This window comes from Glycine max, chromosome 4 (assembly GCF_000004515.6).
Source record: "Glycine max cultivar Williams 82 chromosome 4, Glycine_max_v4.0, whole genome shotgun sequence".
NCBI lineage: Eukaryota > Viridiplantae > Streptophyta > Magnoliopsida > Fabales > Fabaceae > Glycine > Glycine max.
The window spans coordinates 43,520,910-43,592,998 of record NC_016091.4 but is presented as its reverse complement, the minus strand read 5'-3'; the positions used below and the strand labels follow the sequence as shown (position 1 = coordinate 43,592,998).

The following is a 72,089-nucleotide window of genomic DNA, read 5'->3' as shown; positions in this document are numbered from 1 at the left end:
ATTAAAACAATAATTATTTTGGGATAAAAAAATTTCTCTTATATGACAATTATAATGAGATAGGGAAATATAAAACTCATGTGTCACAAGATAAGAGATATCAAGGTTAACTAATTCAATTTATTTGAGTTGAGTTACTGTGGGTTATTTAAAAAGTGAGTTAATTCAAGTTGATTAACTTTTCTTGTTAGACAAAAAAATACATATCCCAATTCAACTCACCACATATTACTGAGTTAAGTGGATTGATTGATGATATGATTCACCTATTTTAAAAATATATAAAAATACATAAAATATAAATATATAAAACCAATAACGTGCTAATTCATAATAAAAAACAAAAAAGGGAAATAATAATAATAATAATTTCTAGAAAATTTATAAGCAAAAAGGAGAAATATAACTTAAAAAAAAGTTGACCCAACTCACTCGACTTAATCCACCTCAACATGTGGGATAAGTAATTTAGGTCAAATCAACTCGTGGCAAAGTGAGACAATATTTTTATAATTCATTTATGTTGTGAGTGGATGAGTTAGCTTTAAAGTTAAAAATCTCTTTATATTGAACTAACTAATAATTATTTAAAACTTATAATTGTTGTTTGTTGTCAAATAGTTTAATTCAGTTGATTAAGCAGTGTGAGTTATTATAAATTTTTTCACACTCTTAAATTTTTATAGATAAAAAAAATTGTTACTTGTTGAAACTTTAAAACTTATAATGTAATTTATTAAATTAGTACTAGTATAGATTCTGCATCCACTTTTAGATTGGTTTCCTATGAAGTGATATAAAAAATCAATGTAATGACTTCGAAATGTTTAGGCAAAGTTTCTAGATCAATGGTGCTGTAACCTATCAAAACAATTACTTTTTAGATTGGTTTCAAAATAATTAATCTATTATGTAAGGCAATGACTTTTTCTAAAAAAATATTGGGATGGAGATTGTAGATTGATTGCATGAGGAACCGATAAAGAAAATTCTTCCTGATGCGATTGATCTAATGTGTTCTAAAATCCCTCCAAAATCATACTTTTGTTTTCAATTCATATATGATTTTGTTCTCTGCTTCCTAAAAACCTCATTGACATCATTCTCTTTATCTCTATCGATACCGTAACATTATGTTCTCATTTTTCTCTTCGTTCTTTGTCTTTGCTGTTCTCTTTTTCTCTCAACACCATTCATTCCTTTGTTGATTTTTGTCTTTGTTTTTCATTCTCGTTTTTGCAATGGTTTGACATAATGTTTGTTTATTACATATTATTTTGTATTCTCTTGTTTAATGGTTGGCTCATTTTTCTTTCTTTAAGGATTGCTATACTATGTGGCTATGTATGTGTCTGGTTTTGTGGTTGTGATTTGAAATTGAATTGTTTCTTGCAAGTAATTTTTGCATCCTCTAAGTTTAGTTTATTTTAGCTTAGGAAAGGGAAAAGATTATAATAGGTAACATAAGAAAGATAAAATGTCTCTTAGTTAAAGGGTATTTTGGTCAAAAAATAATTTATGCAAGAGAAAGTTAAAAAAAGTGTTATAAAAGGGACAATGAATTTTATTTTTTTTTAAAATGTCTTATATTTAGGGGAAAATAGAGTAATTAAAAAGCAAATATTTTTGGATGGAAAAAATTATTGTGATGATAATAAGTAATAGAAGATAAGCATTTTTTGGTTTGAGAAAAAAATGATGTATAATTAAAGAAAATTTAAGGTCATAAAAGGTTGCGAACTAAGGAATTCATATATTGTGGATAGAGTTGTCAAAAAAGGATGCCTAGCCTTGACACGACCTAGCAAGGAAAATTTCTTATAAGCTACACTTTTGTTAACTCGACTTGGTCTGATCAAGCCAAATTGATATACTTTTTTTCTTATCCATATTTTTATTTAAATTTTAAAAGGAAATTTTAAAAAAAAAATATTGGACCAAATAGGTCTAGTAGTTTTTGGCCTTATGTTATGGGCCTAATATGGCCCACCAAGCCAGTGGCATGTTTTGGGCCTAATATTTAATAGTCCAGCCCGCCCTAGCTAGTTGAGCCATCAAGATGGACCAATTTTGACATATATCCCATCTAGACTCATATATAAACAAAAAAGTTGTTTTGTATCTTGAACTTAAATAAAAATAAATCTAACTAATTCACCCATATTTAATGATATTATTCCTAAAACATCATTAATTTAATAACAACTCTATTTTATTTATAGAGCAAATTACAGAAACCTCCCTTGAGGTTTGTACTATTCACATATGTCTCTTCCTTTTAAAATCATTACTTTGGCATCTTCTACTGTAACGGTGTTAAGCTATTGTTTGGAAATTAAAAGATCTATACATTAAATTTTAATTAATTTATAGGAAATCCCAGAATTGTCCCTAATCTATAAGTAACCAAAACATAGAGTGTCCTATATCTTGTGCTACTGTGCTAGGTTGTGTTCTTCATGCAGCCAGAGGCAGAATCACGCATTCACACTCCTTGTTCATCGATGTCATCATGTGTTCCTATTTGGCTCCACAATGGTTCTAGGCGTGTTTTTCCTCCTTGTTCTTATTGGCCTCCATGATGGTGCTAAGTGTGTTCTTGTTTATTGCACGCGTCTCCTCTGCCTTTTGTTCTCCTCCGCAATGGTGCTAGGCGTATTTCTACTCTGTGCTCGTGGTACTAGGTGCGTCCCCCTCCGTGGTGGTGATAGTTAAGCCCATTTCCCTCCTCTCTGAACCATTTGTCATGTTGTTCTTCACGCTCATAATGGTGTCTCATTTATGATTGTGGATGCTAGGGTTGCAATTGCCTGTTTGACTGATCCTTCGTCCTTTGAAGCCTTTTGCGGTACCATTGTCGTCGCTTGTGAAGGTATTTGGGTACAATTGGATTTTATGCATATATTTGATTGGTTTAATTTCTTGTTTTGTGTCTTTTGTTAAATGTGTTGGGTTTTACTATATGTTTCTCTTTTTTATATATATAAAACAAGCCAAATGTGTGCGGTATATTGTGGGGTTCCAGTGTTTGTTTGTAATTGATAATCCAATTTTTATTGTTATTTTTTATATGTTGGGGTTTTTGTGGGTGGTCCAATTTGTTTGGGGGACAGGATAAATGATTGAGGGGGACTACTGATGTTTAAAGACTTTCCTACTTTATTGTTTTGTTTAACTATTTATTTGGTAATTTTTTAGTTGTTGTTTTTGGTGGTGGATTGTAGGAGATCATGTCTGACATGGAAGATTACTTTCCTTATTTGGACTCGGACAAAGGAAATGTGGATATCTTTGTGCATTTTATGGAGAAACCTAGTGAATCATGTGTAGTTCGCAACCAGGACTTGGAAAAATTTGGCATTTTCTATGCACATAAAGATGTTTATCACTTTGCAGACCAATTGAAATTGCCACCATGTAATTTGTACACCCTTTGGTTTAAGTCTAGTGTTGGTGGTAAAATCCTACCCCTCAAGGATGATGTAGGTGTGTTAAAGATGTATTCAAAGAACCAAAATCAGAGATATATCCATTTGTATGCTTGTAGAAATAATGATGAGTTTTGGAGAAAACCTTTAGCTATCGGTGAGAAGTTGATTGAACCCATTAGTGTGGCAGTTGAACCTGTGAATGAAAGTGTCAGTGTGAATGAAACCATAGGTGAAGTTATGAATGAAGTGTTGAATGATGTTTTAAATGAAGGTATCCATGTGAGCTTCAATAAAGATCTAAGTGGAAAGAATAATGCTGAAAATGGAAGGGAATATGCAAATGAGCAGGTTCATGCAAATGCACATGAAGAGGTAACTCATGAAAATGTTAAAGGTCAAGATGAGGTCTTTGTGAATGATGAGGATGAGACTTTCAATGGGCCTCGCAATGTCAATGGGTCGTCAGGTAATGAATATGACCATTTCAATGATGAAGATTGTGGGAGTGAGATACATGACAATGATTTCTTGAGTGACTTTGAAGAAATTATTCATATTGTTGGAAATCATCATCATTCTAATGATGAGATTATTGAAATCTACAAGGAAAATGGGATTTTTGGAAAATCGCATGAGATCCCACAAAATGGAAGGATACATCTAGAAGTTGGTCAATTGTTTATGGATTTGAATCATTTTAGGCAAGTTCCGAAGGATTTTTCTATACAAGAGGGGTTTCAGCTAAAGAGAATTAAAAATGTACCATCTAGGGTCAAATTTACAAGATTTTCATATGCATTTGTGACGTTTATTTGGCATTTTAATTAACTTTAGACCTTATTTTGAATTGAATTAGCTTTATGATATGATCCTTACTAGGAGCGGATCGCTTGATACAGGCTACAGAGTTTTGGATGATGCCAGTTTCGGAGAGGAAAGATAAGTCAGGATAGATGCCACAAGGATTACCTTGATAAGTCCAAGATTGGTTCAGCGAGGAACCCAAAGAGAAGTTTTCACAAAATTTTTATCAAATGCCAAAAGCCCCTCTATTGAAAAATGAAAACAATAAATATAGTGTATCTGAACAAAAAGATAGAAATAGGCATCGGCCTTCTAAACAATTTGAGCCAAAATTACAAAAAAAAAAATTATAAATAAAAAATATAACATATTTAACATGGGCCTTCAAATTGATCTGGGCCTTCAGCAAAAAATAATATTCTTAGTAGTGTCTCTGCCTCTGAGCCTTCATCCTTCTCCACTTAGGCCTTCATCATTCCCCAGTTGGGCCTTGTTAAGTATGTTTGCTACCATTTGTTGGAGGGTATCCACTAACTGTTTGATCTTACTCCTGATCATAGGTCCCTGTATTTGGATAGTCTTAGGATTCTCATCACTTTAAGTTTAGTTTTTACTTTGTCTTAGGTAGAATTTTTATTTTTTAGTTATTTTTAATGATTTTTTATAGTTTTTTTTAGCAAAAAAAGGTCATTATGGCAAAAGTTTCAGAGGCCCAAAATCACTAGAAAGTTTTGGAAGGAGAAATTGCAAAAATTAAAGATAAAAGCTAGGAAAATCAAGAGCAAGATTTTTTTTCAAGGATAAATCAGCTAAAAAAGAAGATAATTGCTTGAATTTATTAAAGATATTGTTTGTTTATAATTTCTTGTGATTATTTCCTTAATTAAACTTAGCTACAATTCTATAAATAGGAGGCTAGACATTCATTGTAACGTGTAGAAGTTTCGAGCAGTTCTTAAAATTATATTTTAGACTTCCACCTATTAAACACCTTAATTATTCCATTAGACACTCTAGGTTTCATTGTATTATTTTTATGAGTGCAATTCCTTCCACCTAGGAGAGGAAATGTTGAACTTTGTTTTGCTTTAATTATATCAATTCAGTACTTCATCTTGAGTTATTTATTTATTTTCGTACTTAATGTTTTTATTTGATTGACCATCTTATAGATGAATTCAGGAATTGACTTGCACTTAAGTGAGCCTTGTTGAAATTCGCACGTGAATCAAGTACTTAATTGGGATTATCTCTAGGGATAGAATAATCTTGGTTAGGTCTCACTAATTCTAGACCATTAATGCTAATTACTTGTGTTGGTATGTTGAAGAGATTCAATATCAGGCAAGTAGTTTATAATCTGCGACCATGTAAGAGTTGGGATAGAATACATTAGTGAATTGGGGATGAGTAAGAGAGATAAATAGAGAATTGTGAAGTTACGGCGAATCGAGCGAATTTCAAGTCCAAACCTAGACATTCATTCATCAAGATCGATGTCATCATCCAAGTCTAGTATTTCTATCTTTACTTAATTATTTTATTGTCATTTAATTTTTATTGCAATTTATTTTATGTTATTTATTTTGTGAAAATCACAAAACAAAAATAAAAAGACCTAGGTCTTAGTTAAATAATTACATGAAATCCCTCATTTATTTCTTTGAGAGACAACCTGAACAATAGTTTAGTTACTACATCATGATTGAGTTACACTTGATCTATAAGTTAAATCTAATGTGAAATAAAATCCAAACATATGGTGTTGTACCAACAAGCAACTTGCAACTGTATCGTGCCAAGATGAAAGTTTTTCAATATACTAAAGGAGTGCATGCAAAATCATATAATAAGGGGAGCATAGTTCATCTGGTTGTGATTCCAAATAAAATACCTGATAAGAATCCTGAATTTCAAAGGATCTTTGTATGTCTTCATGCTATGAAGAAGGGATTTGTGAGAGGGTGCAAACCTTGGGTGGGTATTGATGGATGCCATTTGGAAGGACCTTTTGGTGGGGTCTTGCTATCTGTTGCTGCCTTAGATGGAATCAAGGGCATGTTCCCTGTAGCTATTGCAATGGTGGAGATTGAAAACAAAGATTCATGGACTTGATTCTTGAGATTACTACGTGAAGCTTTGCTATTTATTTTGTGTTATGTATGACCAACAAAAGGTATTTTTTAGCATTAATTTATGTGCAATTGGTGATGATTTGATTTGTTAGTGTCTAATTTCCCACTTGTTAAATGTAAGGTCTTTCTAAAGTTGTTGTTTCAAGTATTCCCTATAAAACACATAGGTAATGTGCCAATTTGTGATTTTTGCTTGCTTTTAGTATGATACCTTTATATTGTGACACATTATTGGTCTGGTATGCCTATTGATTTTGGTTTTTCAATTCAGGATAGACTAAAGTTTTGTTTATATAATAATTGTTGCCTTCAAATATTTGAGTAGGAATTGCTGATTCTACTTATAGATAAATTATCTTGTAATGTGTTTTATATTCTGATTCTATTTTATTAATTGTTGCAAAAGTTTTATTTATGTAGGAATTGTTGATTCCACTTATAGATAAATTATCTTGTAATTGTTTTTTATATTCAACTTCTTTTTAAGTAATTGTTGCTAGTTTATTAATTGATGCACATGTTTTCTTTATGTAGGAATTGTTGCAATCATATATTGAACCATTTTAAAACACGATTTAAATTTGTGTTGTTGATGCATCATTTTTGGTGATGTGCCATGGCTTACAATAAAGGCATGTTTGACAAAGCTATTTCAGCCATGAGAAAGGTGGGCAATGATGTTGTTGATTGGTTGTTGTCTAGTGGTAGGCTAAGAGAAACCCGAGCAAAATACACATATAATCTTCTTTTCAAGAGTGATCATGTCACAAATAATGTTTGTGAAATCTTTAACTCTTGGTCAGGTGATGACCAAAAAGAAGACCATATTGTCTATGATTGAGAATTTGAAGTTAAGGTTGATGAAATTAGTTTAGAAAAGGAATGAGAATGCAACCACGGTTGATAGCATAATGACTCCAAGAGTAAGAAAAAATTTAGACACTACCATGAATAGTGGTAGATTTTTAAATGTGGCGTATGCTAGTCAAGAAGAGTTTCAATTCATATATGGTTTCACCACCTTTGTGGTTAACCTAAACTCAAAGGAATGCGGATGTAGGTTTTGGAAAATAACTAGGTTGCCTTGTAAACATGTTTGTGCATGCATATCTCTCAATAGAATAAAACCCAAGATGTTTTGTGATGATTCACATTTTATGGCTAAGTTAAGGATTATATATGTTGAAATGATTCATCCCATGCCTGATATTAACTCCAATAACATGGATGATTATCATGATATTGAGTCATCTTCTTTAAGAAGACAACTTGGAAGGCCTAGACAGGCTAGAAAGAAAAGTGTTGTTGAGGGGGCCATAAGGAAATCAACAAAGAAAAAGGTCCAACACCTTAAGGTGTTCTAATTGCAATCTATTTGGATATAATAGTAGAACATGTCAAAGGGCATCAATGAAGAACAAAAAAAAAGATGAGCATGATGTTACATTATGAATTGTTTGTTGCAATTGCCTAAACTTGGATTATATGTGTGTGTGTGTGTGTGTGTGTGTGTGTGTGTGTGTGTGTGTGTGTGTGTTTTCACTTAGAAAAACAATGTTGAGCTTCCTGGTACCTAACCACATGGCAACTTTGGAACCTTTCAACATGCAAAATCAGGTTCCTTTTTCTCAGCAATCAACAACCACAACCGAGGTAACTTAAAATCAATTTTCAGTTAAGCCGTGATTTTTTATATCGATTGGTTGTTTTTGTCATAGGGAGTGCAAGTAATTTAAAACCCCCTACTTCATCATCAACCAATCCAAAAAAGAAAGAACGAAGCCAAGAGTCAAGCCAAAGAAGAAGCTAGTGGTCAATTGATGAGGAAAATGATGTGTAGCATTTCATGAAAACACTTTACGGAATTATTTTTTGAGTACAAACATGTTTATATGGTATAGACATTTTTTTGGCAACTCTTATGTTTTGGAATTTCTGATTTGAGTTTGTTTATTTTGGGTATAGTCAAAGTGTTCTTACTCATAATTCACTTATGAAGGGTAATTATCTTTTGGCTTAAATATGTTTTTGGTCCCTGATATATACCCATTTTTGGCATTTGATCCCTAATAAATTTTTCTTTCGAATCAGATCTCTAATATTTGAAAACTTTTGTCTAAGGTCCATATTGTTATTCAGAATTCATTATCTGCTTATGTGGTTGTTAATCGGCCACACAGGCTTGTCACTGTAATCTTTGTTTGAGTGGGATTACACGTATGATTTTTTTTAAAGTAAAAAATGATATCGTTCATTTGTGTGGTTTCAATCTTTTTGTTTCTCTGTTTTCCTTGGTCTTTTTGGCATCACAAAATCATTCTTCAGCATCTCTCTTATATTCCTTCTCCTTGTCTCTCTCTCCTCCCTTTATCTGTCACTATGACTTCGTCACTCATAAAGATCCAAGGTGAACAGGTCCTCACCAACGATTTTCAGGACCTTTCAATCAAAAATGGTTCGCTCAAAGGTAACCCTCCATCTCTCAACACCCTGTCCACATCCAGTAGCAGAAACTCCATCATCGTCAATGGAATCCACCGGTTCATGGTGCGCTCGCACCGCACCAAATCAACAATGTTGTCGAATAGCGACATGTGCAGCGGCATGAGCCCCCGCAGCGCAACGGCCTTGTTGTTCGGAGCCACCATGTTCATGGTCATGGTCACCATGGTCATGTTGCGAAGCCTCATCACAGCGACAAAGTAGCTAGTGCCACCGTTAACATCAAGGTTGTGTGAGTGTGTCAATGAGTTTGCATTGGGCTCGCTTGTCAAGTTCGAGGACTCTGCAAGAGGTTCAGAGTTTGCATTAGAGAAACTTCGAAGTTGTGTGAGTGTGTCAATGAGTTTGAGCTTTTGGGGTGTGTAGGAATTTTATGGGTTGCTTTCGGATTTTTAGAATTTGACTAGTGGTGGTTAAAGTTAGGGTTACAAAGAGAGATCAGGTGGGAGGAAGAAAGGGTTTGATAGGAAGGTTTTGAATGGGGTTGTTGTGGTTTTGGGGGTGGTGGTGATGACTTTGGTTGTGATGGTGAAGAAGAAGAGGGGTGGTGGAAGAAAAGGGTTAGGGGAACCACACGATGTCGTTTTTTACTTTTTTTGAAAAAAAATCCTACATGTAATCCCACTTAGACAAAGATTACACGTGACATCATACGTGGCATGCCTACTTGGTCGGTTAACGACCACATAAGCAAATAACGGATTCTGACTAACGGTAGGGACCTTGGACAAAAGTTTTCAAATATTAGGGATCTAATTGAAAGAAAAAAATTATTAGGGACCAGATGTAAAAAACAAGTATATATCAAGAACCAAAAATAAATTTAAGCCTTATCTTTTTTGGGTATAGTCAAAGTGTTGTTACTCACACTTATGTGGGCTAACAGTTTTTTGGGTAACTATCTTATATGGCATAGACCGCTTTTTTGCTATGAACAAACATGAAGTAAACTGCTATTATAGGCTCAATTTATAATTGTCATTATTAATATATATTTGCAACACCAAATTCTAAAGGGACATTCAAAGGAAAAAATGAGATATAAATTATTTGTTTAGGCAAATGCAAATTTAGTTACTAATAAAATAACCATCTTTTAATGAAGTAAATACAATAACCTAACATAATTGTTTTCACTTACATAACAAATTCAAGTAAATAACAAACACCTAACATAATGACATCTTAATTAAGTAGTTACATCATTACTAAAACCAGAAAATAATAACTACTCTTCTCATCAATGTCTTTTTCACACTCAAAAAATTGCAACAATCATTTAAACACGTATAAAAGAGTCAATTAGAATTTGCTTGGGTCTCACAAATCTAATTTATGTGGGTCTTCTACAAAATCGACAATATCTTCTTTGATGTCTCACTTTTATAAAGGCTATGAAAAAAATATTAATTCGATAATATTTTAAATTAATAATTCACAACAAAAAAATTAATTATATTGTTATTGGTTAAATTCAAAAATATCATTTTAGATACAATATGGCACTTGTTTCCCCTCAACTTTTAAAAATATTACACATGTATTCCCCCTGAGAATTTAAAGCTATTACATATGTATCCCTCGAGATTTTAAAAATGTTACACATTGACTCCTTGAGGTTTTAAAAATATTACACATGTATCCTTTGTCTTTTACAAACAATACATGTGCTTTCTTCGTGTTTTACAAAAATTACATCCAATATCCCTTTTCCCTCCCTTATTGGAATGTCAAAAAAATGCAGCAAAACAATTAAACATTATAAAAAATGAAAAATAAAATCAACACCATCAACATTAACCCACAAAAACAAACAAGCACCATTTTTATTGTACTCAACAACAATAGTGGCTTGCAAAGGTTCAATAATGATGTGTTAAGGATTTTAAACGAAGGAAGGAGATAAGGTTAATCTTGAGATTAAAATTTTAATAAAAGTCGCATGTCTATCAAGTGATCTAAAAAATATATAAAATTAACTCTATTAACCATGGAAGTGCAAGTGTAACAAAATCACAAAAATTAAGAGGTTTTGTGTAGTGTAAAAAAAAAAAATACATATGTAATTTGTTCTTATTCATAATGTCAAGTCCAATAAAAGACATTTTAAGAATACCTTTATTTTTTTACTTGAAATTAATAAAATTAAATGATTTTAATTAAACTTTTTTAATTAATGTAAAAATAATTATTTTGTATGAGTAAAAAAAAAGTATTATCAATCTTATCTGATAAAAAAATCATCAATCTTATTAATCACTTTTCTCTCCCCTCCTTTTATCTCTTTCATGCTGAATACATTCATTTTTTTTTAAATATGAAAGAGTGAATACACTCATAAAAATCATTTTTCCAATATTAAATTAAGATGATAATAAATGAAGTATTCCTTAATTTCGAAGGACCGTTTCTCTTATGCTAACATGAATGAGAAAAAGATGGGTGCATGCAACAACATTTACTACTACTTTTAAAATAGTAATAACTGGTCATCGAAATGCGTAAAGAGAGGATCAGACAGAGAGAGACCGTATACGGAAGAGGACCATACGGCTTGTCCGACACACCCACGGATACCACCAACTTCTGGTCCCCACTCCCAACTCAACTACAGTGGGACCCACATGTCCCTATTTGTTTTCTGTTGCTGCATTTCTTCTGGTTCTAGTTCTAGTTCTTGTTCTTGTGAAATTGGTCTTCTTCCTAACCAGACATTTTAGTCACCCATGTTCCTTAAACTGACCAACCTGCCCCTACCATGGGACCAACCATATTACTCTCCAATAACCATTGACGTAACTCCACCATAATTCCATGCTCAATTCTTTTTTTTTTTTATTAAAAAATATTTATAGATTTCAATAGTTTTATATCATAAAAAAAATATTTTTAAAAAAAATTGATACTTTTATGCGGTGTATAAGAAATACTAGTTGATACTCTTAATTAGATTATTATAGTTTCTTTGTGTATAAAAAAAACACTGATCAAATTGATACTTTTTCATTTTAATCAATTATCTAAATCTTTTAGCACTATTAATCATTATTGTATATTGTACTACCAAAAAAATTATTTTATATTGTTAAAATTATTATATATCGTAACCAATAAAAACATTGTATATATAAAAGCAAAATGAAACATCGTAAATGATTAACTACATAATTTAATAGTGTTAGTTTAATAATTAAAGACGTGAACAGTGTTGGCTGAATGATTAAAGTGCAGTATCCTTTATCTTCGCTACTTTTGGATTCAAACCTAATCAATCATTCAATAAACTTAATTAACCCCTTTAAATATAGTACTAAAATACATGAGATATGAGCTCAATTGAAATTTCTTCGAAAAGAAACTTAATGGAGACAAAAGCCAGTTAGCCCAATATATTGTATGGTTTAAAACTATGTAAATTTAAGTGCCTTATACTATTTTTAGGGCTTTTATTTATCAACTAGTGTTGTATAAAAAAACTCAGATCTGATATTTTTGTGTTGTTATAATAATTTATCGTACACATAAATATTTGTTGTCATCGTACGAAGTAGAAACCACCACGTGGTACCTGGGGACTGGGGATTGGGTGGGTGGCATAAAATAATGAAAGAGAAGAGGGGTGGGGTAAAGAGAAGAAAAGGTGTGAAAGGTAAAAAAAAAGGGGGGGAATGGCAAGGGTGGAGAATGTGGGAAAAGAGAAGGGTAAAACGGGAAAAGTAATGGGTAGTGGTCATTGTCACGCAGACCCGGTTTGTCTCCTCAGAAGTGGATCTTCGCACGTTAGGAATACCAACGTAATGTACCGAAACCAACACATAGTCTCTCTCTTGCATATGCTTTCACTCCTCACCACTCGAATCCAAACTCTCATCTCATCCATCTCCAACACCAAACTACAGTGAGTAACTACTAATCTACTATACTACATACTACAACTTTTTTTTCTTTATGTAAATATGGAGTTTCTGTTAATCAAGAGTTTGTAATATTGAGATTCATTAAAAAAATTGATTTTTTTTAATGAATTATTTTTTAACATATAAATAAAAAATAAAATATCTAAGCACATCATGGTTTTGCAGTTGATGCAGTTACAGTTTTGTCGCGATCTATGATATTACAACAAAATTATAGAAAATGCGGCTGATATAATTGTTGTTGCAGTCATGATATAAGTTTGGTGAGTTAAAAATCCTTTATGTTACAACTACATTTACATATGCAAATTGTAATTTAAAATCATAAATTATGTGTTTAAGAAAGTATACTTATTTATTAATTATCACATTTACTTGGTACTATTATTTACTTTTTTTTTTAAAAAAAAAAGTTCAAGTTGAGTTTGAGAGTTTATTAAGATCTTAACAGATCTCAAGATTTAATTAAAAAGTATTTACAAATTATTTATTTACAAATTTTTGATTAACAGGTAAGATTTAAACTAACTTTATTACATGATATGAATATCAGTTCTATTTTTACCAATTCTATTTTTATCACTGGACCAACCTTCATTTGTCTCGTTACTACCTACTATAACTATTTCTCTCTCTCTCTCTCTCACACTTGCTGCAGGCACTTGATTGGAAGTTGGAAATCAACAAAACTTATCAATCTCTCTTTCTCTCTGCGGCACCTCTTGTTAAAAATTTGTTCTTTTCACCGAAACCCGTAAAGGGTCGTGAGCTAGCTTCTTCTCGATCCATGGTCCTGGTTTTTCTTCCTCTTGTTTTCAGCTTCTATATGCAAAAGGGGGGAGACCGAATGATGCAAAATATTTATAATGTAGTTACCTCACTAACCACCTAAGCCATGAAAACAACCTTCTTCTCGTTTGGGTATTCTGCGAATTGGTGCATTTGTTTAACCCTCTAGGCCCTGGTTGGATCTGCATTTGGGGTGCAAGAGTTTGGGCAAAAAGGTTGAACTTTGATGGTTTTGAGAGGCTTCAAGTGTGAGCCACATGAAGAACTTGAAGTGGCACAAGCAAATTTCCAACAGTGGCAACAAGTTGGGGAGAAGGCTTTCGCTTGGGGAGTATAACCGTGCAGTGTCATGGTCTAAGTATTTGGTGTCACCAGGGGCTGAGATAAAGGGTGAAGGAGAAGAGGAATGGAGTGCAGATATGTCTCAGTTGCTCATTGGATCCAAATTTGCCTCTGGAAGGCACAGCAGAATCTATAGAGGGGTTTACAAGCAGAAGGATGTGGCAATTAAGCTGATTAGTCAACCTGAGGAGGATGAGGACTTGGCTGCTTTTCTTGAGAAGCAATTCGCTTCTGAGGTGTCCTTGCTCCTCAGATTAGGCCACCCAAATATCATTACTGTAAGTTTTTTCTTTCTTCAATTTTGTGTTTTGTACGAACATGGTGTGATGTAGTTGATTGATAATTATGGTTCTTAAGCATGTGGTCAGAGGTTTGATCTTAAGGTTGGTGTGTATGAAATAACATTTATCATAGAGATGTCATTAGCTCGAAGAATTTGTCCTTAGCTTTCCCCTAGAAATATCTTGGATTAAAAAAAAAACTGTTTTTTCCATGATTCATTGTTCTGTTCTTGTATCTGCCTTGTTAATTAAGTATTATTGGCATGGAATATGAGAGATGATTCTCTTGCTAACGTTAATAGGAATCTATATTACTAGTTTTTGTGTGAAAGATCCTGACCTTGATACTCTTAGTCTAAATATCCAATTACCATATATTCTTCACTTTTTGAGGATAGCTTCTTTACCCTCTTTAAACTTTTTGATGGTTCAGTGGTAAGGTTGTTTTTGTCTTGCAATTCTGACAAGGTATTGTGAAATTTGGTGAAGGAACTAGGAAGACCAAAAAGGAAACAATTATCTGCAAAATGAAGTTATGGATTAAAATACGAATTTTCTACATTTGATGCTTTGGTTGGCAAATAGATTAGTTGGAAAAGTGGTGCAAGAGGCTTGTACATATGAAATTAAAATTGACGAAGGTGCTTCCAATGCCTCAAGTGTATCATTCTATTCCATTTGTTGAAAAGTTGAAACTGAACATAAGAGCTGAGATTTGTCCTTAATTTAGGCTATTTCTTTAGCATGTCATTTTATGACACCCTCTCACCCCAGTCATTCCAGTGTCTTGTGGATGTCGTTGTTTTTTTTTTTTTATCAAGTATTGAGTTTTAGGAGCTCTGAGAGGCAAGTGTTTTATTTGGTTAATTCTTTCTCTTGAAAGTTGATATAATATGGCAATCTGACCTAATTAATACACAAGAACTAAAAGCTTTTAATGCTGAGATTTACCATTTTTAAAGAAAAGAGAATGTTTTCAATGTAAAATTTATGCTGCTGAATATTAGAGAAATTAACCATTTCTCAGGAACTATTGACTTTTATTGATCATGCAGTTTATTGCTGCTTGCAAGAAACCTCCTGTGTTTTGCATAATTACTGAATATTTGGCTGGAGGTTCTCTGGGAAAATTCCTGCATCACCAACAACCAAATATACTTCCACTCAAACTTGTTCTGAAGTTAGCCCTCGACATTGCGCGGGGAATGAAATATCTTCATTCTCAAGGGATTCTTCATAGGGATCTCAAATCAGAGAATCTTCTTCTGGGGGAAGATATGTGTGTAAAAGTAGCAGATTTTGGTATCTCATGCTTAGAATCTCAGTGTGGCAGTGCAAAAGGATTCACCGGAACTTACCGTTGGATGGCGCCCGAAATGATAAAAGAAAAGCATCATACCAAGAAAGTAGATGTGTATAGTTTTGGCATAGTTCTGTGGGAGCTTTTGACAGGAAAGACTCCATTCGACAACATGACACCAGAGCAGGCAGCATATGCAGTTTCGCACAAGGTTTGGATCAGAATTTACTTAAATTGTTTGATTCTTACTCTTATTGTATTTTATGAAGAAAATTAAGTGCTCATTGCTTGCATATCTCGTGACTAATCTACATATTTACCTCAAAAATTGGTGGTATGCACATGCTCAGTCTGCATAAAATTGCCTTGCATCTCTATTGTTATATTTGTTAGTAGTACAATAGTTGCTTTATTAAATAATTGAACTAGTTACTCTAGACATATAGATATCACTAAATTCATACATAAATCTGAATAGCATAAGAAGTACTTCCGAAAGTTACAGTTACACTGTGATTAACAGATCTATAAAATCAAGGGATGTTGTATATCTTTGTTAAAGGTGAAAACAACTGAATGCCAAATCAAATATCTTGTAAAGAAAAATACTGCTAACACACACTCAAACATTATCTTTCTGAGAGACCTTTTCATATTGACTGAAATTCATGTGGGTCCTATTAATTATGTGGGTCACATTTCCTATTTGGTGGTCTCATTTTCAAACTAGTAGGACCTATATGAATTTTAACTAATAAGAGAGTATGTTAGAAAGAAAATATTAGAAAATGTGTTGGTAACACTCTTCATTTAGTAGATTTTATATATGATGTTGGAGATAAGAACTCCAACAAAGAAAAGAGCTCAGGAAGAGATGAAATGTCAGTTCATCAAAGTGGATTTTGTCAGTGTAGCATTATAATAGTACTATCGAAGATCAATTTCATTCTCTATTCTAAAGTTGTTTTCATACAGATCCTTTTGTTAACAGGAACAGTTTGCTTTTGTATTATTTGTTTACACGTAGATGGAAACATGGGCTTGCATAATTATATATGTAATGTTGTTATTATTGTTCCTCACACCCTTTCATTTTATAATTTCAACCCACTATGTTGAGTATGTTCATGAACTACTTTGGCTACTATTTTTTACAGTGTCAAAATTAAATATTTTAATATACATCGTTATATCATATGCATACACATGTTTGTATGTTCGTTTTCATTATTTACTTTAATACTACTATACTACTATGTCTCTATGCATGCACTTGACTATGTAACCCATTTTGATGGTTAATGTGCCCCGAATCTTTCTCAAGCGTGTTGGCGTTGTGGGCAACAATTATTCTCTGTCTATGATCTTTACACAGCATGTGGTTGTGTTTTGATTATGATAGACTTGCTTATCCAAGCTAGGCACCTCACTAACAACATTGAATTACGATAAAAAAAATTTTAGAGGTTTCTTTATTTTTTGGCCTGACATATATAGATGATGGTTACTTTTCCAACATTTATAAGATATGGTATTATGATATAACATTATTTATGAAAATCAATGATTGCTACCACCCCTGCTTCCCTGTCACATGCACAGCACATCAGAACAAGGTGCCATATAATTGAATCACTAATTGAAAGAGAAGCTTTTTTTTTTTTTTATCTCTCCTTTTTGATATTGCTTCCAATCAATCAGAGAGATGCAAGAACTATATACATAGTCCAATCTAACTTTTCCCGTTCATTGTCTTTGCACATGCTACAATATCCAAGAGATATACTTTGAATCTAAACTTGTAAAAAATATTAAATTCTAAAATATATATGCCATTAACTAAAGGCGGTTTATGTTTCTATTTTGCCATAGGTATGTTTCCATGGATGGGACTTGTGAAACTCAGCAATATGGCTTCATATATGTTTTGGAAATGTTTCATATATTTATTTGAGATTAATTTCTGTGGACGCTCAATCTAAATTATAGAGTAATTAGTTTACATTTTGATGATGTAAAAAAAAATAATATTGTTTAATCACAAACTATCATATATGGTAAGTTTATTAATTTTTATAATTACTACTTTAAAAATAAAAATCATGATTGACAATATAAAACTATTTAGCTTATGGGACGTAGTCATTCAAAACCAATAATTATGTTGTATATGACTTTAAATGTAGTTGATATATAAGTCAACAAATTCATGATATATGTTTATTTATGATTGAATAACCATATGAAGTATTTTTACATTATTAGTACATATACTATTTACTATATTAGTTTTGTTAGCTTTATGGGTTTTATAACTATGAGTGTTTCTCTTCTTGATTCACATTTGAAAAGTAAAGTGGGGTTTTATATAATTTTATTTTCAAACTCAATTTGATGGATTTTGATTCTTGTGTAGAATGCAAGACCTCCATTGCCTTCTAAGTGTCCATGGGCATTTAGTGATCTCATCAATAGATGCTGGTCAAGCAACCCGGATAAAAGGCCTCATTTTGATGAGATAGTGTCGATTTTGGAGTACTACACCGAATCACTTCAGCAGGATCCAGAGTTTTTCTCAACTTACAAACCGAGTCCTACTAGTAGTAACACAATTCTGGGGTGCCTCCCCAAATGCAATGCTCGCCATAAATTTGGTGCTTGCAAAGTTTAGCAATAGATATGCTACTTGTCAAGCAATAGATGCATGCTTCTTAGTTGTGTGACTTGAAGAATTGTATTATATTCGATCCCATGGGAAGAAAAGTTTGTTTAATTTAACGAATACAATTATTCTCTTCCGTTTTAATGAGCTCTTTTGAGTAAGAAGAGGCTAAAAGTATGTGTTCCTTCAGTCAATTATTTTGATTGCTATCGGTAAGGATATAAATTATTAATTGCCAAATGTATCTTCTATTTTTACCATGAATTCTCCACTCTTGCTTTTCTTGGGTTAGATGCAAGGTTCCCCCCTTAACCTACTGTGTAGAAGTTATGGTAAAAACTGAAATTGTGTACAACACGAGAAATAATTGTTTATGTATCAACTAAAGCAACCACTACTTTATTAAGAAGGTAATTTTGTCATCCTATTTTTTCCTCCTTTGACTTATGCTTCTTGCAAGGAGGGTTAGTAACATATTTTTTAACATATTTTTTTATTAATTAAATTTTATTTTAAATTATAAAATTATGAATAAATTTTATAAAATGAGAAATGAGACTTGCAAATTTTTATGATTTTCAATAAAGTTCACCTAGTAATATATTTAAAAGAGTGTTGGAGTACAAGTGCGAGATAAAGTTTCACATTATGTAAGAATGAGAGTTGAATACCATATAAGTGAATATAAGACCCATAAATTTGAGCCTTAAGGTTTTGGGTTAAAGTATGATGTCAAATTTACTTATATGGTTGGTTATGATTTATTAGTGTAAATCTCTTTAGTATTTATTCTCCTTGGTTCTCCAACAATTGATATCAAAGCAACTGTTGATGATTCTTGAGAGGACAAAACCATGTAGTTCAAGATCTAAGGCAACACCCACACCAGAGCTTGGATATGTGAGTCTAGGTGAACCACATCAAGAGTACAATCTTGTCAAAGATAAAGATCGTTGCACCATTAAGGACAACGATATGAGTTTGAAGAATCGGCTAAGTTGGTTGTTTTTGCACTTTTCACTTGTGCTAGAGATCCTTGTATTTTTCAAGAGGTTATGAACAACCTAGAGAAAGACAAATGGATGGATGCTATGGTGGATAGGAGATGGAGTCTTTGCTGAAGAATCAAACATGGGAGCTAGTTGAGCTTCCTGCAGGCAAGAGAGCCATAAGATGCTAATGAGTGTATAAGAGGAAACCTTCAGTATTAGAAAAAGAAGGGGAAAAGATCAAGGCTCACTTGGTATCAAAGGGGTATGCACAACAAAAGGGGGTTGATTATCATGAGATTTTCTCTCCAGTCGTAAGACACACTTCAGTGCTAGCCTTGGTAGCCAGTTGTGACATGAACTTGGAGCAGATGGATGTGAGGACAACCTTTTTTCACAGTGATCTAGAGAAGCAAATTTATATGGAGCAACCAAAAGGGTTCAGTAAAGGTGGATCGGGTCGCATGGTTTGTAAGTTAAAGAGGTCTTTGTAGGGACTGAAGTAGTCTCCAAGGTAGTGGTACAAGCGGTTTGACTCTTACATGTTTCGGATTGGCTACAGGCGATGTAAGTATGATTGTTGTGTTTACGTGAGGATCTTTGATGATGACTCTTTTATTTTTCTGCTACTATATGTTGATGATATGCTAATTACTGGTAACCATTAGTGTGATGTGAATAAGTTGAAATCATTATTGAGCAAAAATGTTGACATGAAGGACTTAGGTCCTGCCAAGAAGATTCTAGGGATGGGGATTCATAGGGATAGGAAATCAAGACAATTGTGGCTTTCACTGCAGGACTATGTTGAGAAGGTGTTAGACAAGTTCAACATGAGCAATGTGAAGCTTGTGAACACTCCAATGGCAAAACACTTAGTTTTCTGTAGATCAATGTTCGAAGACAGATGCTGAGGTGAAGTACATGTCAAAGGTTCCCTATGTCAATGTAGTTGGTTACTTGATGTATGTTATGGTTTGCATTAGACCGGATTTGGCACATGCTGTAAGCCAAGTCTACAAGTTCATGTCTGACCTAGGAAAGCGACATTGGGAAAGAGTAAAGTGGATCTTTAGGTACCTAAAGGGTACAATAGGTCATGATATTATGCTTGACAGTCAATAGAGTGATCCTTTAGTTGTGGGATATGTGGATTCTAACTATGCTGGTGATTTAGATGACAAAAGGTCTACAAGGTATGTTTTTACTTTTGGAGGTGGGCCTATTTGTTGGAAGTCCATAATTCAGACTCTTGTGGCAATGTCAACAACTGAAGCAAAGTACATGGCAGTAGCAAAGACTAGCTAGGGAGATTTGTAGTTAGCAGGGCTAGTGAAGGAGTTGGGCATTGAGCAAGGTGGAGTTCAGTTGCATTGTGATAGTCAGAGTGCTATTGACTTGACAAAGAATCAGGTGTATCATGCTAAAACCAAGCATATTGATTTGAGATTCCACAAGATCAGGGAGTCAGTAACATCTAGTCAGATTTTACTCAAGAAGGTTTACATTTCAAATAATGCAGCTAATATGTTAACCAAGGCGGTCACAACTGACAAGTTCAAGCATTGTTTGAACTTGTTGAATGTGCTCAATGCTAGATATAACGGGACCCCCAACCCAAGACATTATGAAGTAGACTTGTTGTTTATCTTCCATGGGGCTGAATATTCGCTAGGGTGGAAATTGTTGTGCATGGCTCATATTTTATGGACAAGGCAAAGTTGGAGTGGAGTGTAAGGGCCACTTATTGTTGGGTTACAAAGCAAGTTGGGGGTGTGGGGGCAAAGTCCCCGCGGAACACGTGATATTGTATGCAGATTAAGATAAGATAATGCATGCGTAAAGATAATGTACACATAATGATAATGTATGTAGTTTTAAGATAATGTACATGTATATTATATATATATATCCTGATGTAAGCGTATTGTTTATGAAGAAATCGCTTAACTCTCGAAGACGTATGCACACTTGTCAAAACTCGTTAAATCTCTTGTGTTTGTATATGTGTGTGCATGTGATTTCTCTCATTCCCATTAGATTTTCAGTTGCCATTGCTAACAATTGGTATCAGAGTTTTAAGATGTGCAACAGGGTGGTGGTGATCCTAGGCTTGGGGATCCTTGGTATCGAAAGTCTTCCTAGCGGTGGGTCTAGGTGGTGTGTCCTATGGGTGGAGCAGCACTGCAAGTATTTAGAGCACATGGACTCTAATAGCCACCATGAAAATACTCGTGGATGAAAATAGCTTCCGCTTGAGGGGGAGACTATCATGTGAAAGAGATTCACACTTGAGGTGAAAATTGTTAGAGTACAAGTGTGAGGTGAAGTCTCACATTGTGTAAGAATGAGAATGTTGAACATCATATAAGTGAGAATAAAACTCATAAACTTGATCCTTAATGTTTTTGGTTAAGGAGTGGAGTCAAGTTCATTTATATGGTTGGTTATGACTTATTAGTGTAAATTTCCTTATTCTAATTTGAAGATTGAGCTAGTGAAGACACTGATTCAAGGTTCAATGATCTAGTCATAATTAAACCTTAGTTGAGTCAATTTTATATTTTTAATATCATATAATATTTTAAGTAATAAATAATATAAAATTATAAAAAAATTAGGATCTAAAAATTATAAGTTAATATAAATGACTAAATTATATGTTTTATAAGATAAAAAATTAATAATTATGTAAAATATTTAAAGATATATTTTTATTCATCTTAAAAATATTTAGATTAAAAAAAATTAAAAATAAAATAAAATATTGATTTAAACTAGTTCTCTATACTGGTTTTTGGATCGACTATGCTATGATGTTTTAGAGTGTCTAGACTAATGACAAAATCCATTATCGGTAGGACATGTTGAACTGGTCATTCAAAACAGTGCTTATTAATAAGTTTTTTTTATTATAATTTATATAATTTAAATTAAATTATTTTTTTTTAAAAAAAAAGTCATATGAAAACAAGGATTTGTCATTGATCCACTTGGTTTTTGGTCTCCATGCATATGTTACAAAAGAAATGGCTTTTATTTGGGTTTTACACTATGTAGCCGTGAGACATATTGGATTCCGGTAGTCCATTTAGTTCAGGAATTGCTTTTGCAACCCCATTTTTACTTACATACACTCTTTAGTGTTTTTTAAATATATTTTTTAAATTAAGTTGGAAATTTATTTTAGTAATGGGTGAATGTTCTAAAAATTAGTTTCTAAAATCTATTTAATACATTCTAGAAACTAATGTTCAGAAGGGTTACAGTTTAATATATATTTTGGAAACTAATATATATATATATATATATATATATATATATATATATATATATATATATATATATATATATAAAGTAGGTGGAAAAATTATTGGAAATAAATTTTATAGTTTTTGTGGGCATTTTTGTAATTGTGGAAATAATTTATGTGTAAGTTTTATCTTTATCAATGTGTTTAGTAAGATTTTTTTATTTTAAATAGTAAGTAATGTTTTTCTTCACTCTTTTAAATTGTGAGTCAATTTTGTGAATGAAATTGTTGAAGGTATTTGCCTGTTCGTATTTACTGAAATATATTATTATTAATTTGTTTTTAATTGCCGCAACGAATTATTAATGATTGTTATTTGGTAGTTTCAAAACTATGGCCAACAACGTTTCGTTCTCATGCCTTTTCTGTTTCCTTTCTTTTCAATCCTTCTATATATATCCTTACCATCATCAAACAAGAGTTTCCATCAGAATATCATTCTATTCATCTAAAAATAAAATTGGCTTCTAAAATATTATTTTTCTTATAATGAATAGTCAAGCATTAATTATACTATGATGATCAAGAAATCATGCAAGCATGAAAAAATAGAATATTTCACCGTGAAAATCTTACTGTAAATATTTGTTTTCTTTATTATTATTATTATTATTATTATTATTATTATTATTATTATTATTATTATTATACATGTTGTCTTAGTCATATCTGCTATTGTTTTATTTCTATTTCGTGGCATTTGTGCTAAATTAATCCTCAGACGTTTCATGTTAACATTTTTTGCTCTCATTGATTAATTTATAATGGTTTTTATTCTTTAGCATTTTGCAGAGAAAATCAGGTTGGAAACTCTCAAAGATTCATATGGTAACGCCTTCCTTCCAGGTTTCAGTAGAAATGAAGAAAAGAATAGATTGGATGTTGATTTGGATGATTCTGAAAGCATATATTGTTATATTTGTTTTTGTTTAACAATTTAAAAAAAAAATGGTTATATGTTTGTTTTGTTTGGATATTTCATAGTTTTATTATTGTTGATTCTAGGATATTTCGTTGTGAAATTATTAGACCTTTAGTAGAGAATCGACTATGAATATTTTTCTTTTTTACTTCTAATAATGATTATTAATATTATTTTTTTTACAATTTGTAATATAAAAATACATTAAATATTTTAGACATAGAAGTGTCAATGCAAAGAGTTGGAAACTTTTATATTAATAAAGATAAAGAACTTAAAAAATATTATTAATGGATTAACGATTAATTAATAATATTGATAATAGATTTTTTAAAAAAAAACAAATACATTAAATATAATATAATGAATCACTAATTTGATCATAATTGAAAAAAACGAAAAATTAATTAAAATAAATGCATTAAATATTATATAGCGAATCATGCAATTATTATTATTATTATGATTATTATTAACAACAACATTTATTAATTTATTTTGTAATTTTTTTTTGAAAAAAAACCTTAATAAATGGATAATAAAAATTGACCTTTATGTATATTAATTGCGATAGCCAAACATATGGTTAGTTGGTTTTTTGTTTTACCAATAATTTACCATAAAGAAAACATAAATTGTATATATTTCATTTATTAATGATTAAAAAACAAATAAGAGGGGATATGAAAACTAATTAAATTCATTTCATATCAAATAGAAGTGCAAATATTAATGCACCTTAGTTTTGAAAGGTTAGCTTTTCCACACACTACTATAGAAGTCGGATTCTACATAGGTTAATTGAGACATACTATGTCGGATAACAACCGTTGTCATCTCCAATGTCGTCAAAAGTTATTATGTTATCAACGACGGTTGCATAGGACCGTCCTAGAATACATTGAATTCTAATACGGTCCTGGCCACGTGACTGTCTTACAATTCAATGCATTCTAAGATGGTACAATCACATGGCCAGGACCGTCTTAGAATGCAACGCAGTCTACGACGGCCCTGACCAGGTGACCGTCTTAGAATGCATGTATTCTAAGACGGTCGTGATCAGAACTGTCGTAAAATATTTTTTTTAATTGGAGTTTTTGTTTTTTTAGACATTTACAGTAATTCAGAGCGCACGCGCGCGTTTTTGATGTTGATCAAAAGTTGTTATTGATATAAGATTTATCAAACAAAATTTTACATTTGTGCTCGCACAAAGGGAGGACATATCATTTTACGAAAATGAAAAGAATAAATTTAGAGACTTCTAAAAGAAGAAAAAAAATCCCAACTTTCAAGAAAGGGGTACCAGATATATACCTTAATATAAGACGTTTAGATAATCATGAATCCCTAATAAAGGTCTCATTACACTTTGGATGCAGCTCAATTCCAACTAAGTAATAACCCTCAAGATAAAAACAAGGTGTAACAGAGTTAGAATGATATTAATCTTGTCTTTGCCAGAAAAGATGGCTTCTGCAGATCCACGTTGCTCCCTTGCGTTGCCATCTCAATCAACACGTATAGGTTCATGATAGGCATCTGAAAATGACAAAGAAAGAAAGCATGTTGCTGAGTAAATTTGGCCTCTTCCAATGTTGACAAACCATGAAGCTGAACTAAACAACTTCTCAAGTAAAAAATGCCAAATATATAGCTTCACTAAAAGTTGCCTACTAGCAACATACAAAAGATCTGCACCATTTCTGAACTTAAATTGCATGCAACACACTTTGCTAGATAAGTTTGTCCAAAACGAATCCTTGAATGAGTGAAAGTTTTCATAGAGGGAGTTACAATAGAGCAATCCAGAAGAATCTACATTCCAAAATCTTCTCTCAAGACTTGTAGAGCATTAATAGGCTTAAGAACTAAAATTATCCATTGACTACCATGAATGACCAACAATGGACCTAATTACCCTTGGCAATGCTGAAAACCATCTAATCTGGGATGAAGTAACAGTTTCGAAGAAAAAATATCTCTATAATGATTGGAATTATATTTCTCAATTCTTATTCTATTAAATCGTACGTAGAAGACTGTCATATAAACAAAGTTTATTAAAGAGGAGCTTAAATTTGACCAACAGAACCACATTGTTTCAAAAGAACACATTCTAACAAACAGGGCTTATTTAATTGTGAGAACTTTCTACTATCCCTCCCCCACTGATTTCAAAATACCAGTGCACAACTACAACAATAAATTATCTTTGGGATTATATCTGATAAATGGAATTATTTAGAACCTACCCAATCCAAGTAGACAAGTTTTAAGTAATTAAAAGTAGATAAGACATGTACACATGATCATACCTAATTGACCAGGTAAATGTCAAAGGTAAAAAGATGCTGCAGCATCAGGCTGGAATCCAATAAGAACTTCAGGGGTAGCAAAAATATGCAAAATGGGGATAAGTTATAATGAAAATAAGCATATGCAACCAAGTGTTTCTACACACACATGAGCCAAAATGAAGACAAACTTCTACAATTGTAACAAAATTAAGTGCACATACCTGGGCCTTCATCAATTCCACGTAGACCCGAACAATAAATGGGTATAATGGACCTAGATCACCAGCTGGCCTTGTAGAACGGACAAGCTAACCAACCTTCCACATCAGGGTCTGATCAATTTTACCCATGGGAAATGCAAGCAACGTACATACCTTACTAGACAAAAATAAATCAAATGAGTTTATTCACAAGTACTCATTGACAAGCTCAGGGAAAAAAATCCAAGAGACATAAATTCAGAACTAAAACGAGTATGAGATCACAACCTTAGTCGAGATTATTTTAGATATAGTTCATGTAATGGACTCGACAGTGTTGTTATAGGCCAAATCTTCAGTCATTCCATTTTCAATGTACCTCTTAAACAACAATATGAGTGTCAAATGACTCAAACCTAATAAACTAAAGAGGTTATAATGTGTCCGAATACTAAATACTAATACATCAATGTTGACCCTTTCTACTTACTAATTCAAGGACAATTACTGTTACAATACTTTTTTATGGTGGCTAAACATACTCGATAGTTGGTACAATCAAAAGCGGTTTCCCATATTATTGCTCCTCTCATGAGCCTTATGACTAACATTAAATACAGTTTGTTCCACTATGAAACACAATACCAAGAAAATTAAAAAATAAATCTAAATGAATAAAATAGGAGGCAAGCACACAACACACTCTCGGTTATCCAACATTTTTTTTGTGTCCATATTGTGGAAGCAATGTCTTCCAAGATTATTTTGATGATGCCAAAGAATCAAGAATCAAACAAGTTTCAAGAATCAAGATCAAGATTCAAGATTCAAGAATAATCAAGATTCAAGATTCAAGACTCAAGATTCAAGAATCAAAAGAAGACTCACTCAAGATAAGTATTAAAAGAGTTTTTCAAAACATTGAATAGCACAATAATTTTTCAAAAAGAAAAATCTTTTACCAAAGAGTTTTACTCTCTGGTAATCGATTATCAGAAGGTAGTAATCAATTACCAGTAGCCAGCATTTTTTCAAAACTGATTTAAAAAGCTATAATCGATTACCATAATCATGTAATCGATTACCAATGTTTTAAAACGTTAGATTTCAAATTTCAAGAGTCACAACTAGTGATAAAACATTTTCAAATCATTTTAAACTTGTGTAATTGATTACACAATACTTGTAATCGATTACCAGTGTTTCTAAACGTTTTGATTTTCAAATTTAAATATGAAGAGTCACATCTTTTGATGTGTAATCGATTACAATATAATGGTAATCAATTACCAGTGAATGATTTCGAAAAATAAATTTCCAAAAGTCACAATTCTTAAAGTGACTTGTTTCTGAAGAATTTTTCAAAAGTCACAACTTTTTAAGTGACTAGTTTTCAAAAGAGTCACAATTTTTAAAAGGTGACTAGTTTTAAAGAAATTGCCAAGAGTCACAAAATTTAACTTGAGTCATCAAATGATTATAAATATGTGACTATGGCACGAATTTCAAATACAACTAAGACTAAATCCTTTCATTCAAAAAGACTGATTTCTTTCATTCATTCCTCTTCATCTTTCTAAGAGTTTTTAGTTCAATACTTTCTCTTTCAAGAAAAGTTCATTGAAAGGACTAACCGCCTGAGAATTCTTTTGTTTCTTCCCTTCTCCCTCTTAACAAAAGATTTCAAAGGACTAACCGCCTGAGATATCTTTTTCCCTTTCCCTTTATACAAAAGATTTCAAAGGACTAACCGCCTGAGATATCTTTTGTATCCCCCTCACAGAGAATTCAAGGGACTAACCGCCTAAGAATTCTTTGTCCTAACACATTGAAGGGTACATCCTTTGTGGGACAAGTAGAAGGTACATCTACTTGGGTTGTTATACTGAGAACAAGAGAGGATACATCTCTTGTGGATCAGTTCAAGTGGAGGGTACATTCACTTGGTTGTTCAAAGAAAACAAGGGAGGGTACATCCCTTGTGGATCTTTGGCTTGTAAAGGATTTTACAAGGTTGAAAGAAATCTCAAGAACCGTTGGTTGCTTGGGGACTGGATGTAGGCACGGGTTGTGGCCGAACTAGTATAAATCTTGTGTTTGTCTTCTTCTTCCCTACACTTTTTAATTTCCATTGTGTACTTTTAATTGCCGCTTTTACTTTTGGTTAAGTTATTGTTTCTGTTCTTTACTTTCTTAACTTAGTAGTAAAAGCCTAGTTGAATCTAGTAACATTAAGAATGATAAATTTTTAATTAGTCAAGATACATTAATAATTAATTCAACTCTCCCTTCTTAATTATTCTGAGGCCACTTGATCCAACACATATAATTAAAAGAGTATTTTTTTTATTTTTTATTGGAATTAATCTCATTCAGAAAATTTGAAGGTACTTAAAGGTGAACCCTTCCAACCATGTTTTCATTATATATAAAAGTCAGGTTTAAAAGAAAGAAAAAGAGAGATAATAAAAAAAGAGAGTGTGAAATGAGAACAAGAAGAAAAGTAAAATCCTATTCATTATACATTAGAGTTTAAACTCCTAACAATTTTCTTAAGATTTTCTTATCCATTACAACTTACATAACTTACATATTCTTGTATTTTTTTTTAATTTCTCATTGTAAGTTCCTTAATTATTTGAAATACATTAGATAGACACTACTTGTTACTTAAAAAACACATTATACCAAAAAATCTTATAAAAAAGTTCTAAAGATTAAAAAAATAAAAATAGCATGTACAATTTCAAAAAAACTACATCAGGTGCCATTGTAATATGCTAAAAAAACACATTAAAAAAAAGAAAATAAATGCCACAAATTTCTTGGTTCCTCAGGTAATAGGTGATTCAAACTTGAAAGACATAAACAATAATTTTCCCTTTTGGTGGGTCAGTTTGATTGGATTAGTAGGGGCAAGGTGGGGACCATTCCCACAATTATTCTATATTATTAGTTGTGATAAGGTCTGTTTCTTGGACCTCTGTATGTGGGTGTTCTTTCCTGTTTTTTCCAACTAAGATTGCACTTTTGCTCTTTCTCCCTCTGTCTTGTCTGTCAGGCAGAAACTGCAGCTTAAATAAACTTCCTCTTACACTGCACTCTTCTCTTCTTTTCTGTTCTGTGTCCCTTTTGGAATTGTAAGTCCCCAAATTTTCTTTTACCCTATCACTTGCAGCTCATAATGGTCCATTTCTCAGTCCTCTCCCACTCACTCACTCAGGCACCACACCACACCACTTTCTAGTTTCCACCCTCTTGTCATTAACTTCTGCTGTCTCAAGGCTTTAGTAGCCAAAGAAGAAAAAAAAGTATCTTACTTTCTGACACCATCTTTATGGCATTAGTGTTTTAGTTAGTGCCTAAAAAAAATGCTTGTCTTGTATTGGCCACTCTTAAAGCCTCAAACTTTAAGCTGCCCCCAACATCATATCTCCAGAAACATCCCACTACTTTGATTTTCTGTCACTTTGTTGAATTGAAAGTGTTCCATTTTACTAATTAGAAACCACTGTTTGCTTTTTTCTCGGGTCTTTGGAAATAATCTTCACTTCAATTTTCAGTTTGTTTCCATGAACGAAGCCCAAATTGAAATTACCATTCCTCACTTGTTCAAAGTCCTCATCAGCTTGTACTTGTTAGAATTGAAATTACCATTCCTCACTTCATGATCCATCCATTGTTCCCAACCACACTCTTCCCCACTTGATTGACCAGTGGCTCCAATTAGGTAACTCTGCCACTATTGATTATTTAGCTGCACTTAAGCACACCCTTGAATCACCCCAATTGGAAAACAAGATCCAAGCACTCGAGAAAATTAGAGTCCTCTTTGATGAGTATTGCTCCTTCAAAAAATCTTACTTCCACCAATTGAGTTTCTTGCCACTACTTTTAGAACTAGTTTTTGGTTCTTGGCTCTCAAAAAGTCACAACAGGGAGTTCACTGAGCTAGCACTTTCTTGCATTCTAAAGTTGTTGCCTTTTATGAGTTTAGAGCCTCTAAATATGATCAAAGATGAGTCTAAGTTAGCAACTTTTTTGCTACTATTTGAAAAGGGAACTACCTCGGTTAAGACTAGTCTTTGCCATATCATAGATTCAATAGCATGACCACAAACAGAAGAGGTATGTCACATGCTTGGACACTCTCACAAACTAGTACATGAGATTGTTGGACTTGTTCGTCAAAATTGTGAGGTTTCCAAGGTTACAATTAAGGCCATGTTAGCATTATGTTCCTTGTATTCAAGATGGTTTTTAGGGTGTGCAATCAAGAGTGTAGTGAGAATGTTGTTGGGATACTTGCAATTATTTGTTGTGATTTTGGGCATGCAAGAGAGGAAGCAATTGAAGCTGGAGTTTTGACTCAGTTGTTGTTTCTTCTACAGAGTTAGTGTGGCACCAAAACTAAAACAAAGGCTACAATGCTGCTCAAGTTGCTAAGATCCAAGTGGATTGAGGAACCAAAACAAGTGTAAATGTGAAAAATAAATGTTCAGACTCTTCACACAGTTCAGACTCTTCACACAGTTTACAGGTATAGTTCAGAGTATGTTGCATAATGACCAACTCTACATGGAAAATGAATATGCACTTACATAAAAGTTCCGCCCATCCAAGACAACACTGCGAATGTCACTTCTAGCAGCAATATCCTCATAGCACGCATACAAAATGTCCATGCAGGAATAATATGAAGCACTATATGCTTTCTCAAATTCCCTATTTTCATCGTTAGATAAAGCATTGTATACAACTTACATACCCTAGCAGACAAAAATAAATAAAATGAGTTTATTGACAAGCACACATTCACATGCTTAGGGAAAAAAAATCCAAGAGACATAAATTCAGAACTAAAATGAGTATGAGATCATAACCTTAGTCGAGATTATTTTAGATATAGTTCTTGTAATGGGCTCGACAGTGTTGTTATAGGCCAAATCTTCACTCATTCCATTTTCAGTGTACCTCCTAAACAAGGATTCCACAATACCATGAACAGCCCTAAGTAAAATGCCTATAAACCATAAAAGCATAAATTAGACAACAAGACTTCAAAGAAAAAAACATCAAGGAACTAAGGCAGAGATACTCTTGCCTCTCTCCCGAAAGATGTGACTCCTGTATTCCATCTCTAACGAAGTTGCAAATGTAAAAGGAGAACCAAGGGCAACAGACCATACCAAAGCAACATCAGTAGCTCTGCCATCCACATCCTGCATGCAATGATAGAGCTCAGCCCCAGGAAAAAAATTAAAAAAATAATGATTGTAGGCAGGGACACCACCACGAGAGAGGGAAAACGAGAAACAAATGGCATGAGGATCTCACCTGGTGGACTAGAAAACTTGAATTAATTCCAACACCATTTATTAAGCATAGAGCAACAACCACAATTGCAATTATTACATAAACAACAGAAAGTTTCTTTTCCCCATTTGAGCAAAGTGTAGAATCTGTAAAAAGCACAGCAAGACTAAAAGAAGAATTGTATTTCCATTGCTTAGTAGCTCCTATAGTCAATTCACTCGTGCTCTACATTGGTCTAAGTCCAAAGCACCATAGTTACATGCATTTAGTAGCTGATGCATAAATTTGTTTATAGAGATAAGGAACCATGAAGTAATGTAATGTTCATATAACAAATTGGAAAAAAATACATGCAATGGAAAGATAAAAATTTTCCACCATCAAATGAAGGTTAATTATAAAATAAGTATGAATAACGCAAACATAAATGACTGGTAAAATGTTTAGTATGAATGAAACATGTTCTTATGTTATCTAAATTTTTCTAACTTCTGAGTTCTTAATCTGGAGAAAATATCCCGCCCATTTGTGTCGGAGTGTTGTCACGATCTCTTTGCTTAGCGGTGTTCCATCATAAAACCACTGCAAAATTGTAAATATGAAATCAGTTGAGTACATAAAAACATTGAAATTATTGAGCTCTACTGACATTAACAAGTAAATGATTAATAAAAAAACATACACTAATCCATTCATTCTTCAAACCGCAGCTGACTATGCACCAGATCCAGTGCATGACATAGTATCCACACTCGTAGCCTCTTGTTTGAACATGACTCTACATGCAAGATGTTCACTTAAGGTAGTTATTTCAAAGAAACACACATCAGTAATTGGAGATCGCTATATTAATTTAATATAATGGCATACCTTTGGTTCAATCCACCGAGGCACATGTTGATCTGCCTTTCCTTCTTTAGTAGTGCTTAATGTTTTCATTGCACTATTTTAAATTCAGAGTTAACGTATATAATCAAATAATCATTGTTTGTGTATTGTACAATTGCAATACATCAATTGACTTATGATGGTAAAACTAACATGTTCACTGCAGTCTTGATGTTAACATCAGGCTTCTAACGCAAAGAACAAAATCAGACAACAATATTGTCCTGTGGACACACAACAAGAAGTTTCCAATGGGCCCTGAAGACATAAAGGCATGTCATTGAGGCAACAATAATTTACATAATATCGACATTCAACAACATGAATTCAACTTACTGATTTAGGCAAGGTGCTAAGTACACTTCTTTTTGTGATTCCTTTACCTATTTTTCAATGTAATGTTGACAATCTTCACGTTTGTTCTTTGCATTGTGGATACACTGAGGTTCAAGGAAACCATGCAGTGATCCATAACCTATGCTTGTACTCTAATCATGCATAAACCTGTTTCAAACATTTGACATAAATATTGTTAATGGTATATTTTAACAAACTTACATCCTCAATTAACAAATGGAAGACCTAATAAACCAAATTTACTTACATCAGCCACAACTGTAGTATGGATATGTTCCAACACTTGTCACCTAAAATTATCTCACTAACATCTGCGTGTGTGATGAAAAAGCCATCTTTGACATTATCGATCCCAAATTTAGCCCCATCACATGACAACTCAATTGGCTTTTGGTAAATTTCAAACAAGTTTTTTACCAACTCTCCCAATGGAGCCACAACATTGTTCGTCTCAGCAGATTTAAGCGGTCTGGACAGAGGCTTTTGTGAATCCTACAAGGTTAACAAAAAATAAAGAATTACGCCATATATGGGTTTCCATTGTAACTAAAAATTTAACAATGTGACTAAATAACTATTCATCATAAAACTAATTACCTCATTACATATGGGTTTCACCATATGTGTTGGCCATCCCACAAAAGTGCCAACAACTTCCTTCACAAACTTAATTTCTGATGTCAAGAAAGGAACATGAGCATCACCTTGGTAAACTTTCACAACACTCACTCGAACCACATCATCTGCATAAGGCACATTGTGTATGGTGCCATAAGTGTCATACAGTTTTCCCAATGCCACTAGTTGTGTAAATTGCTCGACAACTACATGCAGGCCCACGGTATCAGCACGCAGATCAGAATTATTTTTACCTATTGCATTTGTCTCAGGTGCTGCACAGCTCCCCTTCGTGCTTACCCTTGCAGCTAATACTTTTATATCCTGTGGCTGAAGTGGGGGTGGGTGTTGTGATGCAATTTGTGATAACTCCAATTTGATTGCTTGTTTCAATTCTTGTTTAATTGTGTCCAAAGTGCGTTGCTTTTCCTCTTCTACCATCCTCATCCACGCTTCTTCTCTGTTCTTGTTTTCTTGTTCTACTTCTTTCCTCCATTCTTCTTTTAAGTTACCAATGATTTCAGCCAACTATTGTGGCGTGATCGATGTAGATGAAGTGGTAGAGGCACGTGAGACCTGACCAAAGTACTGGCTGATTATGACACCTGTCCCCGCCACACGGACACGACCAGGATGCTCCGGTCGGCCAATAGCCGTGTTCAATATATCCTCACGTCCAAGAGGAACAAAGCTGACTTCAATGGTCTGCTCTTCTAAAGAGTCCTGTTAACAAGACAACACAAATTTAAAAGCCAACGAAGATCGTTATTATACAATTAATTAATTGGTACTATCAAATGCCAAGGTAATTACTCACAATTTTGTCAGATATTTCTTTGGCGAATGTAGAGGTCATCTGGCCATATCGCTTTGTGCGAGCCATCTTCCACTTCAAATGTCTAGAAACGGAGGACGGTGGGTCCAGATACACTGACGGGTTTTCAGTAAATTCTGCTTGTTGTTCTCGTGTCTTCCTTTTTTTGTCCATTAATTTTTTTTCAAGAAGCTCGTAACCTCCACGAGACAACAAGTGCAAACAATCATTGTATTTTTGAATCTCCTGCACCTTTTTCCGTATTCACTTTGAAAAAAAATGGGACATTTTCAAGGATTAGAAAAAAAAATTATATCTTAACAAATTGAGAAGCTGCATAGAGAACTATATATGTAGTAAAATAAACTTGCCAATTAGGGGTTTGGTGGCTTTTTGCAAATTCGGCTCAAGTTGCTACGTCAATACCATACTTAACAGAAGGATCATCTTTGGCTTGCCCCTCATTGTTACCGTAAACATATTTTGTTGTTAGGGAGGACTTAAATTGCCTCCATCGAGTAGCCACCGTTGACATCACCTTCTTTTTCGCATTGTCACCCTTGGGGATGTCGAATTTGGCCTCCAAAACAAAATTGTTAAGTAACAATTACTGACATATCATTTTTATTAAAATATTATATGAAATCATATACAAATGTCAACTAAAATAAGAACTTACCTAAATGTCACCCCATATAAGATTCTTTAGAGTTTCTTGTACATCATTCCAACTAGAGTGCACAATAGGAATTTTGTCTTGTGCTACAACTCCTAGATAACTATGAATCTTCTCTTTATTAGTGCCTGATCCTTTCCCAGTGGCTGGGTTGACGTTAACTGTAGGCCGTGGTTGATCCAAGTTTCGTGCAGTCAACCTTCTTAGACGAGTGGATTGTCTAGTCTTCTTAGACGTACCATCGAAAAGAATATCTGAATGTGGAGGTGAGGTTGGGGGTGTCGTCATGAGTATACACAACTGAAACAAATAAGATTAGCATGACATGTCAGTAATATAAACATAAATGTCATTATGATCATAAATGTATGACAACATCAATTTGAACATGTCAGTTATATAAACATAAATGTCAGTTAAACAAACAAATGAAATCTACATTAAGTTGAAAAAATTCAAGTACATAAATGTATTACAATTATGAAATAGGTCATATACATTACCAGTAAAAACATAAGCAGTTATGTATGATTATTCTCCCATAAACCTTCATGATGATCATTTCGAGTTACATGTACAACATCATCCTGATCTATGCCATTTATGACGGGCATTTGTTGACAGAAGGTTCGCATGTCACTGACATCAACTGATGAACCATCACAATAGTCACTGATAGAAAATTTTCTCCCTTTTAGAACCACTGACCTTCTCGAGTCAAACGAATCTTGGACATAAAACATTTGTCAAGCTTGCATTGCCATGATGAATGGGTTGTCATTGTAACCGCCCTTTTCGAGGTCTACTAAAGTAAAGCCTACTTTGTCTTGGCGTACTCCCGTATTTCCATTAACCCATTGACAGTTGAACACATGCACTCTAAATTCACTGTAATCAAGCTCCCAAATATCTTTAATGACGCCATAGTAAGGCATGGACGCGTGAATCAAATTATTATCAGAAACACTACTAAAGTGATCTGACTAATTGTCAACACTAACCCCATTGTTCTGCATGCTACTTCTTGCATCCTGTGACTTTGTGTAGAAAGAATAGCCATTGATATCATATCCCTGCCAGGTGGGAACATTTAGATTTGGACCAATAGCTAACAATCTTAGTGTCTTCGAAGCACTATCATTAGCAAATATGGTGTGTCTAAACCAGTTAATGAAAGTTCTATTGTGTTCTTGCAACAACCTCATCTTGTTAAATTTAGGGTGAGTATCTGAGACATGTTGTTTATGACAATCTATGTACGTGATGACCTCTGTTGTGTTGTTTAGTACATATAGATGAGCTTGGGACAACTGTTACCGATCCATCGTTACAACATTAAATTCTCGTGTACCCCTACCTTGAGTTGTGGAGTCATGACGACTTTGAGGAATCCCGACTGGTGATGCATTATATATATACTCTGAGCAAAACTCAATTGCTTCTTCAGCAATACATCTTTCAACAATGCTTGCTTCTGGTCGATATTGATTCTTTGTATATCCTTTCAACACCTTCATGTACCACTCAACCGGATACATCCAGCATAAATAAACAGGGTCCTCTTCAGCAATACATCTTTCAACAATGCTAAACATCTAGATCGCACCAATATGGGAGATCAAAGAATATGGACCTTTTCTTCCAAATGTTCTTCGCAAACAAGTCCTTTTTTTGTGTCTTACCAAAGATAGTTACAATGTCTTTCACCCGATCATAAACATCATGTCCACATAAAAATCTTCTGTGCCTTGTATATACTGTCTTCTTCCCATGTGTTAGCTGGATGTAACAAGTGTTTTTTTCACAAATAGAAATTGTGTGGTGTCCTTTGACATTATATCCGCTCAAATTATCATAAGCCGGAAAGTCGTTAACAGTGAAAAATATCATTGCACGTAACCTGAAGGTGTCTTGAACATTCGCATCATAGACATCAACCCCGTCTACCCACAATTTCCTCAAGTCTTCAATCAAGGGATTAAGATAAACATCAATATCATTTCCTGGTTTTTTTGGACCCTCTATCATCATAGACACCATTATGTATTTTCGCTTCATGCACAACCACAGAGGAAGGTTATAAATCATTAACAAAACCGACCATGAACTATGGTTGGTGGTCAAGTTACCGAAAGGATTCATTCCATCTGAAGCAAGATCAAGCCTTAGGTTTCTTGGATCCTGTGCAAATTCTAGATACAATCGATCAACTGTCTTCCATTGTGGAGAACTAGCAGGATGTCGGAGCAGCCCATCCATTATTCTTTCATCTGCATGCCACCTTAAATTTTTTGCATCGGATGCACTGCCAAACAATTTCTTAAACCTTGGTATTATTGGAAAATATCAACATACCTTTACTTGATGACTACTGCTTGTGGATGCACCATCATTGCATTCCCCGTCGTTGACTTTGTAGCATGATACCCCACACGTGGTGCAGTTACACATTTCTACAAACTCATTTCTGTAAAGAATGCAGTCATTAGGACATGCATGGATTTTTTGGTACTCCATGCCGACGGGACATAATATCTTCTTTGCCTCGTAGTGACTCTTGGGTAAAATGTTATCTTCAGGAAGCATATTCTTCAATAACATAAGCAACTCAGTGAAGCTTTTGTCACTCCACTCAAATCTGGCCTTCAAGTTCACCAAACCTAGCACAGCTGATAACCAAGTGAAGCTTGTGCATCCCACATACAATGGCTTCTTGGAATTTGTTTGTAAATTATCATAATAATGTGCATGAACATCCCGAAAACCCTTTTGGCCAAGATCATGTATCATGTCTTCCATTCGATCTCCGCTTTGTACATTAACCAACTCAGGTTGAGATGTTGTTGACACGTGAGGCAATTCATCATGCCATATCCAATTTGTGTAACTCAGGCTAAACCCGTCACATATCAAATGTGATCTAATGTCATTCAATGACTGACGTCTCCCATTCACACATTTGACACATGGGCAAAAATATATTGCAGCTAAATCTGGTGCATTTTGTTCGGCAAATGCCAAAAAATCTTCAACCCCCTTTTCATAAACTTTGCTTATGCGAGGTGCTCTAATCCAACTTTGATCCATGGTTGTTGTTCTGTAATACTAGGTATGTTATCCTATATGCATGATAATCTCACTTTTTTCATAAAAAGGTGTGGTCCTATCCCATTCAGGAACTTTTTTTTAAGTCATTCATATGTACAAGTTAAGTACGATATGGTTAGTTTGATTAAATTTCGGCAGCATTTCACATTGGTCTCCAAGTGCACAAAATGAAACAGGTCACATGATTTGACCACGTTCAAGTATGCACCCGGAGAACAAAGCGATATGCAGTCAACCGAAACTTAATCAAATATAACACAACGTACTTAACATATATCTATGAATGAAGTAAAAAAATGCTCCCAAATTGTGCAAACGAACAATTCAAGATCTAATATAGTGATTAATCGAAACTGTCTGTATTAATCACTGTATTGAAGCTTGAACGGGAAACTAAGGGTCACTTAGCATGCACATAATATTAATATTTAAGAATTTACATATTTGAAAAAATGTAATATCCACATAAGAATAAGTATGACATACATACCTGGAAAGATACGTGTAACAATAACTATCACTACGGTGATGGCAGGGAAAATTGTATGAGGTTATGTTTAGTCAACGAAGAACGATAGAAAACTGCCTTAACTTCCTTTGTCAGTGAAATAGAAGTACCTACAATCAATCCCAAACACTATAATTAGGTGACATACTAAAGCAGTTATATAAACATTGTTCATGCATGTTATTAACAAAAAGGAATACGACTTGCAGGAAAGTCAATTATGGCCTTGAGGCACCTCATGTCAAATAAGTAATGTTGAGCATGCTACGTGACAATATATAATGTTTCTAAAATGATGAAATATGTGAAATATAAAAATGGCTACAAGGGGTTAAGATACTATACTTGTAAAGCAACACACTTGTTTTATCCTTAATTGTTCTAAAAAATTATGAGTAATTAATGTAGTAGGATCCATAGATTCTAAGTCGCAATGTGCAGCCTACAAAGTGGTGTTTAAAAAACTGTAAGTTTCCCTCTAAAATTACAACATACAAGACACAGATTTGTCTTGGCGTAGCTAAGATACAAGAGACATATTTGTCTTAGCGTTTTGCATAACTTTGCAATGTGTCATGATGAGGATGACCAAGTTACAATGCCAATTCACATATGAACTAAGTGCAATGGGTGAATTAACATGTGTGGCGGGAATTAAAGGATCTAAATATAGGAGATACAAACATTAATATTTTGCAAAAAAGGTAGAGGATAAAATGGAGGAATTCTGCACACTAACACTAGCAGGACCATCTCTTGGAATGACAAGATTTGTGAAGGTGTACAATTCATCATGTCCCATAGTGCCCTGCAGCAGCACTTTCCAGGAGTCGTATGATTTAAAAAAACAATGGAAGGGATGAAATTCAACGAAATTATTATCTTGAGAAAATTTATTAACACAAGTTTTTCGTGCTCATGTTAGGAACAAGGAGTAAATTGTCGAGGACCAAAGAAGTGTGTAAATAAACAGGGGAACAAAAATATGAAGAATAAATTGATTTATGAATAGAACTTGCCCATTCCCCATGACAACTTGATCAGATATACATAAGGGAGTGCTTTGAATTGGATTGCATGGCTAAGATATGACATGATGGATGGTGCAAAAGTCAAGAATCCAGATACCAAGTATCAAAGCCAGATAGTGAGGCCTGTAATGATTGTGGACATGCAGCAGTTGATTGCATGTGACTTTGGTCAACATTTCTACAATACTGGTGTGAAGGAACAACTTCAAAATATGGAAAGAGGCATTGGACATGGAATGGAAGCATTAAGATAGAGTAAGGATCATTGACTAGCAAAGGCAAAAACATAGCAAAAGGAAAAAGTGGGATATTAGAGGTCCCAGTCGTTGATGATAAGTGATAACAGATAGAGGCCTCGTGTCCTGTCTTGTGACATTTGTCAATGGAATGAAGACCAAGGCCAAAGCGTCCTTCACTTCATCCATGTGATTAGCCAAATCTGCCACCACAGTCTCAAGTTGCATTTTGATAGTCGCCAGTAGGAAACCCATAGCTAGCATATGTTTGAGCTTTCTGTGCCACCTACAACAGAGGTGGTTGAACTGAAGTTGGAGCTTGTGTAACATTTGCCTAGATCAACTTAGTCATAGAGAGATGCTTGTGCTTTGCCATTTGTGCTTTGTGAGCTAGTAGAAGGGATTCAATCTCTGTGATTGAAATTGGATCTGGAAAACTTAGCAGAGAGGTGACAAATGAGTCATATTCATTGGGTAATCCACCCAAAACAACATCTAGGTGATGAAGAGGAGAGACAGGGTAGGGTCTCCAATAGGCGCTAGTGCACCAGAAATGAATTTCACATTTTGAAACATTCATCTCAAATGCACCCAAGTGTAATTAAACCAAACACTACCTAAAAGTCATACAAATAGTGATTGTTGATTGATTGATGATGTAATTGTTTTTTACACTGACAATGCATAGCAGTTATATTCATATAAGCACTAGTAATCGTTAACACTTATTGTAATCTTGCAGAAGCAACATAGTTGACCAGATGAAAATATAATGACCATAACTCCAAAAAGATAAAAACCAAATGAACTCTGGAATTAATCAAGGATTCATTCAGGATATTCTATAAAACACAAATTACACTAGTTTCTACAGTACATAGAACATTTTGCAGCATCAGACAACTGCATGAAGACAAATGATATAAGGTGCAAAATAATTGATCAAGATAAAATGCAGAAATATATAACATATTTACTAGCATGGTTATAGTCATCACTCATGACACATTGTTACTATAGACAAAAGACAACATTAAACACTGAACTAATGAAAATAGTGGTCAAAAGCGGTTCATCTGGTCATCTAGGCTGGGCAGAAAATAGACACACTGCCTCAGTCAGCCTGAGGGAAGCAAGTCAGATGATATGCCTAATGGGACCAGATCTTGCAATTTCAAATAACATGCCAATTTACTCTAACTTTAAATACTCAGTAGTCAACAATATCTAATATAAAGGAGTATTCTGGTCTACTAACAGCATCTGAACTTAAAATTACCCAGCAATCCAAGAAAATGCCCTAAAAATAGAATCTGAATTTTTCTGTTGCGTGTCTCGCAATCTAGAAGTCAAAGCTCCCTTTATCTTGTAATTTCCAACATCTTTATTCCTAGCCACATCTGTTTTGGACTAAAACTATTGACTTCCCCCTTTATCTCTAGTTAGATATAAAATCATTCATGATCCCTCATTGAATATCTTGTGCTTTTAGGAGAGCTGATATGCGACATAGTATTAAAGACTTAGGAGTTTCATCATCACTGCCCAAAGGTAGGGTGGACTTTTGTAACCCAAAAGGCTCATGTGTCAGTGGGTATAAGATTCAAATCATTACGAGCCTTCACGTAACAATTAATGCTTTAGGAGAGTTAGTCTATGGCATCTCCATTTAGTCATGTTCATTAGCTTAAAGTTATCCTGCATGGAAGGATTTGGGTTAGGAAGAAAATAGGATAAAATAGATACTTTTTTCTTACCCCCACCATCACACTCTATGATTTTGTTCCAAAATTGCCACCACATGCTACCCTCACTATCATAACTGCTATTACTATTATTTTGTGCATCTTAAACATTGTCATGATTGTCACCATCATTACTATAATCATTATTATTGCTACCATCACAATTGAGATCATCACTGGTCCTATCATCATTGTCATTATGTTACCATTGTCATCATTCCCACATTATTAATACCATTATTGTTGTCATGATTACCACTATCATTATGTCATTCAATCACCATTGTTATGATCATTGTTGTCACTATGAGTCATGAAAGTTATAAGGGAGTATTTATTATAATATTTATAGCGGATTAATATGATCTACTTAATTAATTTATATTCAAAATATACTACAACAATGATATATAGAGAAATTTAAAATTATGTACTCAGATATGCGTTCTTGAAGTAACGAAATTTTCTTCAATCAATCTTCTACTTTTCAAGTTTATTATTAACATACAATTTATATTACTATCTATTAGATTTTCTTGTATGCTCTAGGAAAGGATAAGAGCTTATCTTGCTTATAGGTTTTCCTACTCATATTGTTATGAACACCTAATAAGCATTTAAAAGTGTGTGTAAAACATTACTTGTCAAATAATTGAATCTATATTGTAAAAAGGCCAGACATTTCATTCTATACAAGACATGATGAGAGAAGAATAAATACAAGTTATTGATTGATGAGTGTAAAAGAGCACAGTTCATGATCAAAATGTTTTTGAAACACTACTTGAGAAATAGAATTAATGAACCAGAGGAATGAAAAATCATCTCGATGACCTGCATATAAAATGTTTTAGGAAACTGCTTTAAACCATGTCTCTAGCTGTGGGGGAAGTCAGAATGGTTTTGGAGCTACTCAGGAAATGGACCTTTGCAATCTCATTTGGGTTGTTACTCGTTTTCAAGTTCAAGTATAGAGATATAGCAAATGGAAAACATCAATCTATCCACACACACATATGATGCTTATGACTACCCCTGCCCCTAACCTCTTATACTACTTTTAAAGAAATTGCAGAAAGTTATTTTTAAAAAGATTTAAATTTTTAAGGAGTGCTTATTTATGGTTTACTAAAAAACAAAATCATAAATATGACAGGAAGGATGAAATTAAGGTTGAAACTTGGTTTGATGTTGCCGGAAAGAATGGAACACGAAGAGATTGGATAGTCAGGGACCATTACACCAAAGAGATCATAGCTAAAGCAACCAGGTGCAATGATTTATCCTTTTTAGTTTAAGAAATACTAACAACACACTCTCTAACAATATACTCTCTCAAACATTTTCCTTATAACATATTTTCTAATGTTAGTTAACACACTCTTATAATAAGTAGCGGATTCACAAAATTTTGCAGTATTTTCCAATATATTTCAACCACAAAAGTAGTGTTATAAGAGTGTTAGTGTTAGTAACATTTCTTTCATTCCTAGCTTATCTTCATTGGGTATGGTTTGACCCTCCCAATTATTTTGTAATTCTCTGTTTCTTAATATATATATATATATATATATGGATGGGCTGTTGAGATTAGGGTGCCAACATAGTTGGGATGTAAATCTCCACATCTACTTAGCCCCTCTCCGATCTCTTTTATCTAAAAAAAAACATTTCTTTCAGTTTTCATAATTACTAACTAACCCATAATATTTGCTCCATTTTCTGTACTTTCCTTGATGTAGCACATGGGCAATCGTGAATCGAGAAAAAAGAAGATTATGTAAGATACTTGAAGAAGTTAGGCAACAACTTGTTACTTTCTACTTTAATAGGTTTGCCATCGCCAGAGAAGAAATAGATCATCAGAAGATACAAAAGCTCACTGATGCCACTACTGAGAGTTTTCGATTTGGTGTGACTGTAAGCTTGATAACAAATTTTTAGGCTCAATAATAATAATCTGATTTTGATTAATTAACACTTCACTTGATTCCCTTCTTTCTCAAGGTCTAAAAAATTTTAGTCCCATATATGGATCATGGTTACATCATTTTATATTTATATTGACTTTTTTTATATCTGCATGCAAACCAGCCAGGGAGGAACGACATGGATGTTAACCAGCATGTTAACAAGGCATAAAACATGTTTTATATCTTGTAATAAGGCATAAAACATGTTTTTTTTCCTAAGAGACTAAGAGAAGGCTTTGGCTTCTTTGAAAAAAAGAAAAGAAAAATAGCAGGCTCATGGCTCTTAATAGACCTTATTTAGGGAAAAAGAAATAGAAGGTAAACAAATAGGAAACAGGGGGATGGAACATATTAATATTTTGAGGGATCAAATTCGTGTACTTATATACAGTTTATGTCCAATCAATAAACCAATTGATCTTCTGACTTTAGATCTACAATTTACTTGGACAACAGGACCTGGGTAGAAGTATACATCTAGTAGTAGCTAGGACCTAAGTACAAGTATACATCTAATAATTTGATCTTCTTACCTACAAACAATTCTTTGTGATTTTCAGGGCTTATTTTTGAAACTTACAGCTTCCTCCTAGGATAATACATGCATGTTCCACCTTCAATGATTAAAGTTGACAATCTCGTGTGTGTTAGACTTATGGTTGTTGAAACTACAACTAAGTGAAAAAAATTTCTTATCCAAGAATAATCAAAGGAAGAAGCAAATAATAGAAGACAAGAACAAAAAGCTTTGAAGTGTGAACAGAAACATTAAAAACTACACTGTTATAAACATTACCTATAATGGGGCTCAGCTTCACCTGAATCTGTTGCGGAGTAGTACAAGACCCACAACCACTGCTGAGACACAAGGGCCCTGACTAGAGACAAAACTTGAATGTATGAATGAAGGAATATAAGCATTACAAATGAACATGAACATATGAACCAAATGCAGACTCTGGTATAAAACTTACCTAAATTGGGGCTCAGCGTTGTTGGAGGGCACAAGATGAAAGAACGGACAAACGACACGTTTATGGAAAGCAAACCACCAGTGAAAGCAAACCTTGGAGCGCGCGGCACGACAAACGGCAGAACATATGGCATAGGAGAACGGATGCTAGCTAGGGCACGTAGTGAATGGGAGTAGTGAAAGGTGTTTCAATCACCTGCATAGGCGCCAAATAACACGAAACAACAATCACATGTCCACCACGTGCAACCAGTAACGATACAAAGACGGTTTTTGGGACAACACCGTCTTTGTATGGTAATCAGATAATTACAAATTTTCCATTGCATGGGGCTACGACGACGAGTTTGCGGAAACAACGTTGTTGTGTTGCTCTTAATTACAATTATGTCACCGCCACACTTTCTAAGACGGTCATTTATAACCATCTTAGAAGCACCGATGTAAAAAACACCTTTTTTAGTAGTGGAAGAAGATGGTTAGAGCTCATGTACTAAGAATAATACAAGTTGTATTGTAATATATGAGTTAGTTGCAAAAGCGGTTATGGTAGTTAGGCGGTTAGGAGCTAGCCATGTCTATAAAAGTTGAACCATGTAGAGTCATCCTAATAATAAAAACGAGAATTTTCTCTTCTTCTCTCTTGAGTTTTCTCCCTTTCTCGAATTCTCTCTTCTTTCTCAGGTTTGTGAAGGAAGATTCTGGGGATTGCTTGAGTCTTGAACCATCAAGTAACATTGATGCTTTCATTGCTTGGCCATGGCACGGTACACGATCGAAGTCGTCTTCATCGGAATGCATGGAGGATGCCATCGCTAAGCTAGCGACTTCGCACAACTCCTTAATGGCATTGCAAGCTTCGCTCAACACATGGAGGACCTCATCACACGCATTGCGAATCTGGAAACGAATTTTCAGGTTCCAATTAATAAATAATGTCACTAAGTATTATTGCTCTTAACGCTAGTTGGTTATTTTATACCTACCAACCGTACAAAATGTTTGCCAGCACGTATGCTATAGGAAGTTGCTTAACTACATGCTAAAGTGGAAACAAATAATGAGACAAATAACAATAGCTCCAACCTTGAAAGCATTTAATGTTTGACAATTTCATACGAGAAAACTATCATTCTTGTAAAATATCTCTCAATTTCAAACACCAAAATAACTATTTACTTGTTGAATCTCATTGAAGTCCAATACAAAATTGCATTAGATAATAGTAATGACAAATATAAAATCTGTAATATAATTGCAACATTATTCATTTTGTATCAATCAAATGAAAGAAAATATAGAATAAAGGAATAAGGAAAATGGTACATTTTTATTTACGAAGAAAGAGAGGGAAATTAGTATACAGAAACAACAAAATATTTATCTTTCTATAATTCTTAAATTCAAATTTTAAAATTTCCCCTCATCTATCTTTCTTCTTTTCTCTTTATGTTGTACCAAACAATTAGTTTTAGACTTGTGGTTTGTCTTTACTCCACTCAGTTTTTTCATCAAAATTGATTTAATGGAATCTATAAGTTAGTTTCTACATTTATTTTTTAAAAAAACTTCAAATAACATTTCATACTTGGAACATTATCAATATATTATATTTATTAAATTTAATAAATATATTAGATTTCATAAATATTATTAATTAATTTCTGTTACATATCAATAATAATAAAAATATATATGTGTTTGATTTACATATTTTGTTTAGATTAATTACTTTATCCTTCAATTGCTCCTAAAATCACTCACTCAAATCACCCACTACTATTTTACATACTCCTACCTGTCATATTGCCCACTAAAATCACTCAATCATAAAAGCAAATAGTAACATGTTTTAGCTTTCTGTTTATTATTATTATTTGTTGAAATATACTGTGACCGAATTAAGACTCGGAGAGCAAAAGTCCAATACTAATCAAAACTTTAAATGTTACAATTAAATTTCAAATCCTATACTTAGTCATTACTATTGTTATCTGATCTAGATCTGTTTTGGATTGTACTGAACTTCAACACCTGTTGAATTGAGTCTTGACACGACACGTAGTTTATGTAGTAAACCACAAAAGAATAAGATAACTTTTCAGTTTTCTGTTGTGTTTTTTTTTTAATATTTCTAAATCTTCTCATTAATTTTCTTACTTCTTTTGCATATAAATATTGGTTAGTTTTGTTAAGACAGTAAATATACTTATTTAAATTTAATATCTTCTTTATAACACAATAGAAAAAAATTGTAAGAGAATATAGTATTATTGTGATTTTAGTTTTTATATATTCTTTGATCAAACATGATCAAAGCCCGTATACATTCATATTATGAAATTGGTCCTCGACACTCTCAAATAAATACTCCACTCCTTAATGTAGCTTCTTGTTTTTATAACTTTAAAAAATATGATAAATTTTAAGAGACAGAATTAAATTTACATATTTTCTACTACTCCTCATTAATTATCTTTTAAGGTTGTTACTTTGAAACCAAAAAAGATAATAAATTTTGTTGATTCTATTGTGGAATTTTTTATTTTTATCCTCTTTTTTCCACTCCATATTAAATAGATGTGTAAATTAATTAAAATCATGTAAAAAGTAAGATTATAATTGATATAATAATAATAGTTAATGTGATCTTAAATTTTACAAATGAGAGATAAAATTAAAAAAAGAAGGGAGTAATATTTAAGCATTAAATTCCTCCATATTAAAATATATAAACTTTGCTTGTCCAAACATAAATGGATTAAAAATATTTTTATCATTGTGTCGTCGAATGTCTCCAAGATACATAGGAATATAAGCGTTTCGGACTCTCATTCGACATATTATCTCTAACTATTCAATTATTTGAATATATTATAATCTCCTTATTTTGTGAGAGATATTCAATTATCTCTAAACTATATTTATTTAGTAGCTATTATTCATAAGCTAATAATTCTTTTACGAGAGCTATTACAGCATAACATCTCCTAAAAATAAGGACTCATAGGTAGCATATTTCATCTCACCCTTTTCATTTTCACTCTTTTCATACTCACTCATACTAATTCTTAAGTAATGTACTTACTAGAATGTCTAAGTCTTTATTTTATAGATTCCCCTCTTATCCTTTTAAAAAAAAAAAAGAACTTCTAGTCTAATAAGTGAGATCTAAAAGTCTACCTTATTCACATTCACTTGATGCGATGCGTTTTGGATTTTAGTATATATATATATTATAAATGCGTTATGATAAAAGCAACCAGGTAGCTTACCGTTGCTTCAGTTGGTGGTTGTTTGACCTGTGTTTTAATTCGTTCCCTTTGAGGAGCAAACAAATTGATCAGACACTTCCAATTTCAAAAGAAAACCAAGGTTGGGACCAGTGAGTGAAAATTAGGTCAGAACCAGATTATGGAAATTGTGATTTCCTTGATCATACTCTTTGTGGGGATAGCAATTTTGGTGGTCATCCATGTCTGCGTCGTGGGGAGGGCCTTCAGAGGGAACAACAACGAAGAAGAAGAAGAAGGTACTCATCGCAGCATCAATGCCATGAAGAGAATGTTTGGCGGCGACAGCGTTGGTGACCTGAAAAACCTTCCTTGCTTTCCTTATGAAGAGCCAAAAGAGAGTACTAAAGGGTGTTGTGGCCTAGTGGATTGTGCTGTTTGCTTGGAGAATTTCAAGGTTGGTGATGTGTGCAGATTATTGCCCAATTGCAGCCACAGCTTCCATGTGCAGTGTATAGACTCATGGATACTGCAGACACCCGTTTGTCCCATTTGTAGAACATGGGTTCATTCACCAGTTGTGAGGGAACAAAGTGTTGTTTCTGAAAGTTTAGAAATTGTAACGGAATAGAACACATACATGTGTATGATTAGTTGAATTTCAGCACCCCAAATTTGCCTTTGTGTCAGATTTTTATTTTTTTTATCAGCAAAGAAAAGTAAATCAAATTTACGCACGGTTAAACCAACCGAGCCATACCCGTTATATCAAATTTGCCTTTGTGGATGTAATTTACCATCTCATCTAAATATTGTTCTTACACACATGTTTTCAATGTTTCATATATTTAACTCTAATTATTCTTATTAGATTAACACAATAATTTCAGTTCTAGGGTCAATTTAATTCTGTTGAAATTGCTATAAATTTTTAGAATATTCTTAAATATAATATGTATGAAAATAATAGAATATCCTAGAACTATAGAATATGGTAGAACAATCTAGAACTATAATGTGTATGAATATGGTAAAACAATCTAGAACTATAAGTCTATGTATAAGATAGAAGAATCTAGAACTATCATGATACTAATCTATCATGAAAACTCTAGAAAGACCTAAAGTAATGTAAAAACATTCACCATTGAGAGGTTGGTGACTTGAACTTATAAATAAGCAATTGGTATGTTGTAATTGACAATCCAAGAAATCAATGATATAGCTTTCTTTCTAAAACAATTCTCTAAAACTATCAACTATCATCTAATCAACTATCAACAGATTCAAATTATGCAATGGATCAACTACCAGTATTATTTTTGTTTTCTGGTTGGTGTGTGTGAAATGCTTATCCTTCCAGACAGCTGGGTATCGTGGACAGATTTTCAGCCGAAGGAGTGAATGTTTCTTTGTCTTTTTCGTCCTATCATATCGAATGGACGCAAGTACCGTTGCCTGTTTGGGGTTGGTTTTATTGTATTTTGGACAGTATCAACTATGATGAGGATTGGTACTTGTACACTATCTTGAGATTTTTCGTCATTCCCCCCATCTGCTAATAACGTAGATAAATCATTATCTTATCTTTAGCTAACTGTATATCGATATAATAGATAATGCTCTTCGAAAATATTCCGTAGAAAATTACAATTTCCTATTCCTTATACTTTTCGCCATCCTGTCAATATACTTATACAGGGATTAATCATTATCTGGTGACTTGTCTTTGTCTTAGTCAATTGTATATAGACATAAAACGCTCTTTTGCAACTATTCAGTAAAAATATACAGTATCCTAAGATAAATCATTATCTTATATCTATGACATATTAAACTATATATATATATAACTTTTTAAAAAGTATTATCAATAAATTTTAACCTTGAAATTTTTTTAAAATGTAGTTTGACACAACACTTTTAAAAAAAGTAAGAGTATCTTCCACTTATTTTCTTATTTTAACATCAAGTAACTTAAATTTATTAAAAAAATTAAATATGGGATTTACTAATTATGTCTTTTTAAGGGGAATAATTTATAATATTGTTATATTTAGATCTAATTTTGGGTTTGATCTAGTTTCGAAGAAGAAAGCCATCTGAATCAAGCTAATTGGTTTTTCTTAAATTGATTGGTTTGCTATTAATTAAAGGACCCAATTGTAAGTTCCATATTTTTGAACTATTTCTTTTAGTTTTAATACTTTAATCGCTTCACAGTATTGTAAAAGTTTCGTCTAAATGCTATAACATTCTTAGAGTGAAATAATCTTCCTTATTCTTTTTTTCTTTTTTCAAAGTTATGATTGCAGACTATTAAGAATCAAGATGAGTAATATCTTTAAAGGCTGAAGGATCACCAAAACAATATAAAATTCGGTTAACAGCTTCAGAAAATTAGTACTACTCGGTTAGTGGGGGAGTTGGACCAAATATGTTGAGGGATCATAATATATATTTAAAATTATTAAAGGTATCATACATAAGAAAATTATCTTTATCCTTGTTTTTTGTAACATAGATCTGCCACTATTGCCAGCAACAGAACTTGAAGAAAGGTCACATACAAGGAGATGAGGATTAAAGAAGTCACAAATAAGGCATTTGATTTTTAGAAGTCTAAAAGATTAAAAGAACAATATTCTTCACCTACATTAAATCAACAAAACAAGGGGAAATCAAATTAATTAACATGAGAAGAGTCAGCAACTAATAAATAAAGATAATGGAGAAAATCACGAAAGGGGTCTAGAAGAGTCTTTTCAAGGGGGCCTCTAAGATGGACTTTGTAAAATTTGGTCCATCATGTCCATTAAATATAAAACATGGAATGTTATTAAAAAAAAACATGAAACATGATACTAGTGATATTTTATATAAACGATGAGGATGAATTGAATGTAACTTGTAATACCGGCTATACTGACAAGCATAGAAATTTTGCTAATTAATCCCTATACAAAATAAGGCATTTTAGGTGTTTTGCAAAAAGAACCCATGCTGTATGAAGAAACACTGCATGGTGAGAACCTGGTTATCTATCAATTGATTCTTATCAGTTCGTTTGATGCAATCCAATCCACTTTATCAAAGACTTCTTAAACTCAATTTGAATTTCACTCATTTTTCTTTCCATGTCCATGACAAATTGGCGTAAATAATTTACTTAAAACCATACATAATAATACAAGTTCGGTATAGTTTGGTTGAGATTCAAAAATGAAAACTAAAACTCAATAGAACAGATAAATTTTTTATCCAATAAACAAACGTTAAACTTAGGGTTATTTAAATGAATTATACCTTTAAATTCTTTTTAAATTAACAGATAAGTATTTAATTATCTGCCAAATGCTTCCTAGATTAGTCAATTTTTTTTCAGGCTTTACGTTGATTCTTCAGTTAGGAAATTCCTATTTGGAACCGGTGGGCAGGTAGAAAATGGAGAAATGCAACTCAACTGCACTATTTGCCAGACTGGTTCATAGAAAAGCATGCCCACCCAACCCTAAAATGAAAATAAGAACAAATAATTCGAGATTGTAAGTCAAATTTTAAAGCCAGACAGCACCTAATAATGCAGAATTCAATTAAAGTACAAGCACTCAATAACTTCTAAAGCATATATTCAGGAAATAACAGAAAAGTCATGTCCCTATGTTCTTCAATTTCCTTCCTAACAAGGCATAGTTTTCATCTCCTTCGAAGAGCTCAAACACCCAAGTCATAACGCATGCCATATCAAGCAACAATAACTAGCAGGTGGTTTAGTTCTTCTCGGTGTTGCTCTCCAACTCCCTTCTCAACTGAAGAGAGAAATCATCACTAACATCATCGTCATCCCAATCATCCTCCCACTGTTGAGTCACTTCTTTCCCTTCCTCCTTGTCATCCCACTCTGAAAGTTGTAAAACAATAAAGTGCAACAAAAATAAGAAACATTAGAATGACACCAAGACCCGAAACAAATCAAGTGGAATAAGCATTCTCTAATACCTGAAGAACTTTCAAATACCATCACTAGAAACAATAAAAAAAGAAAATGAAAATAAAATAATTCAAGTGATCAAATAAGTCCTAATAAGTGTTTATTACGAACGAGAAACAAGATGAACAGCATGAGTTAACTAATGACAGAATAATGCCTTGTCTAGATGTACTAAGGTAGTGTATAGTAGACATGTTAAAGCAGAATGGAATATGCTTAACATGAGTTTTAACTTATAATCCATGTTTAGTGCATTTTATAAATAAAACAGGACATGACGTAGGTGGCTTACAGGGTAGAGTCCCTGAAGTGTCTTTGTTAACTTGTTATTTAAGAGGAAAACTGCCCAAATTTAGGAGTTTTGATGACACAGCCATCCTTTTGAAATACAATTTCCCTGCTAAGACCACTATACCAACACACACTTAGTGTAGAGTATTCATGTCAAATATGTTGATCCTAAAAAGTAAATGCATAAATGGCCATTTCATTGTCCATTACTAAAGCCTTGGTGATTCAAAATTTAAAATCTAGGCTAGGTCATTTTTAACTATACATTTCATTCAAAGTTAAAACTTTGAAGTTAGAATAGAGGATGAAATGAGCCACAGACGTGTGGAACACCGGAAAAGGACATGACAGAACACAAGCTTCACTAGAAAATTCCTTTTTCTTCAATTCTAATAGTACAATGAAATTTATACTAAGGAGTAAGGACTACTAACAACAATAATACAGTTCAAAAACAATACAGTAGTACAAACTATTAACTATTAGGAACTGCATACAACATGTATTAGGTCCACTATGTTTATTATCTTATGTGTCTATGGATCAGAAACAAATAACCAATAAATTAAATTTCAGTAAAAAGATTCAGCTAGACATACTGTTTAATAATCAACTATTTATTAAACATATAGTTTGTACTATCTGGTTGATTGGCTCCAATCTTACCCATAAATATCTTTAACAGTAAAACAAAACATAGGTAGCAGAATAAATAGAGAAGAAAAAGAAAACAACAATTAAAGTGAAACCCTAATGCACCGAGTTCAAATCCGTGGTGGTGTATGTTAGAAATGATATAAAAAGCCATTTATGGGACTTCACTCATAAGCTAATTCCACTTGATTATTTCAAATTTGGTATTAGAATCAAATTTTAGATTTGAAGCAGTGTTCAAACGAAACCGGATTATACTTACTGGTCCGATTAAAAGTTCGGTTTGTTAGAGGCCAAGAAATTGTTGAAAAATAAACAGATGTCGATTCGAAAGATAAAACATGTTTAAAAAATTGGGAAAAATAAACAAAACAAAAATTGAAACAGAGGCAACGAGATTTGCGTGCGGAAAGGACAAGATTTACCTTCGTTGATTTCAAACTCTTCAAATTCGTCATCGTCTTCGAAGAGATCAATCTTGACGTCCTCAGTGGCTGCTTTTGGTTCGGTGGCCATGGACAAAGCCGAATCTGCAGTTATTTAAAAACCCTAAGTTCGTATATTCAATGAATTCATTCATAAAGAGAAGGGGCGAAATTAGGTTTGATAGAGGGTAATGATACGGTGTGGCAGTGCCATTAAAACAAACAGAGAAGAATTCAAACAATGAGAGTGAAAACAGTACCTACCGGCTGTGGAAGAACGAAAAGAAACAAAGAATAACCTGCTGTTGCTGCTTTTGAATGAAGTAACGTTCTCAGCACTCACAGCGCGGTTTTAGGCCTTTTGGGCCTTGGGAATATGGAAGTATATTGTGCCAATTATCTTAAGTGGGAGGGTTATTCTTTCTGCATTTCTTTTACCGCCCAGTCATTAAAGTGAAATGAATAAATTATTCTTTGCTTAAAATTGAAATATGCACGTCTCATCTTCTCCTTCGTGACACAACATTCATTTACTAATCTCTATTACATGGTCATAATCATTTTCCCTCCGTTCATCCCTCTCCTCCCGTTATTGTCATTGTCGTGAGTATTTCTATCTCTCCAACTATGTATTTGTTTTAATTTAACTACTTTAAATCATACGGATTGACAATCCGTACAATGATATAAAATGAGAATCCATATGATATGATCATATAGATTGACAATCTGTCTGGATCATACGAATTATCTGTATAATTCATATGGATTGAGAATCCATATAATCCATACCGATTGTCAATCCATATAAATCCGCCGTATGTATTATACATATTCTCAATCCATATTTTTGCTTATTTTAATTTTTTTAAAATATTCATTTAATTAATTTGTTTATTTAAAAATTAATGTTTAAATTTTATTGTTATTTAATTATTTTATAAATAAGTATTATTGTTTACTTTAAATATTTTTTATTTAATTAAATATTTTTTACTTTAGTTCATTTTTTAAAAAAATTATTATTTAATAATTTTTTTATTTAAAAATGAATGTATAATTTTTTTGTTATTTTATTATTTTATAAATAACTATTTTAATACATTTATATATTTAAAATAGTTATTTAATAATTTTTTTATTTAAAAATGAATGAATAAATTTTTATAATGAATATATTTTAGAATTTAGTTAAACAAAAAAACGTAATATTGTATATGCAATTTTTTTATTAATATATTTGTATAAATATTATTACATTAATAGTATTAAATATTTATATAAATAGTGTTTTGGAATTATAAAAAAATAAAAATGAATTTATTAATTTATTTATAAATATTTAAAAGTATTAAAATAATTATTTATAAAATAATGAAGTAGTCATTTATTAGAAATAAAAAATAAAATTATACTTTGATTTTGATGGTATATTTTAGTTTGTTAGAATTTGTGATGTGAAGTATAAAAATTTTGGAAATGAATTTCTACATTAATTGATGAATATATAAAGGTATTAAAATAGATATTTATAAAGTAATTAAATATTTATTTATATATTATTAAATAGTAATTTATAAATTATTTTAAATTAAATTGTGATTTGATTTTGATGATATATTTTACTTTCTACATTAATCATTTAATGTTAATTTTAATTTTTTTTATTAAATTTGTTAAAACATACTACATTTAATAGTACTGTAGGGTTTTAGAAGATTTATTAGTGAATTTGTTAGTTAGTAGTTTTTGAGTAATAGAATGAAAAAAAAAATGTAATGAAATATGAAATTCAACTATTATTTGAACGATGACATTATTTGATATTAATGTGCAAATTTGTAAATTATGGTTAGAACTAAAGAATTGCGTCAGACTTTAGGTAGATTTTTAGGAAGAACCTTAGGTAGATAGGTTGTTGGTGATGAGGAAGAAGTCCCTCAATGTCGAAAGCCGACAACATCGACATGTGGACAACGGACAATTGCAGCTGTTGCTGAGGATGTTGAGCATGGGATCATGTTGCTGACGAGGTTCATGAGAAGCCTCAAGAGCCCATTATGGATCGTGTAGGTGCTGATAGAAATGGTTTTTCAAACAAACCCCATGATACATCAATGTTGGTGTCATATGTTGATCATATGGCAACCAATGTATGGGTAAGAGAGATAGTTATTTGTTAAGCATATATATGAAAATTTATATCTAAATTTTCATATTTTATGCAGTTGCATAAACGGCTTAATGTAATAATATTTACACAAATATATTAAAAAAATATAACTAAATTTATAAAAAAAATTGAAATATATATATATATATATATATGTATTAATTTTTTAATTTTTTTAGGTTATATGGATTGTCAATTCATATGATTCATACAGATTGTCAATCCTTTGATTCATACAGATTGTCAATTCGTATAACCTAATTTTTTTTATCTTCGTTGAAGGGGGTGCATTAAAGTGATATCTAGAAATGCAAGTTCATGGACTTCAATTTTTAAAAAGAAAAATTGTTTGCGAGTTATTTCAAAAGAAAAATCATTTGCTGCATAATTTGTAGGACAATAGAATCATGATTCTAGTATGTTACAATTTATCTAACACATCGGAGTCATGATTCTATTGTGTTAACAAAACAAATTCATGATTTCATTGTATTAGATAAATTGTAACACAATGGAATTGTGGGTGAATCTGTAACACAATAAAATCATGATTCTGTTGTATTGTTAGAAGAGGGGAAAAAAATACCTCTAAAAGGGAGGAAAGAGAGAAAAAGAAGAAAGGAAGGAAGATAGTGAAAGAAGAAAGAAGGGAGGAAAAAGGAAACATATGGAGGGGTGTGTGCGGAAAGAAGCAAAAGGGTATTATGGTCTTTTGTATTGATAGTAGGGGCTAAAAAAATTTTTAGAGGGGCCAATATCAATTCCCTCATTATTATTATTATTATTATTATTAATCTCTCTAAGACTACTAATCACCATTTAGGAGCATGTTGACCAAACAATCGAAATTCGTTACGATGATAATCAATGATGAGATACGCACTGATTATTTATTTGTATATTTATGAGCCAAAGAGTATTACTGCCTTTATATAGGGTGTGTTTAAATAAATTCAAAAAAAAATATTGTGATGGTATAATTTTTTAGAAATGACTTTTTTAACTTTTAAGAAAAATACTATCTTCGTTTTTGAAATTTCACTCTTTTTTTGTTAAATAAAAAAGAATAGAAGAATGGGTGAAGATTTAGAACACTTAAGAAAGGAATGATGTCAGCACCAGAAGATTTATTATTATTATCATTATTATTTTTAGAAATAAGAATTTTTAAAAATATTTAGACTATTTCATTTCTAAGCAAAATATTCATTTGTTGCAAAATTATTGTTATATGAACTACAAATTAAGAACTCACCCCCTATTAAAAAATTTTAGAGTATATTTGGATAGAAAATTTTAACTGAGGAAAGTAACTTATCAGAGAATTTAAATTTTTTTAATCCAAAATTCATTTTTTAGATGTTTTTGTATGAAGAATTTAAATTTTTGGAATTTTAAAATAAAATTTTAAACAACTAAAAAGGTGAAATTTCAATTTTCTTCTAAAAGTTGAGAAATTGAAATTCTCTTATTGATAGAAGAACTTTTCAAAACATTCGCGTATTTCCTTTATAACTTTTATCCTCTCTTCCATCTGAAAGTTTCCGAAATTTCGTTCTCGAACTCGCTACTCTTCTCTCACGTTGATGATTCTCTTCTTCAAGAAGTATCGTCTGAGCTCGTGGAGATCAATCGAGTGTTAGCGTAGGGGGACATATAGAACTGCATCCACCAGTCATGGGAGCAACTGTCACTACCCATCATGCGATGGAGGTACTAGCCGGCGCGGAGGGCCTGACCATGTCTTGCGTCGTTGACTGAATGATGTGGTCGGGTGTGGTGGTGTACGCCGCCGTGTCCTGGTTCCCCTGTGACCCACATCGCATCAGTATTCTTCTCTTTGAAAACACACCAATCATATTTTTTCTTCTCTTTACTTTTGTTTTCTTTCACTCTTACAATTTTATTTTTTTTATCCAAACACAAAATTTTAAAAATAAAAAAATTTCAATATTTAAAATTCTTAGAATTAAAAAATTTTCAAAATTTTTAAATTCCCTCATCTAAACAGTACTCTTAATTGTATTTAGGGTTAAGAATAAATATATAATTTAGTACTTATATTAGTAAAATATAAATTGATTTCGTTCATACTCTTAAAGGAAGAAATATAAAATAGAATGAGCTGAAATTAAATGAAACATATCTAAGTTCCATTTTCAAAATATTTTGTTTTTCAAGTTCCCGCCTATCGTCTGTCTAAACATAGTGCAAATCCAACAGATCCTAAAATCGAATTTCAGCTAAATTTTCTCGCCAAATAAAATAAAAAAGTAGCCAGGAGAAAATTTAAGTCACGTCCTTATCCAAAGATCATTTGCGGTAGAAAATTTAAAACATTAATTTTGATGAAGTTCTACTTTACCTGAACCATATCAATATATTTATTGTGTGTTTGGAAATAATTACCAATATGTTTTATTAAGTCTAATTAATAGTTAAAAGATGCAGAAGCTAAGCGTGTGTTTGGAATAAATTTATTAATGTAAATATGATATACACTCTCCACATCCAACATTTGAAAAACATAAAGCTACTTGTAATAACTTCCCAAAGTCATGGATCTACTTCGATTAATTAATTTGATTCAACATATATAAAAGCAAAAATGTTTTAAACGTGTGTTTGTATTAGCATTTCTACTTCACATCACTCTTCTTATTTGCGTCAAAGACAAGGGAATGATGCTTAAGCAAGCCTGGGTTGCTTGGTTGTTTTTGCTTATATATCCACGTTTGGAGATAATCAACGAGTTACCAAACACAATCTAACCGTGTGTTTGGATTAGCATTAAAAATCCAAAATCTATGTATTCCGCCATGATCTTTCACCATATTAGAGAGTCGTTTTCAAGCTACTGATTTTTCAATGTGGTCCATTATATTTTCAAACTCACTTAACCTAATAGCTTCTACATTTCAAATGTAATTTTTTTACTTTTTACCGAGAAGCCGTAGATACTGTTTTCACATATCACACAAAAAAGAAGGTTTTACATGAAATATGAAAGTACAACCTCTCTTGAAACATGCATGCATGAAATGTAGAAGTATATGACTTCTCCATGAATAAAAAAAATAAGATGTTTGTGCATGATAATTCCCGTCAGCTGGAGCCGTTAGACCATGAATTTTATCTGCCCAACCTGAATTAATTAAGGGCGGAAATAATCATAAAAATCACTTAACCAAGTATATGTGAATGAATAAAGAGTTTAGTTTCCACATAAATTCTTGCTGATCTGACTTTAAGATACTTATCATAAAAATCAATAAATTTATGTTTGTAATTGAATTATTATATAAAAACTCTTTACACTATCAATGCATATAGTATTTACTCATAAATAGGTACATAAATAAAAATCTTATATGGGTCTTACTGGTCTCTCTCACCAGCATAGTAATGAAGCAGACGTACAGCCAATGGTAATTCAACTTTGGCTGCCTGTTCATAAAGCTTGCCATTATTCCATGTTTCCAGTGTTGCAAGCTCATTACTGTATGTGTTTCTCAATCATATCAGCAATGCGCATTAGTATCCGTGATCTTTTTTCCTGTAGGGTAACACACATAAATATCAAACATCTAATTAAAATAAATGGGTTTGCAATATCTGTGAATTGGTTTGTAACCACAAATGTTGCTTCATCGTCTATATTTTCCTGCAGTTTTCTATAATTTTAACAAGAATTCAACTGGAATGTGCTCACTGTGTATATAGTGGTCAGGGCCGTGTAAGTCACTAGGCCACTGAGACAACGACCTTAGGTCTCCAATTTTTTAGGATCTCAATATTTATATGTATTTTTCAAAGAAATATTTATTATTAATTTTAATTATTAAATGATAAATTAAGTTATAGTATAATATGTTATTTGGTATTATTTTTATTAATAAGACCACAAATATTAAATATAGATGTAAGTATTATTATAAATAATTTAAATATAATTTTTTTATTTATTTAAAAAAATTAAGCAAATTATTTATATTTATTTTGTATCCTATTTCTTTTCTCTCTACAAATATATTATTGAAATTAATATAAGCCTCAGCATTGTCCTCTCTAGACTATTAGTCAATGTTTAGTAAAAGTTACTTTTTGTTTATTTTGACCATAGTAGTCACAATGGTAGATTGGACAACAAAAATAACATCTGATACAGAAAACAACAGGTGCATTGGACAATCCTTTAGGTCCTGAAACTGTTATTTGTTGAAAAATACATATTTTTATAATTTCATTTGCATGCTTTCCCAATTGAATATATTGCCTGTCATGGATCAACTCTGCTGAAAGCCATCATTGGAATGCATATTAAAATTTAAATGAGGACAATGCAGAGGCTTATTGTGCCTAGAGCTATTTCTTTTTTTGGAGTTCTACAACGTATTTATTCTTTGTTTGCTTCATCTACCAAACGGTGGAAAATTTTGCAAGATAATGTATCTAAATTTTTTATTAAATCATTATCTCAGACTCGTTGAAAAAGTAGAATAGAAAGTGTCAAAACTATTAAGTTTCAAGCTCCAAAGGTAAGAGATGTTTTGACTGAATTATCAAAAAATTGTGAAGATCCTAAATTAAAAAGTGAAGTCATGTCTTTAGCAACTCATGAACTTGAAGATTTTGAATTTTTATTAGGAATGAATATTTGGTATGATATTTTGTTTGCTGTCAATTCTATTAGCAAAATTCTACAATCAAAAGGTATGCATATAGATGTTGCCATAGATCATTTAAAAGGTCTTATCACTTATTTAAAACATTATAGGGAAAATGGGTTTGCATTGACTTTAAAATCCACAGAAAAAATGGCTATCGAAATGGATATAAAGCCAAAATTTCGTGAAAAACGTAAAATTAATAGAAAATCTCATTTTGATGAAAATATTAGTAATGAGATCACACATTCACCTGAAGAATCTTTTCGTATCGAGTATTTTTTATACATATTAGATCAATCAATTAATTCTATTGAGACACGATTTGGACAATTTTTACAATATGAGACTATTTTTGGTTTTTTATTTGATTCCAAAAAAATTAAAGCTTTAGATGAGGATGAATTGAAAAAATATTGTATTAATCTTGAAAAGTTTTTAAGGTTTAATGAATACTCTGATATTGATGGTCTTGATTTATTTTCAGAATTGAAAGTACTAAGAGAAGTATTAAGAGAAAAAATTAGCACACCAATAGAAATATTGAGTTATATTAAAATTTTAGATTCTTTTCCAAATGTTTACATTGCATATAGAATTTTATTGACAATCCCTATAATTGTTACTGCTGAAAGAAGTTTTTCAAAATTAAAATTGCTTAAATCATATCTAAAATCAACAATGTTACAAGATAGATTGAATGAGTCAACTATTTTATCTGAAGTGTTAAAATTGTTTGATTATAAAACTCTGATAAATGATTTTGCAGTTAAAAAAGTTAGAAGATTAATATAAAAATTGATATTTTATATAATATACTAAGTCTCTTTAAAATATAAAAAAAAAACTCCTTTAACATTTTCGTCTTAGACCCCAAAATATTTGTACACGGCCCCCTAATAGTGGCTTGATCAGCTATATTATTCAACTGGAATGTGCTCACTGTGTCTATATTTGGTGTAACTTATTTCGACAGATGCTGTGACTAGTTCATCATCATCATCATCAATTTCTGCGGCGGTGCTGAAACTGTTGATGTTTCTCCCCCTTTTAGTGTTCCTTCCTTCAGAAAAATGAAAAAGAAGAAAATGAGTTACATTTAACAGGACCAATCTGCATTACATTTATCTACATCCCATGGCAGAATTATATAAATTTCCTCTGAATCTCAGTTTATTTTTCCATTTTGTGATACCACAATACAGACGAACAATTTTCTTTGGTTGCTCCACAGTTCACTCTACATCTTCAATGAGTTCTTTTTATCTGGACTATGATTTTTTTAAAATAAAAAATGAGATGGCACGGCTCTCCTAGTTTTCTATCTTGTACAATTCTATATAAATGCATAAAAAAGAAGAAAAAAATTGCACTTGGAATAAATTTGAATTGTTTGGACTCTGAAGTTTGAACATAAGGAATATTATAGTTTTAACATTCTGTATAATAATCACTTAGCCTTTTACTTTATGCTTGCAGTGATACCTTTTTCTTAAATAACTTATGCAAAAAGGGCAGAGAGCTTGGTCCATATTGCAATTCCATATGTTCATTTTCAGTACATATAATTCAAGGGGAAAGCAAGAATAGATAACATAAGTCTTGAATTCAAAGAAAATAGCCACAAACGTGATATCCAAAGAAACCACAAACAAGAGCCTTAATGTAGAAAACTTATCAACGATTAATAGACAACAAAAGCTAGACATTGAGTTAGGCACATCTGATAAATAGTTTATTTTGTTTTATTCTATTTTTTTTTTTTACCTAATGTGTGAAGCAGAGAAGCAAAGAGCCAAGGAAGAGAATCTGTGTGCTGCCATGATAGAATAGAGTATGTCCAACTTAAGCCTCGTTGTAACTACTAAGTATTAATGTTGTTTTGTTTCAGAAACAATTGCACAAGCAAGTTTTCTAGTACGTAGAAAAAAAAAACAATTATTGTTTGTTGTACCGTGTTTTCCTTGTCATCCTCCTAAGTTCTATGTCTCTGACACGTAGCATTATTAGTATTTCAACAAATTGAATGATGAAAACTAACCTATCCTTATCTGAGTCCAATTTCATAAATTGGGTCCATGATTCATGCTTTCCACTTACCATCACGTTCAATTTCAGGAAGGGATTACCAAAAAATTTCATCCTAATTAATTTATGCTGATTACTTTTTCACTTGGAAGGTGAAACTAATTAAGAGTAGTGAATGGTACAAATATTCTATCCTACAGCAACAGTGTCATTCCAGTATCCAAGTTTGTGATCGAGGAAAAATATATAAATTGCACAAGCATCAAAATTCACCCGGTATAATGTTCAGGTACCAAATCTCTCTTAAAAGGGTGGTGTAAGTTCCCTTACATAGTTACTCATAGTTTATAGGTGTAAATATGCTTAGTGTTTACTCTCCTCAATCTCCAACAATTCCCTCTATGTTTGGATACAGAATTTTAACTGAGGAAAATAATTTATTAGAGAATTTGAATTTCTGTAATCTAGAATTCATTATTTGAATGTTTTTTTATGAAAAATTTAAAATTTTGAAATTTTAAAACAGAATTTTAAACAATTAAAAATTTAGAATTTTAATTTCTTTTTAAAAGATGAAAAATTGAAATTCTCTTTTTACCGTCTTCTTCCAAAAAACATCGTCTGAAATTGTGAAACATTGATGGGGACTCAGAACGTAGAAGAACACGTATAACTAGCATATTAATCATATTTTTTCTTTTTTTTTCATTCATTTTTTTTTCACCCTCATAATTTTAACATTTTTTATCCAAACACAAAATTTTGAAAATAAAAGAATTTCAATTAAAGTATTTGAAATTCTTAGAATTTAAAATTTCTCATAATTTTAAATTCTTCCATCCAAACACACTCCCAGTGGAAAAAGATGATAGCCACGTAGGATTTCGGTCATAATTACAAAAGGACTCTTAAAGAACAAAACCATAGCTAGCAGTTTGAGCAATTCACAGCCATGCAGGATTCTTCACTGGTGAAACCACAGCTTTCACTTGCAGGTAATTGTTGAGGCTGTAGATACCCTTCTCCCTGCTAATGCCGCTCATTTTGTACCCTCCAAAAGGAATTGCAGCATCAAAAACATCAAAGCAATTGATCCACACAGTTCCAACTCTCTGCACGCATCAAAGTGTTGGCTGTGTGCACGTTCTTAGTGAAAACACCTGCAACTAGACCATAATGCGTTGCATTTGACCTTCGAATTACTTGTCAATATCCCTAGGATAATCCAAAAATAATTATTTGAACAAAATTAGAATAATGTTCAATTAAAAGATTCATTGTTGTTCCTCATTAATGTTTAATAACGTTTTGCATTGGTCTACATTAAACATTGATACCAGGAAGTTTTAAACAAATGTTGCATCATTGTAAAACAAAGTGTCATTAACACTCCCTAATATATGTTTTTTTCCAACACATTATCTTTTATTGGTTAAAATTCATGTGAGTCCTATTAGTTTGAAAATTGGACCCACAAAACGAGGAAAGTTACCTCCACATATTTAATCAAATCTTCATGAATATCACCCAATAACGAGTGTTGTAGAGTGCATTCAGATGGGAAACAAAAATTGAGAATTGAAGTTTCACTCACTTCAACTTCAAGATGGTTTATAGAGGGCCAAAAATTTCATCTTTTGCTATCAACATGTCATCCTGATTATTAGCACGGGTTAGAAAATGCTTCAAGGTATTGTAGATTTTGTGAATCACTTGTGCTAATTTGTTAATACCTGAACATTTGAGAAGACAGTAGGCTGGACAAAGAAGCCCTTTGAGCCAATTCTGTCACCCCCACATTCAAGGGTGGCCTTGCTTTAAATACCAGACTTTATGTACCCAAGTACTTTCTAAAATTGTTCCACATCAATCTGAGATTTTCCCCAAACGCCAGGAACAGTGTTAGTTTGTTCCATCATAGTAACATAAGAATGTATTGATTAATGAACAACAAAGTAGAAGGTGTTCTGTCAAACGTTAATTTCTAATTTTCAAATACATTGAACTCAAATACTCACTAGTAACTGTAAAAGGAACAAAAATGATAAGAAAGAACACAATCAATAATATTCTGCCTAAGAGTACTAGCAAAACACACCTTTAATATTCTTTTTCCGACACACTATCTATGCTTGATTAAAAGTCATCTGAATTTCAGTGGTTTGGGAATAGGACCCAAGAATGGGAATGAGACTAACATATTTAGTGGAACTCACATAAATTTCACTCAACAAGAAACAGAGTTTTAGAAAGAGAATGTTAGAGAATGTGTTGCTAACATATTTGTCATATGTTGATAACTTCGAAGAGAAAAAGTACCTGAGGACCTTGTTCGACACCCTTTATGAAGGGATCCCCAACAACACGTTTCAAAGCACGAGCCTTTGCTTTCTCCAAGAACTCATCATAGATACGCTCATGTACAAAGGTACGAGACCCAGCACAGCAACATTGCCCCCTATAAAAAATCCAACATAAATCATAAGCATGTTCTTCACACATGCATATCTAGATTCAACTTCAAGAAAGTTGATGAGAGTTGGTTGAACAAACCTGATTAAAGAACAGAGCAAAGTGTGCAAGTTCTACAGCCTGGTCAACATCAGCATCCTCACACACAATGAAAGGAGATTTCCCTCCAAGTTCAATATCACAGGCTTCAAATTGCTTCTTGCGGCCAATTCAAGTACAACTTTTCCAGTCTCAGTAGATCCGGTGAATGCTAGCTGCAAAAGAACAAAAGATGTTAAACTTTGATATAATATTTTGACATTAATGGTTGAATTTTACCAGAATATCATTAAGTAAAGGAAAGGGTAATCTAATGATAAGCAAATGCATGCGGGCACTTTCTTGCATAAGATGCCTTAATATCTAAAGCTATTAAGAGGAACTTACTAATTAGGATTTTAGGAAGATGAATCAAATTATGTATACTAAAAGATAAAAAAAAAAGGTTGAATATGATAGTCTGTCTTGCCTTCTTTCGCACTGATCAATTCCAAGGTTCAGTCATTTTCATTTTCCCTTAAATTGGGGTGAAGAATTTTTAAACAATTTTTTTCATATAAAATTTATGTGGAAATTTTTATTCTAATTTAAGGGGATACCAAAATGACCATACATCATATATAGCAGTGCACAGATAAGTACTACTCTCCCCTGACAAAAAAGGATAGTACCTTAAGTGGGGTTTCAGACCAATCATTCTGGCAAATATTATGCATATGGAAGCACACTAAATAACTTTAGCAACCTAAATCCTAGAGATATCAAACCAGGTTCATTTTTTATGCTCTACAATGTGCCACATAGATGCTTGGTTCTTCAAAATACCTTGTCAACATCCATATGACTTGCTAGAGCTGCACCAGCAGTTGGACCATAGCCAGAAACTACATTCAAAACACCTGGTGGAAGACCGGCCTGCCAAAAAGGGTTCACACTGAGTTAAACCAAGTACAAAACACAAATGTAACTGAAATATTCCTTTAGAATCTGAAGTACCACATTATCATGTCAGCAAAAATTGATGTTAATTCTTAAACTACTGCAACGATATCCCAAAATTACAATATAACAGTCGAAAACCTAAAGGTAGAATAAAAAGACTTTGCCATGAGAAATTATCCTGCAATGCCAACTCTAGAAGATGAAGACCTCTTGAAGGCATTATTTATCAGTAACTTATGATGGTTTTTATAACCAAATTAAATCCATAAGCTGTACCAAATATGTAGAATTCCAATTTTATTTGATTATTTATTTTTCCACGAGTAGGTAAAATTGTAGAAATATAATGAAGTATCACAAGAGCAATGTTTTTGGGAGATATACATGCAACAATGGACTAGACTAGCAAGTACATGGTTGATATCTTGATGATAACAGTCTAATTGTGTATTAGGAAAAGGAGGGTGAGAGAGAAAAATCTATGAGCTCACTTTTGCCACATAGAGAGCTGTTAAAGGTGTTTGTTCAGCAGTCTTAAGGATGACAGTATTTCCACATGCAAGAGCTGGTCCAACTTTCCAAGCAAACATGAGGAGAGGAAAGTTCCAAGGTATGATTTGTCCTGCAACACCAATTGGTTCATGCAATGTCTCCACATGATAATTTCCATCAGCAGGCACTGTCAGACCATGGATTTTATCAGCTCAACCTGCAATAAAAGAAAATTGTTTGGAACATATCAGCAAGTTGTCTTGAAAAAAATAAAACAAACACTTTTGATTTCAGTTAGTACTGAACCTACCAGCATAGTAACGAAACAAACGCACAAACGTTGGTAATTCAGAAGTGGCCCATTGTTCATAAGGCTTTCCATTGTTCCATGTCTTCAGAGCTGCAAGTTCATCACTGTGTTTCTAAACCAAATCAGCAAAGCGCAGTATTATCTGGCATCTTTCCTGAAGAAGTTGTTAACAAATCATTGTTATGTTTCATATGAATTTAATATTTATGTACCGTAGCATAAAATGTCAACCGATTAAAAATATGGTAAGTTTGACTTTTAAGGTAGTTATGACAAAATTCAATCACCTTATCAAAGGTGACACTTTGTGATTGAATGAGAGTGTAATAACCTTCTACATTGTTAGTGCATAGGTTATTTACTCTTGATGACTTTATCATCCACGACAATTTGTGATTAAAGGACAGTGTAATAACCTTTTACTTGTCAATGCATAGATTATTTACTCTGCACCAATTCAGTTTTCTTCAAGCAAAGGGAAAAGACTGGAAAGTTTAAATGCCTACATAAGCAGTCATTTTTGGCCAAGGTCCTTCATCAAAGGCTTTGCGAGCTGCTGATACTGCACGGTTGATATCTTCTGCATCACCTTCAGCAACACGAGCAATCACTTCTCCTGTGCGCGGGTCATATGTTGGAAAAGTTTTCCCTGAGACCATAAGAAATATGGCAAATGAAATCCCGTTTGTTTGGATGAAAAAATTTAAAATTTTTGAGAAATTTTAAATTCTAAGAATTTTAAATATTTCAACAGAAATTCTTTTATTTTCAAAATTGTGTTTGGATAACAAAAGTTAAATTCAAGAATTTTTAACATTTTAAAGATTTTGGGAACTTTCAGATAGAAAAGATGATAAAGTTAGTAAAAAAAATACGCAAACGTTTTAGAAGATCTTTTTGTAAGAAAAAATTTTCAATTTCTCACCATTTAAAAAGAAATTGAAATTTCACATTTTTCATAAATTTAAATTCTTCACAAAAGAATATTCAAACAATAAATTCTAGATTACAGAAATTCAAATTCTCTGATAAATTACTTTTCTCAAATTAAAATTGTCGGATTAAATTTTTGTCAAGTAGCAAAGTAAACAAACCTGGTTAAATTCAAACTAGACAAACCTGAAGCAGCATCAGCATCCACAAATTGTCCATTTATCAAATGCTTAGTGTATGTTATTGGAACTTGTGGAATGATTAATTCCTCAACTGCTGCTGCAGTGCTGAATCTATTAACGTTTCCCCACTTGCCAGAGTTTCTCCCTGTGGGAACAAAAAATCTTGTGGAAGTTTTATGCAATGAATTGAAGACAGCCATTCTGATGAGTAATAGTCACTGAAAAGCACTCATTATATAAGAAATCAAACTAAGATAAATTATAAAATTAAAAAGCAAAAAAAATAAATTACAAGCAGGTGGTAATAAGTTAATAAAAAAATGACAGAATAGAAAGAAAATATCTAGCTATGTTTGAATAGAAAGAAAGACAGAATATATAGAATAAAAAATATATCTTTTTTGTTTTGATGGAAAAAAGTGAAAAGAAAATAGAGAGAAAAAATTATTTTTAAAAACAACAACTTAGAACTTTTTCCCTTCTCATTCTCTAGCTAATTCAAATATTTTCTAGACAAATATTTGAAATATTAAAAACAACAACTTAGAACATTCTCTTCTCCCTCTTTTTCTTTCCATATCCTAACCAACATAAATGGTTTGATTGGTATGCTAGACAAAAAATTAAGAAATAAAGTTGAAATGATGGAAAAATAGAAGAGAAAAGAAATTGAATTTTTGTTTTAAAAAGTCAATTTTTCTTCTTTTTTATACTTCCTCTCCACCCAAACAATTGAAAATAGTAGTACGTTTCTAAGTGTTTCCTTTGCTGTTATCCAAACATACAAAAGAAAAACTTTAGTTGGTTTTAAAAATGGACCCTAACTATATGTGCATGTGCTAAGCATAGCAGTACTATAGTCACACAGTTTGTGTCCTGTACTTTGATGAAGGCAGAGAAGCAGAAAACATGCAAACTGAGAAACATTTGGCTATCCTGATTATCCACTATAGTACATCCACCACTTTAAATATGCCAAATCCATACAAATCCCATAAAGTAATAGTGACCAAAAAGCAAGAGGAAGCTGCAAAATGAAGAATATAAGGAAGGGAATAGGTCGCCAGTTAGAATCCCTTCCACTAATATTTCTAACAAATTAACATTTACCAATAAAAAAAGGGAAAGAGAATAGGTTGGTTATCAAGTGAGTGAAGCAGAGAAGCATCTTGAAAAGAAGGGGAAGAAGATAGAGAGCGAGAGAGGAGCCAGGAAAGTCTTCGAGTTGCCATGACCAATGGCCAAAGCAAATATCTCCAAAAGGGTGTTTTCTGCTTCTTCTACTTGGTGATTAGGAGCTTCACACAATACCAATGTTTTAGTTTTGACTTTTAAGTTCTGTATGTAACCGTCAACTGTCGTTTTTGCCAAAATTTTATGAAACAAATATATGGACTAACAGTGAGCCCAGCATTTGACGTATCATTTTGTGGATGATACTGCCCAAACTTTTGGATTTTGAAGATATATGTTTAGATTCTTGAGAATGAGTAAACAGTTTTTTTTACAAGGCAAATGAGTCAACAAGTTAACATTTTAATTTTTAACACAAGTTTTTTTTTTCTTTTTTAAAACCAAATTATTTATTCGAATGAGATTATTATAAATGATAAAATTCTTCTTAAAATTTAAGCTGTTACAACTCAAGACTAATTTACCAAGTGATCATAAAATAATTTTATGTGGATAATTAATTCACGTATTTAGTGGTATTCAACAGAGTAGCTAGCTTTTAACATTGAAGTTAAATATATTGAAAATTTTATTTATTTTTAAATTCTTGTTGATTAATTTTAAAATACTAATTAATGTTTACTTGATTTTAATACTATCACATAAAAAAGTATGTTTTCTGTGGCTAGCTAGTTTTTTCTAGGTTTGAGACAAGTGTCTTTCCTACATTCTTTGATGTAAAGTAGGTGGTATCTTTCCTCGTTGACGGTAATCTATCACAAACAGAGTTCAATAATTATATATATCCATTATTGGTAACACTATACTATCCTTAATTCTTCAGTTCAAGAATATGCACTAACTAGTATTTAATAAAAAAAATTAATATGCACTTATTTCATTTCTTAGGCTTAAAGAATATTTATTGCTCAGAAGTCATTTTGTTTTTTGTTTTTTATCCTTTCTTTTTAGGCAAACGTATAGTTCAAACCATGAATGGATCGAGAGATGTATTAAGGGGAGGCTATTTGTTTTTTACATAATTATTTAAATATTACTTTTTTATAAGAGGGCGAGTCCTGATACAGTGATAAAGTTGTGCCTTGGTGACTTGTTGATTATGGGTTTGAATCCGAAAACAGTCTCTTTGCATCAATAAATTTTTTTATCAAATCAACAATTATTTTGTGGTTAAAATTAAAAATTCGTAACAGATATATGACTACTTACAGAAATTGGTTCTTCTATTTCAATCTCTATCATTCAAATATGATTTAATAGTCTATATTTTTAATTTTCATACCCACACATGTTACTCAGACAGTAAGTCAATAAAATTAAAAATGATTATAAGAAATTCAAATGATGAAATTAACTTAGTTTATATCAAATAAGTTTATTATAAATTTATATTTTTGAATGAAAATATTTAAATATTGTCAAAATTAATTGTAATATATATAACGTAATATTATTTAATAAAATGCCAATATAGTTGTTTAGGAAAAATAAGTTAAACTAAGAGCTATTCTAAGGTTATTAATTATTGTTTCCTTTATATTAGAATTTATTTTAAATGTAAGAATAAATACTCTTTAATGACTCTTTTATTTTTTGTGCTGACAGTAAGAGTTAAGGATAATTTTAATTTTGAACATGTTAAACTTAAGAATTTGTCAGTATTTTCAATGAAATTATATAACTTAGAGGTTTTTGAATATGATAAATTAAAATATATTGATTGATGTTGTCACACCATTTTATTTTAAAATTATATTTTTCTTATTCTTTTCAAGTTTTATTTTTTAAAATAATAAAAAATATTACCCTATGAATAATTTTTATCTACATCGTACGAGAATATTTAATAGTTTATTATTATTATTATTGAGTAAATTTAATAACTGGAATAGATATGGGCAATATCGAGAAGCAAACATGAAATCATGCAGATTAGCGGTAGATCCAAGTTGTTGGGTGAGGACGCAATTGCTCCATAATAATGTTTTTTTTTTTACATGAGTATAAATAATATTTATTTTTTATCTCCATTAAAATAGTTAGTTTTGTTCGATCCCATAAAACACTTTTTTTAAAATGAATGTAAAAATTATAAGAATAAAAGGAAGAATAAATTGATATACCTTACAAATTTTTTATAGTATTGTCAATGAAAAAATTATACAATATTTTAAAAATATGAAAGTATGTGAAGAAGAATTATAATTTGCAAAAAGAAAAATATTTTAGATTTATTTCCTACATATTGTGTATTTTTTAAAAATTTGTAATATTTTTTTCTATGGAAATATTATAAAAAAAAATTGTCCGTTAGAAATAAAATTTGGATCTGTCACTGTGTACAGGACACAGCAGCAAATTAAATGGATATTTTATTTATATTTTCCTTTCATTCTTCCTGGAATATCTTGGGAGTAATATGTTTCGAACTGACCGAGCTCTACTTTTTCAAATTTTTGGGCAATTTTCATGTAGAAGCTTATGAATTACTTCACCTTACTCAAACTTAATTTGCCAAGAAAATTAGTGTTTAAACAATTTACTAATTACAAACATCAGCTTAAACTAGTAAGAAAATTCTTAATTTGTTTCTGTACAACTAGATAGATACAAAGAAAAGTATCATAAAGATTGGCTAATATCCGCACTCTAGCTCTTAATCAATTCTGTCCTGATCAATAGACTCCACTAATCATCATGGAATATTGAGAAATCAGGTTCCGTGGGTTTGAACATCTTAGGCATCTTCAAACTACCAGCATCTGGAAGATTAATAGTCACCTTTTTAACTGCCCCTTTCTTAGTGTTTGCAGCGAATTTCGAAGCCAAAAATGTGGCCCCAAAATTCTGAGCATGCCCTGCCATTGAACTCTCACCTGCACTACCTTCTTCTTCATCATCATCTTCCATTACATTTGTGTAGTACAAGTTCTCCTTCTCCAGCAACTCCATCGCCAATTTCCTCTTGCGGTGGCGTCTCCACGCAGCTTGTATAAAATGTGCCCCCCAAGCCCTCCACTGATGCGAATAGTACCTAAACCGAAAAATATATTTGTTACTTAACACTTAATGATAGAGAAAAAATAAAGTATGATAAGTGATATGATGTAATAGAAAGAGAAATGAAGAAAAATAAGACACATTGATAGAGGTATTTAAAATAATGAGATGTTTAAATATCATTATTCATCTACGAAGCACTGACACGGCCACGGACACGGACACGTACACATGGACACATGTAATATTTAAAATATAAAACGTAGTACGGGTGTCATGTCGGTGTTGGACACTGACACAAACGCATGTGGAACACCGAACAGAACAAAGCAAGAGACCGGAGTGTTCGTGCTTTATAGTTACTCATACCTAAAAGCGTGCTGCAATTTCTTACTGTGGAGGCGCTTGAATTGGCTGGCGACGAATTTGAGGTCTTCGGCTCTTAGGGCAAATGCTTCCACTTCGGTGAGAGTCTTGACTGTCTGAGTGGAAGATGGAAGGTTGAGACTTGATGAGGAGGGCATCAAGGCCCATGTTAGCAATTCTTCACCGCAAAAATCACCAGGTCTTAGGGTGATGGAGTTGAAGAATCCTGTTCTTCCACCATCGGTAGTGGAACTCTCTACTTGCCCTCTGATGATGAAAAGCATTTCTCTCACTGGATCTCCTTCGCGGACGATGAATGTGTCTTTTGTGTTTAACGATGAAACAAGGCGTTCACATATTGCATCTAGAAGCTGGTCATCCATTTGGCCAAAAAATGGAACCTAAACACACAACAATTAGAAGATGCTACACCTTGAAGTTCATAATGTTGTTTTTTTATTTTTTATCAAAGAAAGAAAGGTTTGGTTCCTATAATTTTATTATTTATATTTTTTAATTTTTATAATTTTAAAATGTTCTTTTAGTTCTTATAATTTATATTTT

The 72,089-nt window shown here is 32.3% G+C and overlaps 4 protein-coding genes and 2 pseudogenes across 6 annotated transcripts in view; 2 read left to right on the top strand and 4 right to left on the bottom strand.

Annotated features, from left to right (window-relative positions):
• Positions 1-13,410: 13,410 nt before the first annotated feature.
• LOC100789341 (serine/threonine/tyrosine-protein kinase HT1) lies at positions 13,411-18,403 on the top strand. Its single transcript, XM_003523026.5, has 3 exons — positions 13,411-14,198; positions 15,257-15,712; positions 17,918-18,403. The coding sequence occupies exons 1-3, from the start codon at positions 13,836-13,838 to the stop codon at positions 18,170-18,172; spliced, it is 1,074 nt and encodes a 357-aa protein (XP_003523074.1). The 5' UTR covers positions 13,411-13,835; the 3' UTR covers positions 18,173-18,403.
• Positions 18,404-24,824: 6,421 nt separating this feature from the next.
• Positions 24,825-34,339, bottom strand: LOC121174740 (uncharacterized; annotated as a pseudogene).
• A 13,208-nt stretch (positions 34,340-47,547) lies between these two features.
• On the top strand, positions 47,548-47,997 carry LOC102662620 (RING-H2 finger protein ATL56). Its single transcript, XM_006579235.3, has one exon. It carries the CDS (start codon positions 47,548-47,550, stop codon positions 47,995-47,997), a length of 450 nt encoding a protein of 149 aa, XP_006579298.1.
• Positions 47,998-50,902: 2,905 nt separating this feature from the next.
• Positions 50,903-53,186, bottom strand: LOC100306674 (protein DSS1 HOMOLOG ON CHROMOSOME V). 3 transcript variants are annotated; one of them, XM_003523025.5, is made up of 3 exons: positions 52,988-53,186; positions 52,728-52,832; positions 50,903-51,267 (listed from the first exon to the last, which is right to left on the bottom strand). In XM_003523025.5, exons 2-3 carry the CDS (start codon positions 52,816-52,818, stop codon positions 51,137-51,139), a joined length of 222 nt encoding a protein of 73 aa, XP_003523073.1. In that variant the 5' UTR covers positions 52,819-52,832; positions 52,988-53,186; the 3' UTR covers positions 50,903-51,136. The 3 variants fall into 3 exon arrangements, with proteins under 3 accessions (XP_003523073.1, XP_006578623.1, XP_006578622.1); XM_006578560.4 differs by having other exon boundaries at positions 53,027-53,151; XM_006578559.3 differs by having other exon boundaries at positions 52,992-53,146.
• A 9,913-nt stretch (positions 53,187-63,099) lies between these two features.
• Positions 63,100-68,212, bottom strand: LOC102662473 (aldehyde dehydrogenase family 2 member B4, mitochondrial-like; annotated as a pseudogene).
• A 2,635-nt stretch (positions 68,213-70,847) lies between these two features.
• Positions 70,848-72,089, bottom strand: part of LOC100783672 (probable cyclic nucleotide-gated ion channel 16) — a 6,749-nt gene continuing 5,507 nt past the window's right edge. The window contains exons 6-7 of the mRNA XM_003522323.3: positions 71,529-71,926; positions 70,848-71,193 (exon numbers count right to left, since the gene is read on the bottom strand). Of these exons, the coding sequence (XP_003522371.1) occupies positions 70,848-71,193; positions 71,529-71,926 (744 nt within the window). The remainder of the gene's footprint in view (positions 71,194-71,528; positions 71,927-72,089) is intronic.

What these genes read in the sequence shown, in the direction of transcription:
- LOC102662620 (XM_006579235.3), top strand. Translation starts at nt 47,548, where the DNA reads ATGGAAATTGTGATTTCCTTGATCATACTCTTTGTGGGGATAGCAATT.
- LOC100789341 (XM_003523026.5), top strand. Translation starts at nt 13,836, where the DNA reads ATGAAGAACTTGAAGTGGCACAAGCAAATTTCCAACAGTGGCAACAAG. An exon ending in GCCACCCAAATATCATTACT is followed by an intron (nt 14,199 to 15,256) that starts GTAAGTTTTTTC and finishes TTGATCATGCAG; the next exon opens with TTTATTGCTGCTTGCAAGAA. An exon ending in CATATGCAGTTTCGCACAAG is followed by an intron (nt 15,713 to 17,917) that starts GTTTGGATCAGA and finishes ATTCTTGTGTAG; the next exon opens with AATGCAAGACCTCCATTGCC.
- LOC100306674 (XM_003523025.5), bottom strand. Translation starts at nt 52,818, where the DNA reads ATGGCCACCGAACCAAAAGCAGCCACTGAGGACGTCAAGATTGATCTC. An exon ending in AGAGTTTGAAATCAACGAAG is followed by an intron (nt 51,268 to 52,727) that starts GTAAATCTTGTC and finishes TACAACTTTCAG; the next exon opens with AGTGGGATGACAAGGAGGAA.